At 53.1% G+C, this 72,089-nt stretch overlaps 2 protein-coding genes across 8 annotated transcripts in view; both read right to left on the bottom strand.

The window, feature by feature from the left end:
- The window catches only part of ANAPC4 (anaphase promoting complex subunit 4), a 78,528-nt gene extending 67,266 nt beyond the window's left edge, over nt 1–11,262 (bottom strand). The window contains exons 1-5 of one of the 6 annotated variants that reach the window (XM_066606039.1): nt 11,101–11,262; nt 10,009–10,146; nt 8,274–8,379; nt 8,073–8,205; nt 6,987–7,061 (exon numbers count right to left, since the gene is read on the bottom strand). In XM_066606039.1, the coding sequence (XP_066462136.1) occupies nt 6,987–7,061; nt 8,073–8,205; nt 8,274–8,379; nt 10,009–10,146; nt 11,101–11,247 (599 nt within the window). In that variant the 5' untranslated portion in view covers nt 11,248–11,262. Of the gene's footprint in view, nt 1–6,986; nt 7,062–8,072; nt 8,206–8,273; nt 8,380–10,008; nt 10,147–10,571; nt 10,868–11,100 lie in introns of those variants that run through there. The other 5 variants (XM_066606042.1, XM_066606041.1, XM_066606043.1 and 2 more) reach the window with 5 other exon arrangements.
- An 8,348-nt stretch (nt 11,263–19,610) lies between these two features.
- Nucleotides 19,611–65,701, bottom strand: UBE4A (ubiquitination factor E4A). Of its 2 annotated transcripts, none has more exons than XM_066606037.1 (20): nt 65,672–65,701; nt 53,056–53,221; nt 50,626–50,799; nt 47,787–47,899; nt 46,791–46,943; nt 46,318–46,477; nt 44,894–45,096; nt 35,645–35,836; nt 34,995–35,328; nt 31,199–31,325; nt 29,996–30,303; nt 29,782–29,914; nt 27,785–27,972; nt 27,611–27,711; nt 27,422–27,535; nt 25,341–25,515; nt 24,351–24,531; nt 24,097–24,244; nt 22,469–22,626; nt 19,611–20,833 (listed from the first exon to the last, which is right to left on the bottom strand). In XM_066606037.1, the coding sequence occupies exons 2-20, from the start codon at nt 53,174–53,176 to the stop codon at nt 20,695–20,697; spliced, it is 3,222 nt and encodes a 1,073-aa protein (XP_066462134.1). In that variant the 5' UTR covers nt 53,177–53,221; nt 65,672–65,701; the 3' UTR covers nt 19,611–20,694. The 2 variants fall into 2 exon arrangements, with proteins under 2 accessions (XP_066462134.1, XP_066462133.1); XM_066606036.1 differs by lacking the exon at nt 65,672–65,701 and adding an exon at nt 53,336–53,483.
- Between the last annotated feature and the right edge of the window lie 6,388 nt (nt 65,702–72,089).

The raw sequence follows: 72,089 nt of genomic DNA, 5'->3' as shown, positions 1-72,089 counted from the left end.
ACATAGTAGAGCGGGATCTCTTCTCTATCTCTTAGCTGGTGGATGTAGTCTGCTGCTATGATGTCTCCATACACTGTACACATAGGAGAGCAGGATGTCTTCTCTATCTCTGAGCTGGTGGGTGTAGACTGCTGCTATTATGTCTCCATACACTGTACACATAGGAGAGCAGGATCTCTTCTCTATCTCTGAGCTGGTGGGTGTAGACTGCTGCTATGATATGTCCATACACAGTACACATAGGAGAGCAGGATCTCTTCTCTATCCCTAAGCTGGTGGGTGTAGACTGCTGCTATGATGTCTCCATACACTGTGTACATAGGAGAGCAGGATCTCTTCTCTATCTCTAAGCTGGTGGGTGTAGACTGCTGCTATGATGTCTCCATACACTGTACACATAGGAGAGCAGGATCTCATCTCTATCTCTGAGCTGGTAGGTGTAGACTGCTGCTATGATGTCTCCATACACTGTACACATAGGAGAGCGGGATCTCTTCACTATCTCTGAGCTGGTGTGTGTAGACTGCTGCTATGATGTCTACTTACACTATACACATAGGAGAGCAGGGTCTCTTCTCTATCTCTGAGCTGGTGGGTGTAGACTGCTGTTATGATGTCTACTTATACTATACACATAGGAGAGCAGGATCTCTTCTCCATCTCTGAGCTGGTGGGTGTAGACTACTGCTATGATGTCTCCATACACTGTACACATAGGAGAGCAGGATCTCTTCTCTATCTCTAAGCTGGTGGGTGTAGACTGCTGCTATGACGTCTCCATACACTTTACACATAGGAGAGCAGGATCTCTTCTCTATCTCTAAGCTGGTGGGTGTAGACTGCTGCTATGACGTCTCCATACACTGTACACATAGGAGAGCAGGATCTCTTCTCTATCTCTAAGCTGGTGGGTGTAGACTGCTGCTATGATGTCTACTTACACTATACACATAGGAGAGCAGGATCTCTTCTCTATCTCTGAGCTGGTGGGTGTAGACTGCTGCTATGATGTCTCCATACACTGTACACATAGGAGAGCAGGATCTCTTCTCTATCTCTGAGCTGGTGGGTGTAGACTGCTGCTATGATGTCTCCATACACTGTACACATAGGAGAGCAGGATCTCTTCTCTATCTCTGAGCTGGTGGGTGTAGACTGCTGCTATGATGTCTACTTACACTATACACATAGGAGAGCAGGATCTCTTCTCTATCTCTGAGCTGGTGGGTGTAGACTGCTGCTATGATGTCTCCATACACTGTACACATAGGAGAGCAGGATGTCTTCTCCATCTCTGAGCTGGTGGGTGTAGACTGCTGCTATGATGTCTCCATACACTATACACATAGGAGAGCAGGATCTCTTCTCTATCTCTGAGCTGGTAGGTGTAGACTGCTGCTATGATGTCTCCATACACTATACACATAGGAGAGCAGGATCTCATCTCTATCTCTGAGCTGGTAGGTGTAGACTGCTGCTATGATGTCTCCATACACTGTACACATAGGAGAGCGGGATCTCTTCTCTATCTCTGAGCTGGTGGATGTAGTCTGCTGCTATGATGTCTCCATACACTGTACACATAGGGGGGCAGGATCTCTTCTCTATCTCTGAGCTGGTGGGTGTAGACGGCTGCTATGATGTCTCCATACACTGTGTACATAGGAGAGCAGGATCTCTTCTCTACCTCTGAGCTGGTGGGTGTAGACTGCTGCTATGATGTCTCCATACACTGTGTACATAGGAGAGCAGGATCTCTTCTCTATCTCTAAGCTGGTGGGTGTAGACTGCTGCTATGATGTCTCCATACACTGTACACATAGGAGAGCAGGATCTCATCTCTATCTCTGAGCTGGTAGGTGTAGACTGCTGCTATGATGTCTCCATACACTGTACACATAGGAGAGCGGGATCTCTTCATCTCAGAGCTGGTGGATGTAGTCTGCTGCTATGATGTCTCCATACACTGTACACATAGGGGGGCAGGATCTCTATCTCTGAGCTGGTGGGTGTAGACTGCTGCTATGATGTCTCCATACACAGTACACATAGGAGAGCAGGATCTCTTCTCTATCCCTAAGCTGGTGGGTGTAGACTGCTGCTATGATGTCTCCATACACTATATACATAGTAGAGCGGGATCTCTTCTCTATCTCTTAGCTGGTGGATGTAGTCTGCTGCTATGATGTCTCCATACACTGTACACATAGGAGAGCAGGATGTCTTCTCTATCTCTGAGCTGGTGGGTGTAGACTGCTGCTATTATGTCTCCATACACTGTACACATAGGAGAGCAGGATCTCTTCTCTATCTCTGAGCTGGTGGGTGTAGACTGCTGCTATGATATGTCCATACACAGTACACATAGGAGAGCAGGATCTCTTCTCTATCCCTAAGCTGGTGGGTGTAGACTGCTGCTATGATGTCTCCATACACTGTGTACATAGGAGAGCAGGATCTCTTCTCTATCTCTAAGCTGGTGGGTGTAGACTGCTGCTATGATGTCTCCATACACTGTACACATAGGAGAGCAGGATCTCATCTCTATCTCTGAGCTGGTAGGTGTAGACTGCTGCTATGATGTCTCCATACACTGTACACATAGGAGAGCGGGATCTCTTCATCTCTGAGCTGGTGGATGTAGTCTGCTGCTATGATGTCTCCATACACTGTACACATAGGGGGGCAGGATCTCTTCTCTATCTCTGAGCTGGTGGGTGTAGACGGCTGCTATGATGTCTCCATATACTGTGTACATAGGAGAGCAGGATCTCTTCTCTACCTCTGAGCTGGTGGGTGTAGACTGCTGCTATGATGTCTCCATACACTGTGTACATAGGAGAGCAGGATCTCTTCTTTATCTCTGAGCTGGTGGGTGCAGACTGCTGCTATGATGTCTCCATACACTGTACACATAGGAGAGCGGGATGTCTTCTCTATCTCTGAGCTGGTGGGTGTAAGACTGCTGCTATGATGTCTCCATACACTGTACACATAGGAGAGCAGGATCTCTTCTCTATCTCTGAGCTGGTGGGTGTAGACTGCTGCTATGATGTCTCCATACACAGTACACATAGGAGAGCAGGATCTCTTCTCTATCTCTGAGCTGGTGGGTGTAGACTGCTGCTATGATATGTCCATACACAGTACACATAGGAGAGCAGGATCTCTTCTCTATCCCTAAGCTGGTGGGTGTAGACTGCTGCTATGATGTCTCCATATACTGTACACATAGGAGAGCAGGATCTCTTCTCTATCCCTAAGCTGGTGGGTGTAGACTGCTGCTATGATGTCTCCATACACTATATACATAGTAGAGCGGGATCTCTTCTCTATCTCTGAGCTGGTGGGTGTAGACTGCTGCTATTATGTCTCCATACACTGTACACATAGGAGAGCAGGATCTCTTCTCTATCTCTGAGCTGGTGGGTGTAGACTGCTGCTATGATGTCTCCATACACTGTACACATAGGAGAGCAGGATCTCTTCTCTATCTCTGAGCTGGTGGGTGTAGACTGCTGCTATGATATGTCCATACACAGTACACATAGGAGAGCAGGATCTCTTCTCTATCCCTAAGCTGGTGGGTGTAGACTGCTGCTATGATGTCTCCATATACTGTACACATAGGAGAGCAGGATCTCTTCTCTATCCCTAAGCTGGTGGGTGTAGACTGCTGCTATGATGTCTCCATACACTATATACATAGTAGAGCGGGATCTCTTCTCTATCTCTGAGCTGGTGGGTGTAGACTGCTGCTATGATGTCTCCATACACTGTACACATAGGAGAGCAGGATCTCTTCTCTATCTCTGAGCTGGTCGCTGTAGACTGCTGCTATGACGTCTCCATACACTGTACACATAGGAGAGCAGGATCTCTTCTCTATCTCTGAGCTGGTCGCTGTAGACTGCTACTATGATGTCTCCATACACTGCACACATAGGAGAGCAGGATCTCTTCTCCATCTCTGAGCTGGAGGGTGTAGACTGCTGCTATGATGTCTCCATACACTGTACACATAGGAGAGCAGGATCTCTTCTCTATCTCTGAGCTGGTCGCTGTAGACTGCTGCTATGACGTCTCCATACACTGTACACATAGAGAGCAGGATCTCTTCTCTATCTCTGAGCTGGTGGGTGTAGACTGCTGCTATGATGCCTCCATACACTGTACACATAGGAGAGCAGGATCTCTTCTCTATCTCTGAGCTGGTCGCTGTAGACTGCTGCTATGACGTCTCCATACACTGTACACATAGGAGAGCAGGATCTCTTTATCTCTGAGCTGGTGGGTGTAGACTGCTGCTATGATGTCTCCATACACTGTACACATAGGAGAGCAGGATCTCTTCTCTATCTCTGAGCTGGTCGCTGTAGACTGCTACTATGATGTCTCCATACACTGCACACATAGGAGAGCAGGATCTCTTCTCCATCTCTGAGCTGGAGGGTGTAGACTGCTGCTATGATGTCTCCATACACTGTACACATAGGAGAGCAGGATCTCTTCTCTATCTGTGAGCTGGTGGGTGTAGACTGCTGCTATGATGTCTCCATACACTGCACACATAGGAGAGCAGGATCTCTTCTCTATCTCTGAGCTGGTGGGTGTAGACTGCTGCTATGATGTCTCCATATACTGTACACATAGGAGAGTAGGATCTCTTCTCCATCTCTGAGCTGGTGCATGTAGACTGCTGCTATGATGTCTCCATACACTGTACACATAGGAGAGCAGGATCTCTTCTCTATCTCTGAGCTGGAGGGTGTAGACTGCTGCTATGATGTCTCCATACACTGTATACATAGGGCAGCAGGATCTCTTCTATATATCTGAGCTGGAGGGTGTAGACTGCTGCTATGATGTCTCCATACACTGTACACATAGGAGAGTAGGATCTCTTCTCCATCTCTGAGCTGGTGCATGTAGACTACTGCTATGATGTCTCCATACACTGTACACATAGGAGAGTAGGATGTCTTCTCCATCTCTGAGCTGGTGGGTGTAGACTGCTGCTATGATGTCTTCATACACTGTACACATAGGAGAGTAGGATCTCTTCTCCATCTCTGAGCTGGTGCATGTAGACTACTGCTATGATGTCTCCATACACTGTACACATAGGAGAGTAGGATCTCTTCTCCATCTCTGAGCTGATGGGTGTAGACTGCAGCTATGATGTCTCCATACACTGTACACATAGGAGAGCAGGATCTCTTCTCTATCTCAGAGCTGGTGGGTGTAGACTGCTGCTATGATGTCTCCATACACTGTACACATAGGAGAGCAGGATCTCTTCTCTATCTCTGAGCTGGTGGGTGTAGACTGCTGCTATGATGTCTCCATACACTGTACATATAGGAGAGCAGGATCTCTTCTCTATCTCTGAGCTGGTGGGTGTAGACTGCTGCTATGATGTCTCCATACACTGTACATATAGGAGAGCAGGATCTCTTCTCTATCTCAGAGCTGGTGGGTGTAGACTGCTGCTATGATGGCTCCCTACACTTTATACATAGGAGAGCAGGATCTCTTCTCTATCCCTATGCTGGTGGGTGTAGACTGCCGCTATGATGTCTCCATACTCTGTACACATAGGAGAGCAGGATCTCTTCTCTATCTCTGAGCTGGTGGGTGTAGACTGCTGCTATGATGTCTCCATACACTGTACACATAGGAGAGCAGGATCTCTTCTCCATCTCTGAGCTCGTGGGTGTAGACTGCTGCTATTATGTTGTCTATACACTGCTTACACAGAGAAGATCCTTCTGCAGCTGATCTCTGTAGCACAGTCTCATAAGCAGCAAGGAGGACATTATACAGCAGCACTGAGCAGTGTAGCTGTGAATCCAGCACAGAGGGGAAGAGAGAAAACTTACCAGAGTCTCCAGCTGCAGTATCTTTCTCTAACTCTGCGCCTGCTCTTTCCATAGATTTCTATGGGAAGCATGTAACCTAATCCCTCTGTCCACTGATAAAATCCTCCTTGAGATATGATATGGATGAACAGTGAATTGAGAGAGCGATCAGCCACAAGGCCAGGGAGGGGGAGGAAAGAGGCATCCCCTAAAAAGTTAGACATCTACCAGCAAGACCAATCAAAGGTGGACTCATCCATTAAAATGACCCTCCAGGCCTGGAGAAACAAAGACTGCTAAACCCCTTGTCCGACTACCTGATGGCCACTGTGCCCAGCATGCATCACAAGTCTAAGGCACTACATGCTGATCGGACTGGCCGGCACCGATCTTGTGGACACCGCTGCTTAATCAACAGGTGGTGTTTTAGACTAATGATACCCACCACTGCTCCATGTGTGCTAGGTAGTCAGCGAAGCTGGTGTGGCCATCTTTGTTTCTCCAAGCCGGGGAGGGTCGCTTTAAACAAAAAGGAGCTCTAAACAAAAGTTTTTTTTCTGTACCTTCTGACCAGAGTAGAAGAGGAGCGCATTATTCGGTAAAGTTAGTGCACAGTCTTCAATAGCCGGCAGCAGCATGACTTCCCGCTTACAGCTCAATTTTCATCAAGTATCTTAATTTAGAGAACATTAAAGGCCGCGCTCCTCCAGCTAACAAATCTTGGACCGCTGGGCTTCTGCAGCCGGCAGTATTCAGATTCATAGCACGCTGCCGTTCGCCAGCATCCCCGCTCAGCCTCGCAGCGGCATAAATGGAGCCGCGGTTGGAGGCGCACGGCCACCGCTTAATTCATTTTAAAGGGGCGAAAAGAAGCTGACAAATGCTTGTCCTCTGCCGTCCCAGCAGCCCTGGTGAAGAGGAGTGGAGCGGCGGATGTCACTGCAGTCAATCTCCACCTCACTGCAGGGAGCGCACAGAGAGCTGGAGGGACACGGGACCCTCATTTGTGAGACTGCTGAGGGTCCCAGCCTGAGTCTCCCACTGATCAGAATCATCCCATCTGGTAAAACCCCTTAAAGTTACCGGAAAAAACAAATGTGTATTAAGACACAAACAGAAGCTTACTTTTTGGGTAAAGCTGGCAGCCTTGGAAGAAGAACGTTGGCCTCGTCTTCGGCGCTATAAAACGACTTCAGGACGCTGCGGAGAAATACAACGACTTCTTGAATTCAGATCATCAGATGAAAAGGCCGGCAATCAGTTCTATGGTGGGCATACTGTCCCCCCAAGCTCAGAGCGGACCCCGATACAAATCAACTCACCGAGATACCGTGTTAGATCAATATGGAAGAGCTTGGAACGGATTTGAGTGGTTTTCTACAAAGGCGAGGACATGGATGACACCCCCAGCCCACCAGGGACTTGCGGAAATACCAAGAAGGTTCATAATCATTAGGTGCATTTAAATGGGTATCTGAGGAAATCCCTCGGATAGGTCTTCAGCAGTTAATGGATGAGGGGCCGCCCCTCAGGACCCCCATCCATCAGCTGATCGTCCGGCATGCTATAAGTGTATCGCCACAACCCTGAGCAGCAAGTGTAGGAGCCGTGCGGCGCTCCGATTACCTCCACTTACCACTGATGACGATGTCCAGCTCGCACTGACAGTGTGTCGGACGATCAGCTTATGGAAGGGGGTCCGGAGAGAGAACCGCCATCCATTTCCGATGCCTATGCAAGGGAGGAGTCATCAGTTGGAAAAAGGCCAGAATACCCCTTTTAGTTTATTTTTCATGGGACATCCCTTTTATGTAAATGAGCAGTGATACCAGACGCAGCCTATGGAATGTGCTCTGGGGGGGGCAAGAGAAGGGGTTTATGGGTAAAGCTTTGCTCCCTAACCCAAGATAGTCCCTATAAAAGGGTAGGCTATAAATGACTTTGTAGGCCATTAAAACCTAGAAGATAAATGACTGAACACTGAAGATCCGACCGCTGGGACCCCCGGAGATCAAGCAGCCCACCACTCCAGTCACTCTCTATGCAGCCCCATAGAAGTGAATGAAGGATGCACCACTGCTCCATTCAGTTAGGCGACCCCAGGGCGCACGGCCGCGACCCCCGGCTGGACAGGCAATCAAATCCCCCAGTGATCAGCCATCCTGTGAATCAGGTGGGACAACCGGTTTAAGTGCCCCTCCATGGACCCACCTGTTCTCCTCCGTCACTTCCATCCACTGCATGCAGGACACCGGTGACTCCACTGAGAAGGAATGAAGGCTTTCAGGCTTTTCGACATCACACAGCACAACTTTCTTGGTGTCAGCCAGACCGAACGCCAAGACTGCGGGGAAAACACGTAAAATGAACAGAACGATTTATCAAAGACTGGACATAACAAGGTTCACTTACTTTTGCCATCAGGTCTCCATGCTAAGCAGGTCACTTCCTTTCCTGTATTCTCATTAGGGGGTAAAATCCACACTCTCTGAATATTCGCCAGCCTATGGAGCAGAACCTGGGGAGACAAGAGACTGAATGTACCCCCCGCTGACAGAAGTTGTGGCACATACCAGGGCATGAGATCAGATGTTGTTCCCATTCCCCCATCCGGTGTTGGGCCACCTTTAGCCTCCATGACTGCAGTCCCCCTCCGCCGCCGCCTCCCATCAGAGCCCCATAGATGTGTGGAGGGATGTATCTCCATTCCTGGAGGAGCTTCAGGTAGTGATGCGGGGGTGATGGGTGTGTTGGGCGCACGGATACGGCGATCTAGTTCGTCCCGCTCAATGGGATTGAGATCCGGACTTTGGGCGGCCAATGAAGTCTGCAGACATTCTGCTGCGTGCCTTATGACATGGCGCCCGTCACGATGGTGGAGCCACGGAGCTGTGCTAGAGTATTACCACCGGGGAGGTGATGCCACATTGTCTGGGATGTCTCTGTACCCATTAGTATAGGGGGTGGACTTCACTATAACCAATGGTCCCAGCAGAATGTTGTCAGCTCTACACCTGGTGACATCCCCCCACCAGACCCCGTTGTCAGCTCTACACCTGGTGACATCCCACCATCAGACCCCGTTGTCAGCTCTACAGCTGGTGACATCCCCCCACCAGACCCTGTTGTCCGCTCTATACCTGGTGACATCCCTCCACTAGACCCCGTTCTCAGCTCTACACCTGGTGACATCCCTCCACCAGACCCCGTTGTCAGCTCTACACCTGGTGACATCCCTCCACCAGACCCCATTATCAGCTCTACACCTGGTGACATCCCTCCACTAGACCCCGTTCTCAGCTCTACACCTGGTGACATCCCCCCACCAGCCACCGTTGTCATCTCTACACCTGGTGACATCCCCCCCCACCAGACCCCATTATCAGCTCTACAACTGGTGACATCCCTCCACCAGACCCTGTTGTCAGCTCTACACCTGGTGACATCCCCCACCAGACCCTGTTGTCAGCTCTACACCTGGTGACATCCCTCCACCAGACCCCGTTGTCCGCTCTACACCTGGTGACATCCCCCCCGCCAGTCCCCTTCTTCAGCTCTACACCTGGTGACATCCCCCCACCAGACCCTGTTGTCAGCTCTACACCTGGTGACATCCCCCCACCAGACCCTGTTGTCAGCTCTACACCTGGTGACATCCCCCCACCAGACCCTGTTGTCAGCCCTACACCTGGTGACATCCCTCCACCAGACCCCGTTGTCAGCTCTACACCTGGTGACATCCCCCCCCGCCAGTCCCCTTCTTCAGCTCTACACCTGGGGGCATCTGATGGTTTCTGTACTGGGGTCTCCTGTGGGATCCTCTCCTTTATACCTGATGCTACACATCACCTGACTGCGCTGGACTGCTGGGGGGGCCAATACTTTTGTCCACAGCATTTCTGCAACTGGCGGAGGTCTTGTGACTCGGACCGCTCACAGATCTCAGCAAGGTTACCCCGTCCGTTAGAACAGAGGCATCTTAGCGCCATGACGGCTGTAACACGAAGGTTTATCAGCGGCCCGATTTGTAGCCGTGGTTTCCTCTTGCGCCGGTTCTTACAGGGAGCGGTCGGCGGGCACCGCAGTCAGCGCAGGGAATGAACTGCAGACGGCGCGAACACTGAAGGGAAACAAGCGGGACACCGACCTCTCCGGCCTTGTTGACGAGAGCAATGAGGTCCCTGGTGGGCGACCAGGACATGAAGATGATCTCGTGGGGCAGCTGCTTCTCCCCGACCTGCCGGAAGGACGGCATCGCAGCGTCAGTCAGTCCGCAGCGCACCGCCTGGAAGGACAGAAACGGTCAGCAATCCGGTGCTGAAACAGAAGGGGATTAAAGGTGCGAATGTCTGAGAGCGGCGGAGCGGGAAGCGTACACAGCGGCAGCGACACCGGACGCTAGTAGGGTAGGAACTGACCGCTCCGTTATCAGAGCCCCGCCCCCTTATCGGAGCCCCCGGCCTCTCACGATTGGTGCCTCCCCGTGTGATAATTCCCCCCGTGACCCCGGAGTGCGGCATGAAGTCACATGACAGGTTTTCCACAGTTTCAGTGACCGGAGTGACTCCCAATGAGGACGGTCATCGGTGCTAGACTAGCCGGGGGGGTTCACCGTGATGCAGAGAGGTCAGAAATTGGTGCAAGCAGCATGAATCGCTGACCCCTTCCTGTCAGAACATGACAGCAGCACCATCTAATCCGGCCCACTACCAGAAGCTTCCTGTCCGCAGGGGCCGGGATTCCTGCAGGTTTCATCACCCAGTGGAATCTGCACCGCGATGAACTGCTGCGGACCTGAGGGGGTGACGAAGCCCACCGCCACCAGCCGGGGCTCACAGATCACTGCACGGCGCGCATACAGCGGGGGAATCACCTGCGCTGCCCGTGCCGCCGGGTATATATACTATGTGGTGACGTCACCTCCCGGCGCCGGCAGGACATGCGCCCAATCAGGATGTGAATAGAGCAGAAGCGTCGTGGAACATAGATATCTGCGCGCCGCGGCGGGAAAGACACGGCGCGTCCCGATGACGTCATCAGCCACACTGCGCGCTGATTGGTCGGTCCTTCGTCTTGCAGGCGGTGGCTCATGGCGCGTCACGGTCACCTGACCCGAACCGGCTGATACACGTGTGTGATGTGTGTCACGTGAGCGCCGTGTTATCCTTATGGTCAGCGGATATATCAAGCCTTCACAGCCGGGAAGATTAAATGCGCCTCTCCATGACACGTAACCTGCCTGATCCGCGGTGGACCGGAAGAAAGCAGCCTCGTAACGGCCCTTTATGGCATCCTGAGCCGCAGTCCTCGCTACATCTGTGTGCAGCGCCCTCCTCAGGGGATCATCAGCCAGTCGTGAAGATAACCGCGGCCCCACGGCGAGCATATATGGGAATTCAGCCACACTTAAGCACCGCTCCTTATTTCAGCCACCTCATTGGTTGTTCTGCACCACGTGGATAGACCTCGTGCACGAGAATGACGTCATCAGAGGTGTGGCCATGGTGTACTCGTGCCGAGGGGGAGAGAATCGGCTGCCTCTAGGAAATATATGTCCCCCTCAGCAGGAGTGCGGGCCCTCTTGTGTCATGTCTGCCTCTTGGGGTCTATGGCCTCTCCTATGTCACGTATAGCTGTCTTCTGTCTCTTGTGGGGCCTACGGGCTCTCCTGTCATGTCGGGGGCCTACGGACTTCCCTGTCTTGTCGGGGGCCTACGGGCTCTCCTGTCTTGTCGGGGGCCTACGGGCTCTGCAGTGGTGCTCTACGGGCTCTCCTGTCTTGTCGGGGGCCTACAGGCTCTGCAGGGGCGCTCTACGGGCTCTCCTGTCTTGTCGGGGGCCTACAGGCTCTGCAGGGGCGCTCTACGGGCTTTCCTGTCTTGTTGGGGGCCTACAGGCTCTGCAGAGGCGCTCTACGGGCTTTCCTGTCTTGTCGGGGGCCTACGGGCTCTGCAGGGGCGCTCTACGGGCTCTCCTGTCTTGTCGGGGGCCTACGGGCTCTGCAGGGGCGCTCTACGGGCTCTCCTGTCTTGTCAGGGGCCTACGGGCTCTCCTGTCTTGTCAGGGGCCTACGGGCTCTGCAGGGGCGCTCTACGGGCTCTCCTGTCTTGTCGGGGGGCCTACGGGCTCTGCAGGGACGCTCTACGGTCTCTCCTGTCTTGTCGGGGGCCTACGTGCTCTGCAGTGGTGCTCTACGGGCTCTCCTGTCTTGTCAGGGGCCTACGGCCTCTGCAGGGAAGCTCTACGGGCTTTCCTGTCTTGTCGGGGGTCTACAGGCTCTGTAGGGGCGCTCTACGGGCTCTCCTGTCTTGTCAGGGGCCTACGGGCTTTGCAGGGGCGCTCTACGTTTTCTCCTGTCTTGTCGGGGGCCTACGGGCTCTGCAGTGGCGCTGTACGGGCTCTCCTGTCTTGTCAGAGGCTATGGGCTCTGCAGTGGCGCTCTAGGGGCTCTCCTGTCTTGTCGGGGGTCTACAGGCTCTGCAGGGGCGCTCTACGGGCTCTCCTGTCTTGTCAGGGGCCTACGGGCTCTCCTGTCTTGTCGGGGGCCTACGGGCTCTGCAGGGGCGCTCTACGGTTTCTCCTGTCTTGTCGGGTGGGTCTACGGGCTCTGCAGTGGTGCTCTACGGGCTCTCCTGTCTTGGGGACCTACGGGCTCTCCTGTCTTGGGGACCTACGGGCTCTCCTGTCTTGTCGGGGACCTACGGGCTCTCCTGTCTTGTCGGGGACCTACGGGCTCTCCTGTCTTGTCGGGGACCTACGGGCTCTCCTGTCTTGTCGGGGACCTACGGGCTCTCCTGTCTTGTCGGGGACCTACGGGCTCTCCTGTCTTGTCGGGGACCTACGGGCTCTCCTGTCTTGTCGGGGACCTACGGGCTCTCCTGTCTTGTCGGGGACCTACGGGCTCTCCTGTCTTGTCGGGGACCTACGGGCTCTCCTGTCTTGTCGGGGACCTACGGGCTCTCCTGTCTTGTCGGGGACCTACGGGCTCTCCTGTCTTGTCGGGGACCTACAGGCTCTGCAGGGGCGCTCTACGGGCTCTCCTGTCTTGTCGGGGGCCTACAGGCTCTGCAGGGGCGCTCTACGGGCTCTCCTGTCTTGCCGGGGGCCTACAGGCTCTGCAGGGGCGCTCTACGGGCTCTCCTGTCTTGTCGGGGGCCTACGGACCCTGCAGTGGCGCTCTACGGGCTCTGTCTTGTCGGGGGCCTACAGGCTCTGCAGAGGCGCTCTACGGGCTTTCCTGTCTTGTCGGGGGCCTACGGGCTCTGCAGTGGCGCTCTACGGGCTCTCCTGTCTTGTCGGAGGCTACGGTCTCTGCAGTGGCGCTCTAGGGGCTCTCCTGTCTTGTCGGGGGTCTACAGGCTCTGCAGGGGCGCTCTATGGGCTCTCCTGTCTTGTCAGGGGCCTACGGGCTCTGCAGGGGCGCTCTACGGGCTCTCCTGTCTTGTCGGGGGCCTACGGACTCTGCAGGGGCGCTCTACGGTTTCTCCTGTCTTGTCGGGGGCCTACGGGCTCTGCTGGGGCACTCTACGGTTTCTCCTGTCTTGTCGGGGGCCTACGGGCTCTGCAGGAGCGCTCTACGGGCTCTCCTGTCTTGGGGACCTACGGGCTCTCCTGTCTTGTCGGGGACCTACGGGCTTTCCTGTCTTGTCGGGGGGCCTATGGGCTCTGCAGGGGCGCTCTACGGGCTCTCCTGTCTTGTCGGGGGCCTATGGGCTCTGCAGGGGCGCTCTACGGGCTCTCCTGTCTTGTCGGGGGTCTACGGGCTTTCCTGTCTTGTCGGGGACCTACGGGCTTTCCTGTCTTGTCGGGGGCCTACGGGCTCTGCAGTGGCGCTGTACGGGCCCTCCTGTCTTGTCGAGGGCTTACGGGCTCTGCAGTGGCGCTCTACGGGCTCTCCTGTCTTGTTGGGGGCCTACGGGCTCTCCTGTCTTGTCAGAGGCTATGGGCTCTGCAGTGGCGCTCTAGGGGCTCTCCTGTCTTGTCGGGGGTCTACAGGCTCTGCAGGGGCGCTCTACGGGCTCTCCTGTCTTGTCGGGGGCCTACGGGCTCTGCAGGGGCGCTCTACGGGCTCTCCTGTCTTGTCGGGGGCCTACGGGCTCTGCAGGGGCGCTCTACGGTTTCTCCTGTCTTGTCGGGGGTCTACGGGCTCTGCAGGGGCGCTCTACGGTTTCTCCTGTCTTGTCGGGGGCCTACGGGCTCTGCAGTCGTGCTCTACGGGCTCTCCTGTCTTGTCGGGGACCTACGGGCTTTCCTGTCTTGTCAGCGGCCTACGGGCTCTGCAGTGGCGCTGTACGGGCTCTCCTGTCTTGTCGGGGGCCTACGGGCTCTCCTGTCTTGTCGGGGACCTACAGGCTCTCCTGTCTTGTTGGGGACCTACAGGCTTTCCTGTCTTGTCGGGGGCCTACGGGCTCTGCAGTGGCGCTCTACGGGCTCTCCTGTCTTGTCGGGGGCCTACGGGCTCTGCAGTGGCGCTCTACGGGCTCTCCTGTCTTGTCGGGGGCCTACGGGCTCTGCAGTGGCGCTCTACGGGCTCTCCTGTCTTGTCGGGGGCCTACGGGCTCTCCTGTGTCACGTATGGTTGTCTTCTGTCTTGTCGGGGCTCTCCTGTCTTGTCGGGGGTCTACGGGCTCTGTCTTGTCGGGGGCCTACGGGCTCTCCTGTCTGTTCGGGGGTCTACGGGCTCTCCTGTGTCACGTATGGTTGTCTCCTGTCTTGTCGGGGGCCTACGGGCTCTCCTGTGTCACGTATGGTTGTCTCCTGTCTTGTCGGGGGCCTACGGGCTCTCCTGTGTCACGTATGGTTGTCTCCTGTCTTGTCGGGGGCCTACGGGCTCTGTCTTGTCGGGGGCCTACGGGCTCTCCTGTCTGTTCGGGGGTCTACGGGCTCTCCTGTGTCACGTATGGTTGTCTCCTGTCTTGTCGGGGGCCTACGGGCTCTCCTGTCTGTTCGGGGGTCTACGGGCTCTCCTGTGTCACGTATGGTTGTCTCCTGTCTTGTCGGGGGCCTACGGGCTCTGCAGGGGCACGTATAGTTGTCTTCTGTCTTGTCGGGGGCCTACGGGCTCTCCTGTCTGTTCGGGGGCCTACGGGCTCTGCAGTGGCGCGTATAGTTGTCTTCGGGCTCTTGTGTTGATCTGCATGTGCTCTGAGATGTGGCCATGTTTAACTGGTGCTGAGAGGATTGTAGCTGCTGCATCTAGATAATATACGTACAGCGTGCCGACATCTCAGCGCCCGGCACGTATGTCAGACGGTCCTCTCTGCACAAGGAAGCTATTCTCTAGATGCAGCCGGTCCGTTCCTCTCCGCAGCAGTACAACATGTGACCTCTCTGATGACGTCATCCTCCCGCACGGCTGTGTAACGGTATCCGTGTGCACCATGTGTACCCACGTGGTGCAGGACAACCAATGAGGTGGCTGGCATTGGGGAGGTTCGCGGCTGCCGCAGATGGTGGGGCTTTCTACGATTGTCATTGGGAGGCCTTGCGTTCGGTGCCGCCGCCCCGCTGGGAGTATGGCTGGTGGGTGCGGTCACAGGACTGGGGGGGCAGTGGGTGTTCAGCAGGGTATCGCCATATGCGGTTTAGAACTGGAGCCTCGTGGTTGTCGGCATTCGCTCTCTTCCCGCTGTGGATCAGGAGACGAGGAGAGAAGAGTAGCGCCAAGACATGTGGGGATGCCAGGGCTTCTCTGGCAGCTGCCTCGTCTCCGTGGATGGATGTGGGCATCAGCTTGATCCTTGGACAGAAGTAGTGGTGCCCCTCTGCTGGACCTGGCCGCCCGTGCTGTGAGCTCTACGAGGGCAGCGGCAGGGATCGGCTCTACGAGGGCAGCGGCAGGGATCGGCTCTATGAGGGCAGCGGCAGGGATCGGCTCTACGAGGGCAGCGGCAGGGATCGGCTCTACGAGGGCAGCGGCAGGGATCAGCTCTACGAGGGCAGCGGCAGGGATCGGCTCTATGAGGGCAGCGGCAGGGATCAGCTCTACGAGGGCAGCGGCAGGGATCGGCTCTACGAGGGCAGCGGTAGGGATCTGCTCTACTGTCAGGATTAAAACATAAATCTTTGGGAAATGGCACTGATCTCTGGGGGGGGGGGCAGCGAGCCCTGCTGTTAACCCCTTTCCTGCCGCCATCTATGTAGATGTAAAGGGCTCCCCTCTGTTCTGCTTTATCGTATCGCCGTCTCCGGGACGAGACGCCCAACAAACTGAACGCAGGTTTTTATTCTGCACAGAGAAAAGCATTAAAAAAACCCGAGATAAAATGCTTTTTTTTTTTTTTTTCATTTTACCTCCCAAAAAAGCTATAAAAACCATCACAAAAAGCCCTCTGCACCCCAAAATAAACTACACCTCATGACGCACAAAGCCCTCCCCGAGCGCCGTCCGAGGAAAAATAAAACCCTTCTAGGACTTTGAATGCAGCGTTATAGAAAAACAAATCATTTCCAAAAAAGGTTTTTATTGTGGGAAAAACCAAAAACACACCAACTTTGTTTCTGCGGTCCGATTACAACGATACAATGTTACAATGTATCGTGTCATTAATGCTGTAAAGAAAAACCACAAACAAGGCAGAATTGGGGTTTTCTCTACAATATAGTCAGAAATGGCCCCAATAAAAAGCACCGCTCCTCCGGCCGCAGCGACGGGAAAATAAAGTTATGGCTTTCGAAAAGTGGAGATGAAAATCCCCCCAAATCATTGTGTCCTTGTGCCCAAAACAGGGTCTATCCTTAGGAGGTTGTAAACTATTGCTGGCCTCTTTGCAGGTCATCACTTGTAGATCCGCAGGGGTCTGTCACCCGGATTCTCCACTGATCAGCTGTGCACTGAGCCGATTCCTGCAGTAAGCAGACAGCTCTGTTCTTACTTTAGTGGCTGGGCTTGGTATTACAAGCAAAGTTCTCATTGAAATCAATGGGTGTAATACTAAGCCTGACCACTGCAGCAAGAACGGCGCTGCCTGCAGTAGCGCACTGGCCTAGTAAACAACTGATCGGTTGGGTCTCGGATGAAGGACCCCCTGCCTATCTGCTATTGCTGATCTACCCTTTAAATAGGCAGTCACTAGTTCACAACTGCACAACCCCTTTAAGCCTCCTTTACAGGCATAAGGATGGCATCAGTGGTACCCGGTGGCCTCCTGTGACTGTCGGCATTCTAGTTGGCTGTCCGGTATTTTAGTGCCCGCGCTGCGCTGGTTTCAGGTACTTTATCAGATGTTAACGGCCGTACGAGCTGCTGGATTTGTATGAATTAAAGGCGATGTTCGCAGCTCAGGTCAGCAGTAGCTGAGCGGTGGGGTCAGCGGACCGGCTGTCCTCTCGCCAGCCTCATGCACAGGAGCCTAGGGTGGTAATGCAGCTGCAGCCATCATTGAATGCCCACCCCGGCCGCTGTAACACGTGCGGACGGTCTGCTTCGAGCTCGGCCCAGAAACTAGCTGATTGGTTGGACTTCCACCTATCCCGAGGACAGCCCAGCAGTAGTTCAGAGGTGGACACCCGCCTTCAGGGGTCCTGGTGGGCTTACTAGTGACCTTAGGCTGTCCTGGAGCTTACTGCACTGATAGCTCTTAGATCTACTTATATGGATCCTCTACTGACTACTAATGCTTGTGCCCCGCCAGCGGCTGATCAGCACCGTTCTGAGGCAGGGGGACCGTTCTGCAGCCGGTGGTGGACTCATCCCAGAAACTGTAAAGGGGTTTTCCATGCAGCCGGGTCGCAGCGGCTCTGACCCCGTGTAGGGACCGGCGTGCAGAAGTGCAGGCGCAGCCCTCAGCGAAGGCAGTGGGACCCCAGCCTGCCAGTACAAGCACTGCGCCCATGGATAGCTGCGCTGGTCACTACAGAGGGGTCTGTGCAGGGGCTTCCACTCTGACCCACTATATCCAGCCTGTGAAGGTGGGCACGAGCTGGAAGACCCCTGTAGTAGCGTGCAGTGTCGGAGACCTTGTTTGTCTGAATGGAAGGCACATTTCAGGTTTGATGTAGTGGGGTCTGCGGATTTCAAGGATCAAGACAAAAAAACTCTGAAAACCGACACCCCTCCCTAAAGGGCGGGAGAAAGCGGCGCCCCTCCCTAAAGGGCGGGAGAAAGCGGCGCCCCTCCCTAAATGACGGGAGAAACCGGCGCCCCTCCCTAAATGACGGGAGAAACCGGCGCCCCTCCCTAAATGACGGGAGAAACCGTCGCCCCTCCCTAAATGAGCCGAGGAACGGGAAAAAATCACTGCCATGTTTCGATACAAAAAAGCCTACCTATCCTTCCCCTAAATAGTATATGAGTGAGGGGAGGCGGCCAGTGAGGACAGGACTGTTATAACCAGCAGAGAACGCGGTGAGGACAGAATAATAAATAACAATATGACATTTATTGATACAAACCTGATTTTTCAAGTGTAAATAGGCAGGGGCGCCGGTGTCTCGGGTCGCCGAGGCAGGGGCGCCGGTGTCTCCCGTCATTGAGGGAGGTGTGCCGCTTTCTCCCGTCATTGAGGGAGGTGTGCTGCTTTCTCCCGTCAATGAGGGAGGTGTGCCGCTTTCTCCCGTCATTGAGGGAGGTGTGCCGCTTTCTCCCGTCATTGAGGGAGGTGTTCCGGTTTCTCCCGTCATTGAGGGAGGTGTTCCGGTTTCTCCCGTCATTGAGGGAGGTGTGCCGCTTTCTCCCGTCATTGAGGGAGGTGTGCCGCTTTCTCCCGTCATTGAGGGAGGTGTGCCGCTTTCTCCCGTCATTGAGGGAGGTGTGCCGCTTTCTCCCGTCATTGAGGGAGGTGTGCCGGTTTTCAGAGAATTGCTTTGTCTTGATTTTTGAAATCCGCATACTCGACTCCATAAAACCTGAAATGCGCCCCCCATTCAGACAAGCAAGGTCTTCGACACTACAGGCTCCCCTGTAAGCACAGCATTCCTTGGGCTTCAGCCCGGTGTTTCCCAACAGGTCATGTCTGCAGGATATCCTATAGTAAGATCACCTGTACAACACTGAGGAGGTCCTGAGAACCTGAGCTGTTGGGGGTCCCGAGGTCTGGGGGTGGGCTTTAGCTTGCACTTGTTGATGCGACTTCTGCGGTAGTGAAACCTGTTTATACAGTCAGTTAGCTGTACGGAATCCCAGCGGGCTGGTGGCCTCCATGATGGGAGCCGCTGGCTACAGACGGAGGCAGCGACTGTCCCATTCCGGCCCCCGGGGGCCACATCCACTTACAATGCTTGTAGTTGTACAGTAAGGGCTCGGTCACATGAGAGGACCGCACAGCATAGGAGCCGCTGATCGCACCGGGTCGTTAACGTGTGGAGCGCTTCACATGTAAACAGGATATTCGGTACTTCCCGTTAGGCCTCAGGCCGCCCCCGGCGGCGAGTTCTGTCTTTCTGTGTCCGTGTCAAGTAGTCCACAGGATTTTGCAGACTCAGAAGTATTCGAGGTGCTTAATGATTGGAATACCCCACTTATCAAGGTAACTGCCCCACGGGGGGCGAGCCGGCCAGCAGCCCGCGGCGCAGACAGGAACGGCTCAGGACAATGTAGGGAGGCCGCGGCTGTTGTGCCCTCAGGCCATTTCTGGATCTTCCGTAGACTTAAAGGGGTCCTCTAGGCAGCGCCGGGGTCATAGCGGCAGCCGCAGTGGAGCAGACGGCATTAGTAGTTGGAGGCACAGCCCACCCATAACACGGGGGCCGGAGCAGCCTGCAGACCCCCTTAAGTCTAGAACTACCAAAAGGAATGAAAGGTCAGGCGGGTGACAGATCTACCATTTATTAGTACACGTGGAGGGCCACAGCCGGGTGCCGCCTCATCTCCTGCCGCGCCATTCTGCTATCTACATGTGTCTTAATGCATAGGCCAAGTCTTACCACAAAGGTTAAGAACCATTAAAGGGGTGTCAGACCCACAGCAAGGTTTAAAGGGGGATTCCGGGCAGAAACTATTAATGACCGATCCTCAGGCTAGGGGATGAATAGCAAATCCCCCGCAATGCGCTGATCGCCCGTTGGAGGGGAAGGCCTCTAGCCGCTATTACATGTCCAAAGCCACTCCAGCTCCCACACAGACAGCGGGCTGGGAGACTGGCGCATGGCCGGGGGTCCCCTGTCCTGAGCACGTCCTTAATAGTTGTTGCCTCTATGTTACATCTTTGTGATAGGATTGCTAACAGTGTGGCGACCATCGCTGCCCGGACACGATCCCCGAGCCTCCGGGGCTCCATGTCGCCACCGGGAAGCACATACTTGCAGGGGTCGGCGCCGCTCCCGGCCCGCGACGTGGCAACCGACATTCACCCACAAAGGCTCATGGATTGAATAGGTGCCATCGGCTGAGGGGCAGCGTCATGTGACCACACTGCGAAACGCCAATTACAGAGATGTTAATGGTGGCATAGACAATTAACCCTCTCTGTGCTGGGTCTGCCATGTCAGTTAAAGGGAACCATCCCGTATCCACAGCACCGTAAACGGAGTCACAGTGCGGACAGGGAGTCGGGTGATGTCCTTCTATACTCCTGCGCCTCTCATGGCGTTGTGGGGCGGCGCAGATTCCTTTCCACATGAGGCCGCCGGTGCCAGTCGTCTTCAGTTCACAGCAAGAAATGACAAGACCTTTGTGGTGGTACAACACGGTAAAGTAAAGCTGGTCTACGGCGGCTGCAGACGTGCACAATATATCCATAAAGGACGTCCTGCGGCGCCCGCAGCCGGGGGTGAAGTAGTATCTATGTGCAGTAGAGTGACCGCCAGGACCAGTCATGTGGTTACATATACTGCACAGCAGGGGGCGTATGTGAGCCACTCTGTCCCTGCTGGTGATGAACAGTCTATGGCGCGGCTACACGGCCGGATGTCTGCGCTCCTCGCTCTGCTGCTTCCGCTCAGAGAGCCACTTGAAGATCCTCTCCTTCAGTTCTTGGTTGGGTTTGATCTGATCCATGGTCAGCGGGCTGCGATTAAACGGGTCCGTTTGGTCACTGAAAAAAACCCAGACGTATAGATGTTACATACAGACCTCAGGCTGCAGCATTTCCAGGAAGAGTAATGAGAGGAACCTGCAGTGTAAACTGACTTGTGGTGCAGATTTTATCCCCTCCCCAGGAACTGAGCCCGCGCCATGCACCGCGACGACAGCCGTCCCTTAGATGCCACGATCCATGTTGACTGTGGCACGTAAGGGGTTAACAGGAGGTGCGCTGCCCCTGTGATGTCATCAGCCCTCCGCTATGTCATCAGAGGGACGACGGGTTGCACAATGGCGTCTGGGTCTGCCATGGCCTATGATGGCTAGGCAGTCCTGTAATGTAGATCCGGTTCACGGCCGCCGATTCCCTGCAGGGGCTTAAAAAAAGGAGAAAAGGAGAATATTGTTTATAGAGTTTATCCTAAGTATGGCGCAGTTTGTCCGTTTGACTTCACGACATCCGAAGCTCCGAAAGGCTTTTGTTCATTTCACCTCCCAACAAAACGCAATGAAAGGGATCCCAAAAGTGGCGTCAATGGAAACTACAGAGGGTCCCGACGGCACGAGGGCCCGGAGCGCCGGGGGAAACAACGGGGGAGCTCTAGAATGGTCCATGCCGCGGCCTGCAGTGAGCGATAACTAAGAGCTCCACAATACATTGTATTTACCCCGATCGCCAAGCAAACCCATCCCCCACCGGCCGCCGAGCAGGAAATAGAAACGTTAACACTTTTTAAAAGTGGAGATGAAAATCCCCAAAAATTTGTTGCACCCCTAGAACCTAAATAGGCCGCCGTCACTACGGGGTTAAACCTGGAGCACGCCGACTCACGCAGCGGATCCTCACGTGGATTTCAGAGACGGGCAGAGGGCCCCGCGCGGCGCCGCAGAGACGGGCAGAGGGCCCCGCGCGGCGCCGCAGAGACGGGCAGAGGGCCCCGCAGAGACGGGCAGAGGGCCCACAGCGCACACGCCTAATCCGCCCCCATACAGTCATGTTGGTGAGAGGCAGTCCTGAGCTCAGACACCTGTGTGGGGGTCCTATCATTGCTGCCTCCAGCGATTTTACATTTTCCTGTTGGTAGGTGATAAATGTTGGTTGTGGAGAAAACCCCAACTATGAGATACCTCAGCGAGCCGGCAGGACCCCCGACTGACCATATATCTGGAGGGGCTTCACATTCCCATCTGCGGCGGCGCTACCAGTCAGCTCTAAGAGGGGCTTCTGGGACATAAGAAAGTTAAAAGGGCTTAAAATGAAGAGAAACTGAATGCTCCCCTATCCTGGCGGCTGTCCGGCAGCGCTGCAGCCCCGGTGCCCACCGCACAGAGCGGGCGCCCATGTGTGGTACATTGTGTGACCGCTCACCACACGGCCTTCCGCCAGGATTCCTCTATGGCCGCCAAAGCCTGACTGGCTGATTGGTCACGTGGGCAATGTATGGCATGTGACCGCCCGCTGCTCCTGCCGGGGTGTGTGCGGTGGTCTGCTCGCTGGATGGAGAGCGAAGCATTCAAGTTCTCTTCATTTTAGGCCCTTCTAACTTTGATGTCCCAAACCCCCCCTTTAATTGCCGGTAGACGCCTAGTTATATGGGATCGCCTGCCGCACGGCCCACAACGTACAGAGATGATGGTCGGCAGTTACCTGAGCAGATGGCGAGCGATGGTTGAGCGGTCCACGGTGACCCGCGAGGAGGGGAGGATGACGGGATCGGACATGACCGTACTCATGATGGGGTCTAGGAAGTCATCGGGGGCATCGGCGTACGTCTCTTCTTCTCGCTGCTGCTGGTCTGCCAAGGACTGAAACCACAAAGTTACTTATCTTGGCGACGTGCCGACCGGGTTGGCAAATTAAAGGGGTTTTCTATCACTTCTCTATCCTCAGGGTAGGTGGTCCTCACTAGTTGATCTGCAAGGGTCTGGTGCTCGGGACCAGCTGATATTGGAGTAGCTGTCAGCGTGGACAGCCGGCAGGTAATGCAGGCGCAGTGCAAATCAATGCAACACCAGCCCGGCCACTGAACTACAACGATCAACTACTGATGACCTGGGAAGTGCGCCAAGACCACCGCTGGGCGCCTACAGCGCCATTCACCTACAAGTCATTGCTCCATATCAACCAATCACACTGCAGAGAGCGATCTGTGTGAGCCTCCATCTCTGCAGTGGAAGATCCAGGGACGTCGCTGCGCTGCCCGCTGGCAATTACAGACACAAAGAACCCCCCAACGTCTGACCAGTGGGCCGGCTTCATGGGGGACGTAGTGCCGAGCCGTACTTCTGTCATCTGCGGAGAGCAGGTAATAAGAATAATCTATATTATAACACGCCAACATATCACGCAGGCGCACTGCAATCTAATTCCCTGCAGCTCCTCCTCCGGGCAGCATCACCGTTTTGGATGACATCCACCTCTCTCAGAAGGGGCATCAGCAGTTTCACAACAAACCCCTTGATGCATTTGGGTCTGACATCCGACACAGACCCCTTTAAATGCCCTGATCGTAATCTGGGGGTCCCAAACACCCTCCTTCCCCTTAGATGAGCTTGTAAGGTGCAGGACCCTCTGAAGGACCCCAGAGCTGCCATACAATCCTGCATATTAGAACGAGCCAGTGCTCTGCCGTAATAGAATGCCGGCAGAAATACTATCAACTGCAGTAATGAAGTATTGCAGTATATCGTGATCAAACGATTGCAGGTTCAAGTCCCCAATGGGGAGGATGAAAAGGTGAAGGTTAAGATAAGTGACAACTAAAGCTTTTTGTGATAATAACAGGATGAGGGGCGCTTCTCCTCCGCTCCTGAATGCAGAATAGAAGTGAATCAAAACAAAACCCCAAAATATATTTGGCCTCGCTGCGCTCGTAAACGTGTGATCCAAATAACGGATTTATTCCGCACGGAGAAACTAAAGGCAGGATGCCAGAACTGCCCCTCCGGGCGCACCGCCCCCACGACAAGAGCAGGAAGCATGAAATGGGTTGTATCTACTGCAAAACAGTAGCCGTCCCGCAGGGCGCGGCCCCCCACGAGCTGCAGGCCCCGCAGGAACGCAAAATTGCCTTTTTTACTCGATTTCGTTCCACTTATAAGTTTTAAAAAAAGTTTTTCAGTACATTAAATAGAACCAGTGAAAAATGCGACTCGTCCCGCAAAACACGAGCGGCCGACCGCGGCGGAGGAATAAGAGTTAGGGGGGCGTCCTCGAGGGGCTACAAGGAACAGCACGGCTGTGGCCGGCAGCGTTAGGACGCACACTCCTCTCACCTTGATCTTCTCCGCCATGTTGGTGAAGGCGACAATCATATTTCCCGGCTTGTTAATCTTCTTCAGCACCCGCACTGTCTGAGCGAACAGCGTTGGCGAATAGGAGCGCCCGTCCTTCGGCACCGAGGCACAGAAGTTCTCTTCATCCCTGAAGGAGGAGAGAGGATTCTTACCACTTGCGTTGATCATCGCCTTAGAACGTCCCGCCCGGAACACCAGGACCGCCACCGGCTACGCCGCTGCGCCATATTTACCCCAGGTTTAGGTAGATGGTGCAAATATCCGACACCAGCTGCTGAGGCTTGAAGTCAAATTCACTGAAATCTTTGACCTTCAGCGCTCCCATCTTGGGGCCGACCAAGTGCTGCAGGAAGTAGTTCAGCATCGAGATGATCCGCTCCGCTAAGAACGGCTGGATGAACAGCGAGCGAATGTCTGCGGGGACAAGAGATCATCAGAGGTGGAACCGAAAAAATAACCCTGTGCCACACAATGTTACCCTCGGGCCCGCGCCCAAATCTACACTGAATGCCCCCTTTATTAAAACCCATCATCAGTGCTAGACTAGTCGGGGTCTCACCGCCAACCGCGCGCAGGGGGGGGGGGTTATTGTGCAACAGCATGGAGAGTATACAGAAAATGGCGCGATCGAGGAAAACATCCAGCAAAAGGGGATCCTGCGGGCGGAAACAACTCCTCACTGAAAGGGGTCGGAGGAGGATGTCAGGAATCGTTCTGACCAACAGGCTGCACAGTCAGCTGAATACAACGCTGGAGCTCCAACTAACGTGTCCGAACGCACAACTCGCCGTTCCTCCGCACGGATGGTATAACAGCGGGCGACCAGTTCCAGCGCCATTGTGTCTAAGAGGAACAGAAAGACGGACTCCAGCGGGCAAAAGAGCACAAAACTTGTATCACTGAGCAGCGGAGAAACATCTCCTGGTCAGATGGAGACAGATTTATGTGCTGATGGGAGGGCAGAATTTGGCGCAAGCAGCATGAATCGCTGACCCCTTCCTGTCAGCCGGTCAGAACATGTCAGCACCGCCGTCTAATCTGCAGCAACTACAAGAAGCTTCCTGTCCGCAGGGGCCGGTATTCTTGCAGGAGGGTTTCATCACTGAGTGGGACCTATGACATGACGAATCTCAGCGGGTCTGAGGGGTGAAGGAGCCCAACGCCACCAGATGGGGTAACAAGGGGCGGTTGGTGTGTACCAGACAGGCGGGGTTCATCATTACCTGAGGTCAGGAATGCCAGGGTCCCAATGGTCTCATTAGACATAATATTGTGGAAGCGGGCCAGCTGTCCGAACATGAGCAGGTTGGACTCCTTCTCCCGGCGGTGGTCCGCGCTCAGGCCCTCCCAGTCGCCGCCGTCTCGCTCGATCTGCAGAACTTTAATTTTGCTTAAGTACTGGATGACAGAAAAAGATATAATCAGGACAAGGAGGAGCGACCACAGAATGTCCAGACGGGCGACTCGAATACCGGGAGCCCCTGAAGACCCCCAAGTCACCTGCAGGGCATCAGTGCATGCGGTCAGAAGGAGCCATCGGGAAGCCACTTCACCTGCTGCGGTGCCAATGAGAGGAACAGCAGGACCCCCTGGGAGACAGTTCCTCTCCCCTTCCTGACTGCTTCCTCTCTAGTTCTGGGTGTCGCTGGTGTCCTTCTCTCTACCGCCACATGAGGCGCCACCTGCAGCCAATCAGGATGTACCAGAGTCCTGCTGCTCCAGTATGGCACATCCATACGTGCCGCAGCAAGAAGGTTTACTGTCCGCACAAGAGCAGATAGCAGGACACGGGGCGATACACCCACCAGGAGGGCCGGACAGAAGGAGGACAACCAGGAGGAGCTACCAGAGGACTACAGAATACCCTCCAGCATCAGGACCGGAAGAACAGGAGGAGCTACCAGAGCCCTACAGAATACCCTCCAGCATCAGGACCGGAGGAACAGGAGGAGCTACCAGAGCCCTACAGAATACCCTCCAGCATCAGGACCGGAGGAGCTACCAGAGCCCTACAGAATACCCTACAGCATCAGGACCGGAGGAACAGGAGGAGCTACCAGAGCCCTACAGAATACCCTCCAGCATCAGGACCGGAGGAACAGGAGGAGCTACCAGAGCCCTACAGAATACCCTCCAGCATCAGGACCGGAGGAACAGGAGGAGCTACCAGAGCCCTACAGAATACCCTCCAGCATCAGGACCGGAGGAGCTACCAGACCCTACAGATTACCCTCCAGCATCAGGACCGGAGGAGCTACCAGAGCCCTACAGAATACCCTCCAGCATCAGGACCAGAGGAACAGACGGAGCTACCAGAGCCCTACAGAATACCCTCCACCATCAGGACCGGAGGAACAGGAAGAGCTACAGACCCTACAGAATACCCCCCAGCATCAGGACCGAAGGAACAGGAGGAGCTACCAGAGCCCTACAGAATACCCTCCAGCATCAGGACCGAAGGAACAGGAGGAGCTACCAGAGCCCTACAGAATACCCTCCAGCATCAGGACCGGAGGAACAGGAGGAGCTACCAGACCCTACAGAATGCCCCCCAGCATTAGGACCGGAGGAACAGGAGGAGCTACCAGAGCCCTACAGAATACCCCTCAGCATCAGGACCAGAGGAACAGGAGGAGCTACCAGAGCCCTACAGAATACCCCCCAGCATTAGGACCGGAGGAACAGGAGGAGCTACCAGAGCCCTACAGAATACCCTCCAGCATCAGGACCAGAGGAACAGGAGGAGCTACCAGAGCCCTACAGAATACCCCTCAGCATCAGGACCAGAGGAACAGGAGGAGCTACCAGAGCCCTACAGAATACCCCCCAGCATTAGGACCGGAGGAACAGGAGGAGCTACCAGAGCCCTACAGAATACCCTCCAGCATCAGGACCAGAGGAACAGGAAGAGCTACCAGACCCTACAGAATACCAACCAGCATCAGGACCGGAGGAGCTATCAGAGCCCTACAGAATACCCTCCAGCATCAGGACTGTAGGAACAGGAGGAGCTACCAGAGCCCTACAGAATACCCCCCAGTGGTACTGACCAAACTCATGCACAGACTCCATGAGGGCCCGACGTCCTGTAGTGGGACCTGCGCTCACAGTCCAGCATCGGGCAGGAGGATTGGCTTTCATTAGACAACAGTAAAATGTAACCTTCGTTATGCCGAGCAGTGTACGTTGTAACTGAGCTGCAGCAAATAAGGCAAATACTCGCTGACCAGAAGAAACTTATGGCAGAACCCAAGCCTCCTATATTGGGGCCAGCACAGATTTTAGGGTTGCCCTTTCTTCTTACCTGGATGGCCTCATCTAGTAAAAATACGGCGTCGTTCATTAACAGGTTCAGGAAGCGCAGGAACAGCGGGGGGTTCACGGCCTCCAGGTTGGCAGCGGCGTAATCGGCCAGCTTCTGTAGGGGACGAAGGAAATCCATCAGTTTAGGACATTCTATGGGGCCACTGAGAAGAGGCTTCTAACATCTCACCTTGATGCTCTCCCGGTAGGCGTCCTGCCCCCACATGTACCGCAGGATCGGATACATGGGACGCCGATAGTTAAACTTCTGCTCAAACTGATGAGGGTCACCTAAACATAATGTGAGGATGAGGAGAAGCCGCAGGAATGTAGGTCCGACTATCAGAGATGGGACGCCACTCACCTGTGAACTCGATGTCCACAAACACCTTGATCAGGGCCTCCGCCAGGCGCGCGGCGTGGCGGTACGAACAGAAGATTCTTTGGCGATGGTAGACGCTGGAGATCAGCGGGTTCTGAGTTTGCTCCAAGTGAGGCATGACGGCCTCCAGCACTTCGGCCAGCTTGGCCCGCAGGTGAGGGTTCTTCATCCTAGACGGGTAAGACGCTGCAATCAGTCAGCACTTGGAACCTAGTTAATGTGTTACATTGTAGGAGGGAAGAAGGCCGTCCCCGATGACGGGGCGAGAGGATGCACCCAACGGACCTCGCCGGGAACCTAAAGGGAGCGTTAACCCTAACCCTAACCCTCGTTGCTGCTAATGTGTGCCACCAGTCAGGTGATGCCACTTCTGCATCACCTGACTGACTGCAGTGCCCAGTATTAGTAGGTGGCAGGCATCCTCCCTCCTTAAGGAGAGGTCCTGGAGGTGAGTGAGGAGACCAATAAGGCCATGCAGGCTCCCCTGGGATAAAGGCTTGTATAGAAGGGGCTGACATTCTGCCATCCAATAGGGGTTTGTTCCATCTTCCTTATTTGCATATTTCCCAGAGGAGCCTGCATGGCCTTATAAGTCTCCTCACTCTTCTTAAGGAGAGATGCTACCTTCCTCATCGGTCGCAGGTCTCTTACCAGCCAAGCCAGAAACTCCTGTACACCGATGAGGGGCAAAAACCCCAAAACAGCCGTCTGATTGGCTGAGTGGTCACATGGACCATACGTGATCTGCTTGTGGGATCAGAGCCGCAGTTATCGGGCTCCTGCGGTGGACTGGGGGCCACAAGAGAGCAGAGTATGGCTTACTTTTTGGCCTTACCCTGCCTATATAATTTTTGTTTCATTTCCAGAAACCCCCTTTAATGCCATCTTCCTCCATAGTGGGTGGTGGACAGTGCCAGCTCTCCTGATGGTAAGGGCTCACACACCCATGAGCCCACAGACTTGCACTGGAGTCCTGGCAGGTCCCATTTGGGTCTGCGTTACGGACCACAATCACCCATGCAAGTCTATGGGAGCGCTGGACACACGAGAATCTACTGCGCATTCATGCAACACGGCAGAAGTCATCAGGTCCTTCTTGTACCGCGAAATACGTAGGAAAAAAGAAACGCAACAAGAACCGAAATACACAGAAAATACGAGCGCGTTTAGTCTGTCAATCTACGGGAACCGCTTACATCCGTGTGACACCTTAACCCTTTCCAACCCGCTGTCTGACCTCTGAAGACATTATGATTTAAGGCTGTACAGCTCCGATGTTGGAAGACGTCCATCGGGGTTCTCTTACTGTATATTGCCAGCCTCTCTGCTGTCGGAGCCTATCCAACGTGTCACCTCATGCAGTACCGGCTTTAGCCAGCAGATAGCGCCATTATATAACAGCAGAAAAAGAGTAAGCCCCCTAGGAAACCAGGATACAGATTGGATTGGAAAGGGTTAAGGCTGGCTTTTCTGGTGGTCTAGCAGGGGTTAATGTCCCTCTTCGCATTGAGCTTTCACTTCCTGTCCAGCAGTAATCACCCCGGGAAGGGGCAGAGCTCCCTCCTTAATCTCCAATCATTAGACCATTAAAGGAGTTGTCCGAGTTAAGGAAACCCCCGTCGCCGGGTCCCCATGCAGATCAGCAGTTACTTACGTCTTCCCACTGCTCCGGTCACTACTGACTTAGCTTACTGGCTGCAGCAGCCAATGACGGCACTTGGCTGATTGTGCTTATTGGCTGCTGCGGCTTATTTTCAGAAGGCCTCAGGCGGACTGCAGCCTGCAAAGTGACGTCAGAGCGAGTCCAGAGGCGGCGGTTGGGGGGTGGAAGAGGGGAATAAGCACTGATTTGTAAGGCGTGGGGGGCTCAGCGAGGGGCTTCCACTTATTGTACTGCTATTTGCGGACGCAGCTGACTTGTTACTCCGCCTGTATTCAGCTTGTGGCCGTGTCCCCGTGGCACGTCTGCCACCACTTACCTTTCAACGCTGCCCGTAAATACGGTTATAAAATCCAGTATCTGTTCCAGAGATTCGGCGGCCGTCTCCAAGACTTCATCTGCAAACCGTCTCAGGAAGATGAAGAAGTCTCCCAAGTTGTCAGCAAAGAACTCTGGAAATGAGAGAAGTGCAGACATTTAGGAGACGCTGGTCCTTCCTGCCGGCGGCGTCTGCAGGGCACGGGGCTTGGTACCTGGTACATAGGCCAGGGCGCTGTGCTGCACATCAGGGATGGGGAAGGTAAGTGCTACCGGCTCCGTGCCTCGGTTGCCCAGTGCGACCTGCACCAGGAGCAGTGCGGTGGAGACCTGCAGCTGCAGGCAGTTTTGCAGCGTTTGCGGTTCGGTCAGCGCGGCTTTCAAGCACAGATAGATCGTCATAAGTCGCTCAAACTGTTCCCGCAGGTTCTCGGCCCCGGCGCTGCCGCTCTGCTGCGCGTCCCGCCACGCTCCTTGGAGTCTGTGCAAGCTTTGGTTCACTTTCACCATTTGCTCGTGCAACCTAGAAAGCGGGGTGCAAGAAGGATTACCAACACAGCCCACATTACTGAGTATCCCCTTATCACCTTACAAGGCGGGTTAGAGGGGGCATGGACTTAGCGGGAGCTCCCGGCCAATAGGAGTCGCTGCGGAAGGGTATATCATCCCCACTACATTTCCCAGGAAGCATTGCAGGGCCTATAAGGCTACTTCTGCCTGCTCCGCACTCTCCACAAGGAGGAACTACCCTTCCCGACGCTAAACATGTCCAGTTACAGGTCTTTCTATGGCATCTTGTAATCCCAAATACTTGGGGCCGGCGGTACATCAGCAGCACATCTACCAGGGCAACGGGACAGCAGCTGAACCTGTCAGAAGACTCTGAGCCAGCTCCACTAGACGGACATCCCCTATGTTCCTCCATGTGAAGCATCTCGGCCGGCACCACCAGCTCTTTTTTACATGCATGTATTTTTGGCATTGACAGGTTGGCACAGTTCGGCGTCTGCAGCGTTTACATATCCCTGTATAGGGCGAGCTGCAGGAAGCTGTTCACAGGCGGATGCACCAGCGAGTCTCTCTGAAGGCCGGGCCCTGCGGAACGTTCTGTCTACTGATAGGACGTCCAGCAGATATTACGGAGCCATCAGACTCCCTGATACCTCAGCTAGTCAACAGCTGTCTGCAGCTCGCCGTATACAGGGATATATAGAAGCTGCAGACGCCAAACTGTGCAAAACCTTTACACAAGGAGATCCAATCCGGCCAGAAGCCATCGCTCTCTCGCGGATTGTGGGCGGATTTCCATGGGGGTAATGATGGGAAACGAGCATGTGTAGGGATGCTTATCTGGCCGATCATCCCTCCCTGTAGAAGGGCTTGCTATGACCTCAGACGGCCAGCATGCGGCGACGTACCTGTGGAAGCCGAGGTGCAGGCTGTACTGCGTCAGGACCAGGTTCTCCGTCACCAGGTTGAAGTTCTGCGGGAAGTCGGGTTGCTGATCCTCAGCAGGTGGAATAAGACAAGTCTCCTTCTCCAGTCCTGTGAGGAGCGGATGGCAGAGGAGCTTTAGGTTAACTGATACCACTTCTAATAGGGGCCGTGGGGGGGCAGTGCTCATTTAACCCCTTCCTGACACAAAGCTGAGCCCCCAGTAATCACAGCAGGTTACTCCAACACCGGGGCGCTCTTTAGATGCCGCTGTTATTTCGGGGGGGTCGGGGGGGGGGGGGGCAGCCCTACTTCTCGCCATCGGCACTTCTACAATGAGATTACGGGGTGCCGATGCTTACCATGGTGACCGGAGGTGGTCCGTCACATGCGGTAGCCTGTGGGGGTCACTGTCATCAATAGGCTGTACTGTCAGTGATGAACGTGGCAATCACAGATAATACACTGTAGTACATAAGTAGTACAGTGTATTATCTAAGCTAAGACCACTGCATCCTCAGGTCCCCTGGGGGCCCGACCACTGGGATTTCTCCAGTGATCTGCACACCCCATATCCCCCATCGCGACCCCTGCTCCATGCACTTCTATGGCTGAGCGCATTGATCTCCCACAGCAGCACAGCTCTATTAACATGCAGCCATGCCATCCCATAGCCCCCCATGTGAACCATCGCATCTTCAACTCCCCCGAGGGTCCGACCAACAAAAACGGGGTAGAAACATTAAAACATTTCACCCCAGAAGAGAGAGAAATGAATCTGCCCCTTCTGGAGCCGCAAACGATTGTGTTATTATCCCCTATTGGGAATGTGAGCAAGGAAACAGAAAGGGATCAAAACCGTCTTCTGCACCCTTAAATGGTACCAACATGCAGCGCCCGTCCTAACGGTACCAACATGCAGCGCCCGTCCTAACGGTACCAACATGCAGCGCCCGTCCTAACGGTGCCAACATGCAGCGCCCGTCCTAACGGTACCAACATGCAGCGCCCGTCCTAACGGTACCAACATGCAGCACCCGTCCTAACGGTACAACATGCAGCGCCCGTCCTAAGGGTACCAACATGCAGCGCCCGTCCTAAGGGTATCACATGCAGCGCCCGTCCTAACGGTTACAACATGCAGCGCCCGTCCTAACGGTTACAACATGCAGCGCCCGTCCTAACGGTACCAACATGCAGCGCCCGTCCTAACGGTACAACATGCAGCGCCCGTCCTAACGGTACCAACATGCAGCGCCCGTCCTAACGGTACCAACATGCAGCGCCCGTCCTAACGGTACAACATGCAGCGCCCGTCCTAAGGGTACCAACATGCAGCACCCGTCCTAACGGTACCAACATGCAGCACCCGTCCTAACGGTACCAACATGCAGCGCCCGTCCTAACGGTACCAACATGCAGCGCCCGTCCTAACGGTACCAACATGCAGCGCCCGTCCTAACGGTACCAACATGCAGCGCCCGTCCTAATGGTACAACATGCAGCGCCCGTCCCAACGGTGCCAACATGCAGCGCCCGTCCTAACGGTGCTAACATGCAGCGCCCGTCCTAACGGTACAACATGCAGCGCCCGTCCTAACGGTACAACATGCAGCGCCCGTCCTAACGGTACAACATGCAGCGCCCGTCCTAACGGTACAACATGCAGCGCCCGTCCTAACGGTACCAACATGCAGCGCCCGTCCTAAAGGTACCAACATGCAGCGCCCGTGCTAACGGTACCAACATGCAGCGCCCGTCCTAACGGTACCAACATGCAGCGCCCGTCCTAACGGTGCCAACATGCAGCGCCCGTCCTAACGGTACCAACATGCAGCGCCCGTCCTAAAGGTACCAACATGCAGCGCCCGTCCTAACGGTACCAACATGCAGCACCCGTCCTAACGGTACCAACATGCAGCGCCCGTCCTAACGGTACCAACATGCAGCGCCCGTCCTAACGGTACCAACATGCAGCGCCCGTCCTAATGGTACAACATGCAGCGCCCGTCCCAACGGTGCCAACATGCAGCGCCCGTCCTAACGGTGCCAACATGCAGCGCCCGTCCTAACGGTACAACATGCAGCGCCCGTCCTAACGGTACAACATGCAGCGCCCGTCCTAACGGTACCAACATGCAGCGCCCGTCCTAAAGGTACCAACATGCAGCGCCCGTGCTAACGGTACCAACATGCAGCGCCCGTCCTAACGGTACCAACATGCAGCGCCCGTCCTAACGGTACCAACATGCAGCGCCCGTCCTAACGGTGCCAACATGCAGCGCCCGTCCTAACGGTACCAACATGCAGCGCCCGTCCTAAAGGTACCAACATGCAGCGCCCGTGCTAACGGTACCAACATGCAGCGCCCGTGCTAACGGTACCAACATGCAGCGCCCGTGCTAACGGTACCAACATGCAGCGCCCGTCCTAACGGTACCAACATGCAGCGCCCGTCCTAACGGTACCAACATGCAGCGCCCGTCCTAACGGTACCAACATGCAGCGCCCGTCCTAACGGTGCCAACATGCAGCGCCCGTCCTAACGGTACCAACATGCAGCGCCCGTCCTAAAGGTACCAACATGCAGCGCCCGTGCTAACGGTACCAACATGCAGCGCCCGTCCTAACGGTACCACATGCAGCGCCCGTCGTAGTGTCATTTATTAGCCATTATGGCCGATAGGATTGTCTTACAAGCGGAAAAATTCAAAGTTAACGTGAACGCAGGGGCGCCGGCACCGAGCACCGGTCTAAACATGCTGCACGAGCGCCAACAAGCGCCCACGAATGAGCAGTGATGCCACTCGCCCCGTGTAAGAGGGGCGTCCCGTTAGGTACAAGGTGCCATGCACACAGCCTCAGAGTGAAGAATGAGGTCGGTCAGGAAATACATAACGGTCTGCAGATGGGACGGGGGAGCCAGCGTGAAGCAGTATGACTGCAAAGAGGCCCCAACGCTCCCCGCCACTACAGAGGGGGTCCTTTTACCTCCCCTCTCAGCTACGTACAAGGTTAGTTTCCAGAAAGCTCCCCAGAAGTTGGTTCCTCAGGTATAGGAGGAGAGGAACCCAGTGACCGTCTTATTAGTGAAGCCAAGGGCCCAATCCCTGTTCGTACGTCCCATAATGTCATAGAGCGGGCTCTGCCACGCCGGACTCCCTGCTATCAGCCAGAATGGAGACTGACCCCCGTTCTGGCTGATCTGCGGTCCTGGTATTACGGGGACACCATTCATGCGGGGCAGACGTGGGGCTGCTAGCGACGTCCTAACAAGGTCAGCTGGTTGCTGGGGGTACTGAGAGCGGCTCCCCCGGCCCTGCACTCCGAGAGGAGCGGTGCCACGTGGCATAAACCCGTTTAATGAAATGCTACACACTGAGGGTTAATATCACTAACAGACAGTAAGAGTTGGGAAACTGTGGGAGCTGCAGGCAGAATGTGATGGTCCCAAGTGATCCTGCAGGTCCGAGACCTTCTAATGACCAACAAGACGACAGGATGTCATTGCTGCCCCTTACAAGGTCTCAGATCTACGGGATCACTGGGTCCCTCTCAGATCTACGGGATCACTGGGTCCCTCTCAGATCTACGGGATCACTGGGTCCCTCTCAGATCTACGGGATCACTGGGTCCCTCTCAGATCTACGGGATCACTGGGTCCCTCTCAGATCTACGGGATCACTGGGTCCCTCTTGCTGGGAACAATCACACTTTGCTCTGCTGGCGACACCAGAATAAACCCCTAGTAGCAGACAGTAAGGGGAGGTTTCTGCGCACCCTTCATATGGATGTTCCGACTCTTCCGCTCTTCGGCGTTGATCTCTCGGAGAGCGCAGTAAGTGGGGTTGAACGTCAACAAGCGAGCCGACTTTGGTTTACAGAAAGGCTGGCAGAGCCGCAGCAGGGCAGCGCCAAGGTTCAAGAAGAAGCTGTCCGAGGCGAACGTCTGCAGGAAGATCTCAGGAACTTGGTTGGCCCAGATCTTAGCACGACCGGCGTTGGCATGTAGACAATTCCCCAGCCAGGATAGGATGAGGTGCTTGGTGTCTGGAGACAACTGGAGGAGGTTCTTCAAGAGCTGGTAAATCTTCTCATGGAACTGAGCCATGAACTAGACGAGAAGACGACAGTAAAGGTGTTAGTGACGCCCACCGGCTACTCATCTGAGCACTGAGCTAAATCATTGGTACATGATAGGAGAAAGGTCCAAGGGGCTTACTGGGACTTTATCATCAATGATGTATCCCCAGGATGGGTCACTAGCAGCTGATGGACAGGGACCCCGAGCGGCAGGCCTGCCCCATCAACTACGGATGTCCAGTGGATAGGTCATCAGGTAAACAAGGGCAGAAGCCCCTTTAGGTCCCGGATGGCTGCTGTAATTTTGGGCCCCCCACACTGACTGGCGGGAGGACCCCCGTCACTACCTGATGTATATTGGCCTCCTGCACTTTAATCTCCTGCGGACTGGATCGTGAAGGATTCACAAAGTAGCCGTGATTTTCTACCACTCCCGGGGTACGCAGAAGGCAGGAGATACTCAGGATCTCTCCCAGCAACGTCTTTTGGTACTGGTGTCCATTGGATGGATCTTGAGGTTGAATGTACTCCACAAAAACCTGAGAAATGTAAAAGCAGACAAGTAAGAAAGACCGGAGACTGGGGTCACGTGAAAGGCATTGTCCCACACCTAACCAATGACGACCGATCCTCAGGACAGGTCATCAGAAGACCACCAGTGGGGGTCCATCGCCTGGGCTTCTGTGCTAGTGTTGAGAGCTGCTGGGTTGCGCCGTACATTGTGCAGTGGCCCGGAGAGGTATTGCAGTCCGAGTTCCACTGAAGTGAAAACTGCGTTTGGTAGCCCTCCCTCATGCACCTCAGACGTGGTGCCATGTCCCAGCGTCCCTCTGTCCCGGACAATATCGGCATCGCACACTGAGGTTTATTGGAGCAGTCCACATGTTCACACTAAGTAGACAGTTGCAACATTTCGGGCTCAACGCCCTTTGTCAAACATATGAAGAAACTTGGGAGGACTAAGGGTTATTGACAGGAATCAGCCTGGATACAGGCAAACGGCCCTGAGGAAGAGTATGCCGAGGGGAGCATCGAAGTGACCACGGCACAATGTACGGAGGGGTCTGCTGCCGGCACTACACCGGCTCTGTACACCAGAACAGCGGACCGGAGGTCGACGGGCGTCCCCGTCAGAAGGAACAAACCCTTCAAGAAGAAACAGATGGCTTGCTGCACTCGGTCACTTCCCAAGTCCTGCTGCGAGAGATATGAGAGCGTTACCAAGATCGGAGGCTTACGAAGGGGACGCCATATTGGGGGGGGGGGGGGGGGGGCATGCAGACGGCTTATCTCTAAAGACTCAATACGAAACATTAGGCAAAGTTCAACCAGCGCAGAGATGCTCTTAACCTTACTGCCTGCGGCAATGTCCTGCAGGACTTCAGAGAGTCCTCACGGTGAGCGGCTCATGCCTTACAGAAGGACAACACCAATGGGGGCAAGAAAGATGTAAAGGGGCAAGAAACAGCAAGAAGAAAGCGTGTAAACTACTAAGACAGGAAGGAAACCATGTAATAAGATGGGGACAGCGAGTCTTCCTGCCGCAGAGGACCACCCGCACTAAGTGGACACAAGTATCTGGATGCTGCCCGGTCTTCAGCACAGCCGCTTCATTCTCCTCCTTAGTAAGGTGTCGGCCCTGATATTACCTGTATTAGAGCGGCGACACACAGGCAGACTGTCCACAGGTTCTCTGTAAGTCCGGGCAGGAATAGCCGCCATTCCTCCCTCAAGGCTGGGAGAAGAGATTGTTGTGTGGGCGGCAGGGTCATACCCGGCGCTCCAGTTCGCCCCACGATCGCTCGATCATTTGTGATCGGGGCTCTGAGCAGGCACTCTGCGGTACGACACGGAGCTCTATCCTGCTGAAACCATCATCATGGCCGTAATACTGCCATATAGTGCAGGCAGGGCCGAATTATCCCGGACGTTGTGGTCAGCGTTACTGGTACCAGGGACAGAACGCAATGGGCCGAGTCCTAACCAGGAGATACAAGCCCACACTAAGATGGACCCCCCTCCGAACAACACAGTCTGGATGGAACCGTTCTCCAGGTCGCCGCCGCACCCAAACACGTCCATCAGAATGAATACTGAGACTCATCACTCCAAAGGACAGTTTTCCATTCTTCCCCGGTCCAGGAACGGCGGGCGACGCAGCGGGCCATAGGAGGTCCCTCAATAACAGGTGTAATCTTGTACGCAGGTCCTTGACCACGAGGACTGATCATGCGCAGCTCTCTGTGGAGCTCCCAGATGCATTCCCAACCTCTGCAGTGATCGCAGCGGCAGGAGAAGTGCACGGCGTACCAAGCATCTTCTGTCACCTTCCGTCAGCCTCTGCGGTGGTCTGGGACGTTTTCAGCATTTGTCGGCTTCCATCGCTTGATAGCACAGGCTACGCTCCAGTCTGGATGCAATAGATGGTACATAAGTATTACACCAATGGCATCCTATGACGGGCCCCATGGGAGCGCGGTACGTTCAGGCCACGCGGCCGAGCTACACTACAGTCAATGCTTATCACTAAATGAGCAGCTTTTTATTTCCCCCGCTCTTCCCAGCATACGGGTCGGAAAACTCAGTATTTGCTGAAAAACATGCAGCGTCCAAATCCTTTTGTCCATATGGTGTACATGAATAAAACAATTAAAGGGGCTCTGACATGAGAAAAAAATGTCACTCACCTTGCCTGGCCAGGACCGATCGCCAGGCATGTCCCCTCCGTCCGGCTTCTTCATCTGTGGCAGTCAAAGTAAGCGCTTCCTGCTCTGCTCCGTCCGTCAGCCACTTCTGAGGTGAACGGATGGGCCGCCCACAGCAAGCACGTCACAAGCAGTGCTTGCTGTGGGCGGCCCGTCCTGGCTGAAGTCGGAGTTCTGGTCATGCACAGTGGAGACGCGGCCCATCCTGACTCCTGTCAGAGGGAACCTCTCCACTGCACATGCGCGCAATCCCGGAGCGGGGCGGCTCATCGGAGGAAGAAGAGGAGGACGACTGCCTGCCGGGAGATGACCCCCCTGATGACAACAACAACAGAACACAAGGTAAGTATTAGGTAAGTATTATGTTTTTATGCTTTAACAGCCCTTAATCCTGGGTTCCCTGTGTCCATGAGGCCGACCAGGGAACAATGGCTGCTAAATAGAGATGAGTGAACGCACTCGTTTAGGGAGATTTCGCAATCGAGCATCGCTTTTTTCGAGTAACTGACTACTGGGGCGAAAAGATTCGGGGGGCAGCATGGTGGAGGTAGCAGTGGGGAACAGGGGAGAGCTCTCTCTACCCCCCCCCCCCCCCACTGCAACCCCCTGCTCACCCTCGGCACCCCCCGAATCTTTTCGCCCGAGTAGTCAGTTACTCGAAAAAAACGATGCTCGATTGCGAAATGGCCCTAAAAGAGTACGTTCGCTCATCACTACTGTTAACGCATAAAAACATAATCCGTGTCAGAACCCCTTTAAATGCTGAAAGTGCTGGCCCTTTAATAAATAAAACTTGCATAGGGTGATGAGGAGAACAATAATCATGCTTATTTGTATAGCGCCAAAGGTGTTCCAAATCCATTAAATAGTCTCTTTTCCAGTTTATTCACAGAGGAAAATGAAATGTGATCAAGTAAACTCTCCACTAAATGTCATCACTCCAATGGCCCTTGTACACGGGCCAAGAATCTCGAGTTTCCCTTTTGCCCGATGGAATGAGGAGGTGACGTCATCACCAGCCCGTCTGCGCTTGGGCAGCCAGTTTAGACTGCATGATTCTTGTTGAGCCTCATGCTGTCCTCGAGTATTTATCCATCAGTGTTCTACATTCCTATGTGAACCAGTGAACAGGCAGTGTGTAAATGGTACAGTAATCAAGGAGGACATATCAGAGCAAAGGGGGCAACTACAGTAATAAATAGACACGGAGCGGACTACAAGACCCAGAGAGGCTTATTGGGATTATTTAGTTTAGAAAAAAGCTGGCTGACCTAAGAACTATGTATAATATATCAGGGGTCAGTACAGAGATCTCTGCCATCATCTATTATACCCAGGACGGTAACAAGGGGGCACTCTAATAACTATGTATAATATATCGGGGGTCAGTACAGAGATCTCTCCCATCATCTATTATACCCAGGACTGTAACAAGGGGGCGCTCTAATAACTATGTATAGATATATCAGGGGTCAGTACAGAGATCTCTGCCATCATCTGTTATACCCAGGACAGTAACAAGGGGGCGCTCTAATAACTATGTATAGATATATCAGGGTCAGTACAGAGATCTCCACCATCATCTATTATACCCAGGACTGTGACAAGGGGGCGCTCTAATAACTATGTATAATATATCAGGGGTCAGTACAGAGATCTCTTTCATCATCTATTATACCCAGGACTGTAACAAGGGGGCGCTCTAATAACTATGTATAGATATATCAGGGTCAGTACAGAGATCTCCACCATCATCTATTATACCCAGGACTGTGACAAGGGGGCGCTCTAATAACTATGTATAATATATCAGGGGTCAGTACAGAGATCTCTCCCATCATCTATTATACCCAGGACTGTAACAAGGGGGCGCTCTAATAACTATGTATAATATATCAGGGGTCAGTACAGAGATCTCTCCCATCATCTATTATACCCAGGACTGTAACAAGGGGGCGCTCTAATAACTATGTATAGATATATCAGGGGTCAGTACAGAGATCTCTCCCATCATCTATTATACCCAGGACTGTAACAAGGGGGCGCTCTAATAACTATGTATAATATATCAGGAGTCAGTACAGAGATCTCTCCCATCATCTATTATATCCAGGACTGTAACAAGGGGGCGCTCTAATAACTATGTATAGATATATCAGGGGTCAGTACAGAGATCTTTCCCATCTTCTTTTATACCCAGGACTGTAACAAGGGGGCGCTCTAATAACTATGTATAGATAGATCAGGGGTCAGTACAGAGATCTCTCCCATCATCTATTATACCCAGGACTGTAACAAGGGGGCGCTCTAATAACTATGTATAATATATCAGGGGTCAGTACAGAGATCTCTCCATCATCTATTATACCCAGGACTGTAACAAGGGGGTGCTATAATAACGATGTATAGATATATCAGGGGACAGTACAGAGATCTCTCCCATCATCTATTATACCCAGGACTGTAACAAGGGGGCGCTCTAATAACTATGTATAATATATCAGAGGTCAGTACAGAGATCTCTCCCATCATCTATTATACCCAGGACTGTAACAAGGGGGTGCTCTAATAACTATCTATAATATATCAGGGGTCAGTACAGAGATCTCTCCATCATCTATTATACCCAGGACGGTAACAAGGGGCGCTCTAATAACTATGTATAATATATCAGAGGTCAGTACAGAGATCTCTCCCATCATCTATTATACCCAGGACTGTAACAAGGGGCGCTCTAATAACTATGTATAGATATATCAGGGGTCAGTACAGAGATCTCTCCCATCATCTATTATACCCAGGACTGTAACAAGGGGGCGCTCTAATAACTATGTATAGATATATCAGGGGTCAGTACAGAGATCTCTCCCATCATCTATTATACCCAGGACTGTAACAAGGGGGCGCTCTAATAACTATGTATAATATATCAGGGGTCAGTACAGAGATCTGTCCCATCATCTATTATACCCAGGACTGTAACAAGGGGGCGCTCTAATAACTATGTATAGATATATCAGGGGTCAGTACAGAGATCTCTGCCATCCTCTATTATACCCAGGACTGTAACATGGGGGCGCTCTAATAACTATGTATAATATATCAGGGGTCAGTACAGAGATCTCTGCCATCATCTATTATACCCAGGACTGTAACAAGGGGGCGCTCTAATAACTTTGTATAATATATCAGGGGTCAGTACAGAGATCTCTGCCATCATCTATTATACCCAGGACTGTAACAAGGGGGCGCTCTAATAACTATGTATAGATATATCAGGTGTCAGTACAGAGATCTCTCCCATCATCTATTATACCCAGGACTGTAACAAGGGGGCGCTCTAATAACTATGTATAATATATCAGGAGTCAGTACAGAGATCTCTCCCATCATCTATTATATCCAGGACTGTAACAAGGGGGCGCTCTAATAACTATGTATAGATATATCAGGGGTCAGTACAGAGATCTTTCCCATCTTCTTTTATACCCAGGACTGTAACAAGGGGGCGCTCTAATAACTATGTATAGATAGATCAGGGGTCAGTACAGAGATCTTTCCCATCTTCTTTTATACCCAGGACTGTAACAAGGGGGCGCTCTAATAACTATGTATAATATATCAGGGGTCAGTACAGAGATCTCTCCATCATCTATTATACCCAGGACTGTAACAAGGGGGTGCTATAATAACGATGTATAGATATATCAGGGGACAGTACAGAGATCTCTCCCATCATCTATTATACCCAGGACGGTAACAAGGGGCGCTCTAATAACTATGTATAATATATCAGAGGTCAGTACAGAGATCTCTCCCATCATCTATTATACCCAGGACTGTAACAAGGGGCGCTCTAATAACTATGTATAGATATATCAGGGGTCAGTACAGAGATCTCTCCCATCATCTATTATACCCAGGACTGTAACAAGGGGGCGCTCTAATAACTATGTATAATATATCAGGGGTCAGTACAGAGATCTCTCCCATCATCTATTATACCCAGGACTGTAACAAGGGGGCGCTCTAATAACTATGTATAGATATATCAGGGGTCAGTACAGAGATCTCTCCCATCATCTATTATACCCAGGACTGTAACAAGGGGGCGCTCTAATAACTATGTATAGATATATCAGGGGTCAGTACAGAGATCTCTCCCATCATCTATTATACCCAGGACTGTAACAAGGGGGCGCTCTAATAACTATGTATAATATATCAGGGGTCAGTACAGAGATCTGTCCCATCATCTATTATACCCAGGACTGTAACAAGGGGGCGCTCTAATAACTATGTATAGATATATCAGGGGTCAGTACAGAGATCTCTGCCATCCTCTATTATACCCAGGACTGTAACATGGGGGCGCTCTAATAACTATGTATAATATATCAGGGGTCAGTACAGAGATCTCTGCCATCATCTATTATACCCAGGACTGTAACAAGGGGCGCTCTAATAACTATGTATAGATATATCAGGGGTCAGTACAGAGATCTCTCCCATCATCTATTATACCCAGGACTGTAACAAGGGGGCGCTCTAATAACTATGTATAATATATCAGGGGTCAGTACAGAGATCTCTCCCATCATCTATTATACCCAGGACTGTAACAAGGAGGCACTCTAATAACTATGTATAGATATATCAGGGGTTAGTACAGAGATCTCTGCCATCATCTATTATACTCCAGGACTGTAACAAGGGGGTGCTCTAATAACTATGTATAATATATCAGGGGTCAGTACAGAGATCCATCCCATCATCTATTATACCCAGGACTGTAACAAGGGGGCGCTCTAATAACTATGTATAATATATCAGGGGACAATACAGAGATCTCTCCCATCATCTATTATACCCAGGACTGTAACAAGGGGGCGCTCTAATAACTATGTATAGATATATCAGGGTCAGTACAGAGATCTCTCCCATCATCTATTATACCAGGACTGTAACAAGGGGGCGCTCTAATAACTATGTATAGGATATTCTATCCTTGGATGTTGGATAACAAGGGGAGGAAGACCTGAGAAGACTCAGATCTCAAGGTTGGATTTCAGAAAGGCAGATTTTACTGAACTCAGAAAGAGGAAGAATCCAATGGCTGGATGTTCTTAAGGACAGAAATGTCCAAGAAGGTTGGGAAATATTGTGAAATGAGATTCTCAGAGCACAATCGTTACCAATCCCTAAAAGAAGGAAGTATGGGAAGCATTTAAAGAGACCCGGATGGATGAACACAGAACTTGTACACATGTTAAAGAGGAAGAAAATATGTTTATCAAATGGAAAAAGGGGGGAACATATCTAAAGAAGAATATAATGGGGTCTGCAGAAACTGTAGGGCAAGTGTCAGGAAAGATAAAGCTGATAATGAACTGAGGCTTGTAACAGAGGCCAAAAGCAATAAAAAAGGATTTTAGGGATCAAAAGCAAAAGAAAAGTCAAAGATGCTATTGGATGCTTACAGGATGAAAATGGTGAATTGGTTAAGAATGATGTTGAGAAGGACGAACTTTTCTATTTTGTATCGGTTTTCTCTCAGAAAGTAGATGTAACATCAACTGATCTTCCCTGTGCTATTGGGTGAATAAAAGAATGCAGGCTATCTATAAGCAGAGAGATGGTGTGGGAACACTTAGCTAACTTACATGAATTCAAGTCTCAAGGTCCAGATGAATTACATCCTAGGATACTAAAGGATGCAGCGGAGGTAATTGCTGAACCACTTGTCATAATCTTTGAAAATTCCTGGAGAACAGCAGAAGTCCCAGAAGATTGGAAAAGGGCAAATGTTGTCCCTATCTTCAAAAAAGGGAAGGTGGTGGATCCAGGAAACTACAGGCCTGTGAGCCTGACTTCTATACCGGGAAGGATCTTTGAACACATTATTAAACAGCATGTATGCAAGTACTTGGATGAGAATGGAGTCATTAACCAGAGCCAGAATAGGTTTCTAACAAACAAGTCATGCCAGACTAATCTAATCTCCTCCTATGACAGAATCACTGACTGGGTTGATCAGGGAAATGCGGTGGATATAGTATATCTTGGCTTTAGTAAAGCATTTGACAAAGTATCTCATACCAGACTTATTGAAAAAATGACCAAATCTGGGATTGACAAGGCAACTGTTAGGTGGATTCACAACTGGCTGAGTGATCATACTCAAAGAGTGGTCATAAATGGCTGCACATCCAAGTGGAAGGATGTATCAAGTGGGGACCACGAGGCTCTGTCCTGGGCCCAGTGTTGGCCAACATTGTTATAAATGATCTGGAGGAGGGAATTGTGGGAAACTGAGCAAATGTGCCGATGACACAAAGTGAGAAGGGATAGCTAACACTAGGGAAGAGAGAGGATTCAGAAAGATCTAGAAAAGCTTGAACAGTGGTCGGCGACTAACAGAATGGTATTTAACAAGGAGAAATGCAAAGTCCTACATCTGGGCAAGAAAACAGAAGAAAGCACATACAGAATGGGAGGAATTGGGCTAAGCAACAGCACATGTGAAAAAGACTTGGGTATACTAATAGATCCCAGACTGAACATGGCGTGTAATACACAAGCCCTGAGATATGACGGTGGGGGCATTTTTAAAGGTTTTTCATTACATTTCATTGTATCACTGAAAAACACAACTCCTCCCGCAAGCATCACCAAGCAGCGCTCCACCAGCGGCCATGAGGGAAGAATAAGACAGGGAGGGAATAGCAGGCGCTGCGGGTGCGCTCCTACATGGTGGACGATCAGCACCAAAATCCGTGTAAACCCCCCACCACGGACCGGCTGCAGGCTGCACCCCCCCAACGGAGCAGAGCGGAGCCTAACTTCAGACCACATGGGTCTGCGGACCCCTACAACAAAGTGGCCAATCACCTTGGCGATGTCCTTCTGACGAGTGCAGTACAGGAGGAGGTCCAGGTACGTGTAGAGCAGCATCTGGCACAGATCCAAGTCACGGACGCGCTCCAGGATCACATCAAATATGGGATGGAAAACCTCGCTGAAGGAGTGCACCTCCTCGTCCGCCAGCAGCGCTTCAATCACCTCCTCCAAGAACTCCACCACCTCCTCGAAGTCTGCAAGAGAAGCGTTGGGCAGGAGGACTGCGATGGTTTCATGTCATCTACAAGTGGCCCCGCTGTACCACATGGGATCTGCTTGGGGCAGGTGATCCCCGGGGCGCCCGATACACATGTTCTGCATGCTTTAGTGTCCCAGCATTGGTGACAGCAGCCCCAAATACTCGCATGTCCTTCATACATGACCGCGCTGCAGTCCCGATTCCCCAATGAGCCTTTACCAGAACAGGGTGATGCCTGCGCCCCCAGAGACGGGCCTGCCAGGTTTCCCCACTTCTCTGTAGCCTCAGGATGGGTCACCAACACTGATCGGTGCGGTCTCAGCAAACAGCGGATGTTGGACCTACTGTCAGTGCGGACAGAGCCAGAAGCCTCATCGCAGCGGCCCGGTTGGCATGGCAGGCGCAGCTCCCATTGAATTAAAGGCAATGCCAACGTGAGCCGGAGTGCACGGAGCGGCCTGCTTCGTGGTCTGTTAGCAGCGGCAGCAGGCCCAGTAATCAGCTGATTGGTGGGGATCCCGAGCAGCAGGTCCTTGTCAAGTAAATAATGGTCATCTATCCCGAGGATTAATTAGTTAAGTCAAGGAAAGCCCCTTGAAAGTGCCAAGAAGACCCCCGACCAGAGCGCTGCTCTGCAGGACTTGTAATGCTACAAATGTCTGGCTGGCCGCAGATGTACCTGCCAAAATCCAGGGTGCCGCATACAGAGAGGGGTTCTGTCTGAGGGAGGAAGGCTGTAAAGGTCTCCAATGGTGAAGCTTCAGCCCGTGGCTCCTAGGAGGAGGCTTTACATTTGGGTAGTAACGCTCCTCGGACCAGTAACCTCCAGTGCTGCTGCAATGGCTGCCTGCCTGCCAATCACATGGGCTACTCTTGGGGTCGCCCGTCCCCTTAAACGGTACAGGCGCACATGGGTGGGGAATATACTGAGCCAGCGTGTCCTATTTAAAGGGGCGGGCTACTTAAAGAGTGATTGGCAGTAGGACCGTGCCGCCATTACAGCAGCGCTGGATGTGACCGGGTCAGTGCAGTCCTACTACCCACATTTAAACAATGGGCTGCAATGGTGCGACTGGAGACTTAAGACAGACCAATGCACAAGCCCTGTGGGACTGCGCTCTGGTGGTCCCTACTGATGGACCGCAGTCCCCATATGGTCACCCCTGAGCTAATAAGGACCCAGCCGTAGGGCTCATTCATAGGTCATGTGACTTACTTGCTCCCTGCAGACCCTCCAGCATGAGGTCCACCACCTGAGCGGGAACATCCTGCCCCTGATATATCTCCGGGGTCAACAAAACCGTACGGGCATTAGAAACGGTTAAAGCTTTGCAGCGCACGGCGTACGGCAGGAGGTTCTCCGGCACTTTAGTGACCTGTGAAGACAATTATAGAAAGCGCACCATGACACAAGTATAGGGTGAAGACTGCAGGGCAGCGCGCCCCGAGCACCAGTGCATGCCAGCAGCGCGCACCGAGCACCAGCGCACGCCGGCAGCGCGCACCGAGCACCAGCGCACGCCGGCAGCGCGCACCGAGCACCAGCCCACGCCGGCAGCGCTCACCGAGCACCAGCCCACGCCGGCAGCGCTCACCGAGCACCAGCCCACGCCGGCAGCGCTCACCGAGCACCAGCCCACGCCGGCAGCGCTCACCGAGCACCAGCCCACGCCGGCAGCGCTCTCTCACCTCCTTCTTGGCTCTCTGGAAACAAGAGAAGAGGAACGGGACGATATGCTTCTCCCCCGCGTCTCGCTCTGCAGACAGATTGGGCGCTCCGGATGACGTCATGCAAATCAGGAACTTCCCAGGTTCAGGGAGAAGAAGCCGTGTGAACAAGGCCTGAAATGAGAAAGGCACAATCCATGGGGAGCGACTGACGGAACGCTTACTTACACCTGCAAGAAGGAAGGAAGGACTTCAGGCCCATTTACACGCATATCGCTCAACATTTGTTAGGTGTAAACACGCCGCCATCGTCGTTGGTCGCGGAGTTTCTGCCTACATGAAAATAGTCGTTAGCTCGCTCGCTTGTCGTTAGGTTCCTACGGCATTCATTCAGTCTATCAAACACCTTGAGGTGGGGGGGAGGGGATGTTCCCCCAGCTAGACACAGTGACTCGGGCCGCAGTGGACAACAACGTATTCTTCGCACCAAGAAAAAACCTTCCTGCCTAGAGATTCCTCGCATCAACATACTCACCGGAGCAAACAACATGCACAGCGTCTACACGGCCACCGAGGGAAATGGCGAAGATTTCAAACGATTATCTTTACACGTAAATGGGGCTTCGGCCTGAACGCACACGGCCGGGTCGGGTTCTGCACGCGGGATCACGCAGCAAAATCTGACCCTGTGCCCAACCGAGACCCCGCATACCTGTCCGGATTCTTCATAACCTGTATTGGCCGGCCGGCACACATAGTACAGATTATGCCACGCTGTGGCTAGGCGATGACGCAGATTCCACGACCTCTCCGCAATGATGATTGTGGGTGTGCCGCACATCAGACAGCTTCCATTGACCTCAATGACTCGGGGTCCTGCAGCCTCCATGACTCTAAGCGGATGCTCTGTTGTTTCTCGCACGCCCGGCACCTCTGCAGCGGTCTGTCCACCGGGTGATCATTGTACCAAGGCACTCTCTAGCCGCGCTCCCATTGGGTGGCTGTGGTGTGACCTACCTGCTCTACATTGTTCATATCCAGCCAGTCCTGCCCATCCAGCTCAGAGCCGAGCTCCTCCAGGTAGACGCAGCGCAGCGGGATGCCATTGCCGCTCTTCAGGCTCGGGTCGCCTGCGGGAGAGATCAGCAAACGTTACATAGAAACAGACTGAACCAACCTCCAGGACAAAATACACCGAGGGGCCCTTTATTAGACCCCATCTAGTAGTGGGGGGGTAGCCACCTCGCCCGCGCTGGTCCACGGGGGGCAGCCACCTCGCCCGTACTGGCAGAGCGCTCTGGCTGGCCGCATGCTACTGGGTTATATCTGGTGATTGAGTCTTCCCTGCAGTATATATCTTCTGTTCGTCTGCTTTCTCTGTAAGCTGGCTGTGAGGTGGCGCAAGTTCTGGCGGTGGCGCTGCGGTGCCCGTCAGCTTATGTCTTTTGGCCAAAATACTAACTAACACCCAAAGTCATCAGTGAGGTATTTTGCATGCGGTTTGTCATTCATCACTGGAGTATTTAGAGATGCTTTACAGCAGCTTCATGGGCCATTCACTGACTTGTATGGGAGACAGCTCTAGGCATTGCCTGTTACGTGGTCAGTGAGCAGGGAGGAGAGGAGGTGAGCTGTGACTATTGTGAATGGTGGGTCCTGTGTTATCTATATATAGGTGTCTCCTCTCAGTGTAATCCTGTCTGTACAGGGAGGGGAGGAGGTGAGCTGTGACTATTGTGAATGATGGATCCTGTGTTATCTATATATAGGTGTCTCCTCTCAGTGTAATCCTGTCTGTACAGGGAGGGGAGGAGGTGAGCTGTGACTATTGTGAATGGTGGCTCCTGTGTTATCTATATATAGGTGTCTCCTCTCAGTGTAATCCTGTGTGCAGGGAGGGGAGGAGGTGAGCTGTGACTATTGTGAATGGTGGCTCCTGTGATATCTATATATAGGTGTCTCCTCTCAGTGTAATCCTGTCTGTACAGGGAGGGGAGGAGGTGAGCTGTGACTATTGTGAATGGTGGCTCCTGTGTTATCTATATATAGCTGTCTCCTCTCAGTGTAATCCTGCCTGTGCAGGGAGGGGAGGAGGTGAGCTGTGACTATTGTGAATGGTGGGTCCTGTGTTATCTATATATAGGTGTCTCCTCTCAGTGTACTCCTGTCTATACAGGGAGGGGAGGAGGTGAGCTGTGACTATTGTGAATGGTGGGTCCTGTGTTATCTATATATAGGTGTCTCCTCTCAGTGCAATCCTGTCTGTACAGGGAGGGGAGGAGGTGAGCTGTGACTATTGTGAATGGTGGCTCCTGTGTTATCTATATATAGGTGTCACCTCTCAGTGTAATCCTGTCTGTACAGGGAGGGGGAGGAGGTGAGCTGTGACTATTGTGAATGGTGGACCCTGTGTTATCTATATATAGATGTCACCTCTCAGTGTAATCCTGTCTGTACAGGGAGGGGAGGAGGGGAGCTGTGACTATTGCGAATGGTGGATCCTGTGTTATCTATATATAGGTGTCTCCTCTCAGTGCAATCCTGTGTGCAGGCAGGGGAGGAGGGGAGTTGTGACTATTGTGAATGGTGGCCCCTGTGTTATCTATATATAGGTGTCTCCTCTCAGTGTAATCCTGCCTGTGCAGGGAGGGGAGGAGGGGAGCTGTGACTATTGTGAATGGTGGCTCCTGTGATATCTATATATAGGTGTCACCTCTCAGTGTAATGCTGTCTGTACAGGGAGGGGAGGAGGTGAGCTGTGACTATTGTGAATGGTGGCTCCTGTGTTATCTATATATAGGTGTCCCCTCTCAGTGTAATCCTGTCTGTGCAGGGATGGGGAGGAGGTGAGCTGTGACTATTGTGAATGGTGGCTCCTGTGTTATCTATATATAGGTGTCCCCTCTCAGTGTAAGCCTGTCTGTACAGGGAGGGGAGGAGGTGAGCTGTGACTATTGTGAATGGTGGGTCCTGTGTTATCTATATATAGGTGTTTCCTCTCAGTATAATCCTGTCTGTACAGGGAGGGGAGGAGGTGAGCTGTGACTATTGTGAATGGTGGTCCTGTGTTATCTATATATAGGTGTCTCCTCTCAGTGTAATCCTGTCTGTGCAGGGAGGGGAGGAGGTGAGCTGTGACTATTGAGATTGGTGGGTCCTGTGTTATCTATATATAGGTGTCACCTCTCAGTGTAATCCTGTCTGTACAGGGAGGGGAGGAGGTGAGCTGTGACTATTGTGAATGGTGGCTCCTGTGTTATCTGTATATAAGTGTCTCCTCTCAGTGTAATCCTGTCTGTGCAGGGAGGGGAGGAGGTGAGCTGTGACTATTGAGATTGGTGGGTCCTGTGTTATCTATATATAGGTGTCACCTCTCAGTGTAATCCTGTCTGTACAGGGAGGGGAGGAGGTGAGCTGTGACTATTGTGAATGGTGGCTCCTGTGTTATCTGTATATAAGTGTCTCCTCTCAGTGTAATGCTGCCTGTGATGATGATGAGATGACGGCTGACAGGTTTTCTCTACAGAACAGGAAGTGTCAGACTATTATGAGGCCTAGTGGTCAGAGTGCAGGGAGGGGAGGAGGTGAGCTGTGACATCTATTATTAGGCTTTGTGGTTAGATAAATAAATCCCCATAACTTCATACACAATGTTTACACACAGCAGGTAACTTTCTGATGACGCTGCGGTGTTATTTCTGTTTTACCCCTGACTCCTCCCCCTTGGCGGTCCTTCTGTTGCTGCGGCGTGTTGTAGTCAATCATACTAATTAACGCATTGAAAAACTATAAGAAATGGTAAAGAGCGCAGTGCCGCCATCTTGTGGGGGACGGGGGGAGTGGAGGCGCTACTCACTGTTATCCAAGGTGATCAGGAAGATCCGCTGGATCATGTGGTTTATGTTCAGCTGCTCGCAGATCTCTTGCTGGGAGAGGAACGAGCGGTTGATTTCGGCCACCGAGTCGTCGCAGTCGTCCAGGCTCTCCGAGACGCTGTTGTCGGAATCATCAGGACTTTCCGCTGCGTCGTCTGCAGAAGGCCAACAAGGAGTCCGTTACAGCGGGCTGCAGAGATTAACCCCTTCCCGCCCCGGGACCGGTCACACCTTCCACGCCACAGTCAATGCTGAGCGCAGCACGTGGAGGGTTCACAGACGGACAGCGCTCCCTCCGTGACATCAACGCTCCCTCCGTGACATCATCGCTCTCGCCGCGGTCAGCTTTACACCAATGCTTTGCAGTACAGCCGAATCTTTGGTTCATTTCACCTCCCAAACAACAGAACTGATCAAAAAAGCTGCAGGCACCCCAAAACGCTGCCAACAATGACGGCGGCAGCAGACGAGCGCAGCGCCATCTGTGGGGAAACACGAAAGTGGAGCGGTGCGAGATAACTGATAATGTAATTGTGGCATTGTCCCACCATCCAGCCCTCATGTCATCGGGCCTCATTCACATGAGTCACTGCGTACCACCTACGCCATGCACCGCCGCACGCTACCTGGTGAAGGGACTCCAAGGACGTACCGGGATTGATCCATTGACATAGCGTGTATTCGCTGCATGTGATAAGCTTCGCAGCGCGCTCTTCCTCACTTATCACGCAGCGCGCTCTACTGCCTCACTTATCACGCAGCGCGCTCTTCCTCACTTATCACGCAGCGCGCTCTTCTCTACGGGCGCTGTATGCACGGAGGACGCAACGCCGCTATGAGAGAGCGGGGAATTCAGAGAAAGAAACAAGTCCCACAGCGCAGGACCGCGTGCGTGAGATACGCTGCCATATGTAGCCGCATGCAGCCGTGTGAAGGGCGCCTCCTGCTGCGTGTTTGCCTGAAGTCGCCTCCCATCCGCAGGAGAAATGCGCGAGTTTCTCAGCCCAGCATCGCGTTCAGCTGTGGGCCGCTAGCCGAAGGGGTCCGAGGAAACGGCAGAGAATAAAGAAAAGCTCTATGAGCAGCGGCGCCCGGCCAGGGGGCATCTAAGAAAAGATTAGTGACCCCAGGACGGATTCTAACTACCCCCAGGGTCACGTGCCACTCATTGCCAATCACTGGTCTCCGTGCATGAATGGCCCACGACTGCCGAGACCTGTGATTGGATGAGCGATCACACGAGCGCCACGATCACTGCAATCATTTCTTGGGCCGACGGCGGGGACGGCGAGGCGGGGGACGGCGGGGGCGGGGCGATGGCGGGGACAGCAGGACGGGGACTTCTACACATCTTATCTGCTGCCTGCAGATATTTTTTAGAATCTTAGAGAACCCCTTGGTGACCGGGGGTCATTGATGCGCAGCGTCGCGGCACACTCTGCAGATCTGGTATCCCCCATTGTTTATGTTCCCAGGGTCAGATCTACGCGGCCGCGAGGTTTCTTGCGGGTCGGGTTGTATCTCTTAGTGGGACCATTTGGGGGGGGGGGTATTTATGGCATTCCGGCGCCGTGCCTTGGCTTTGCTCCGTGGGCCGCAGCGATTCCGAGGCTTTTTGTGCAGTAAAGAAACAATATAACAACCTTCATGGACAAGAGGGTCCCTCCTCCTGCCGTATTGTGACCCCCACAACACCCTCCCCCCGGCGGGCAGCGCGGCGGCCTGTAGTTTGTACGGGCACTGACTTCTAGTGGTTGTTATGCACTTGGTGCTCCCTGGGGACGGCCGACCCCGGGGGTTAATCATGCTATACTGGGATACATGGGGCCCCTATGGGTGGAGCCACAACTAGAGGGAGGAGCCGCCCTTAAACTTGTAATACTGTATAATAATCAAAAACGGTTTTATGTTTGAAGTAGTATTATCGCCGGACCTGGCCGTGTATCACTGAGCGGCTTATACAGCCATGCCCGTCTTATTGTGGCGCGGCCGTCCCGGCGCCGATCACACGGGACGATCCGTCGTTTAGCTTTGTGATCGCAGAGACCGACCAACGAACGAGAAACAAACGAATCCTCATCTGTTGTTCGTCAGTGACTGCGGGAATCTGACCGATTAGCAACCCGGGTAATTAGCCAACGTCTCCCGACCGCGTCAGGCTGGCCTGCTGACCCTCCGCACACACGCATCAATGCTCGCTCGCCCGCCCGTCCCTTCGTGGCAACACTTTTGCTACTGCCCGTCCGTCCGCGAACACGCGTGGTAACGCTCCTACTGCTCCTCCGTCCCTCTGTCCGTGTGTGGCGACGCTGCTTCTGCTGCTGCCCATCCATCCGCACGTGGCGACGCGCCAGCCATAGTGAGGTCGCCGTGGCAGCCAGCACCCGTGGAGCGCCCCTTATTGTACCCACCAGTCTGTTGTCGCAGTTGCTCCTTTTGCCCCGCGACAAACTGCCGAGCTTCTGCGATCGACCCAAAGAGAGCAGCGAATGGGTTTGCGGAGATGCTGTTGTTGTTCTCTTGATCCGTCATTTTAGCGGGCGGCGCGGTCCATGTAGCAGGAAATCCGGAAGCGCCCTGCAGCGACAATGTGACACGGTTAGATAGGCGGCACGCACTAATGTCAGCCTGCAGAATAGTTGTAAGCCGCTGCGAGTAATCAGCCGCCATGAGGGAGCGGGATGTACATACCTGGTGGAAGCCGCCAGCGCACTGCAAAAGGAGATCCCCCCTACAAAGGGCCAATATTCTTGTCAGACGGACTACAACACCCATCATAGCTGCACAAACCAGAAGACCTGGAGCTCAGAGAATCGCTGCAGGTCTGTCCAAGGATCCATGTCAGACCGCCCCGCCATCAACCCACCACTGACCCCCCCCCCCCTGTACCCTCTGTATTTCCCCTCCCCCGTACCCTCTGTATTTTCCCTCCCCTCACCACCCCCTCACCCTCACCCTCACTCCCGTGCCCTTTGTATTTCCCCTCCCCTAGTCCCCCCTCCTCACCCTCACCCCCGTCCCCTCTGTATTTCCCCTCCCCTCCCCTCACTCCCCCTCCTCCCCCTCACTCCCGTCACCTCTGTATTTTGACTCCCTTAACCCCCCCTCCTCACCCCCGTCCTGTACCCTCTGTATTTCCCCTCCCATAGCCCCCCTCCTCACCCTCACTCCCGTCCCCTCTGTATTTCCCATCCCCTCCCACGTCCCCTCCCCTCCCCACCCTCACTCCCGTCCCGTACCCTCTGTATTTTCCCTCCCCCCCCCATCCCATACCCTCTGTACTTCCCCTCCCCTCACCCTTCCCTCCTCACCCTCACGCCCGTCCCATACCCTCTGTATTTCCCCTCCCCTCACCCCTCCCTCCTCACCCTCACGCCCGTCCCATACCCTCTGTATTTCCCCTCCCCTCACCCCCCCTCTGTATTTCCCCTCCCCTCACCCCCCCCTCTGTATTTCCCCTCCCCTCACCCCCCCCTCTGTATTTCCCCTCACCCCTCCCCCCCCCTCTGTATTTCCCCTCACCCCTCCCCCCCCCTCTGTATTTCCCCTCACCCCTCCCTCCCCCCCCCCCCATACCCTCTGTATTTCCCCTCCCCCCCTGTATTTCCCCCTTTCACATCACCATATGAGGGTTGTTTTTCTGTCGGGCAAATTTTATTTTTAATGGCCCAGATAATGTACTGAAAAGACCAAACAGCGGTGCCCCTGCTCTCGGGGGGGGCCCCTGCTCTCGGGGGGGCCCCTGCTCTCGGGGGGGGCCCTGCTCTCGGGGGGGGCCCCTGCTCTCGGGGGGGGCCCCTGCTCTCGGGGGGGGCCCCTGCTCTCGGGGGGGGCCCCTGCTCTCGGGGCGCCATTTCAGCAGCGCTCACGGTGCGGTAAAAATAACTCGTTAGACCTTATGCTGCTCACAATTACAGCCGAATGTCGGTGGATTCGGTTTGTGACGTTGGCGCCGGGTTTGGTCCTCGCTAACTGCCTGCAGTGTTAATGGGCCCCACTAGGGGGAGCCGGCAGCTATTGACTACATGCTGGCAGTGGACCCGGTCGGTGAGATATTGTGTGTTCAGGTGTTCTTATAGCTCATCGGGGCTGTTAACCCCTTACATGCCACGGTCCATTCTGAAGTCCCCTGAATGGTGTTCAGGGTCCTGTATGCCGCCTCCGCTGCCCCCCTCCCCGTGTGATGAGATCACAGGGAGCCGTGCGGGTGTCCTGCCCCGTGACCCATCCCCATGGGCGGCCTGATAGGCTGCCTGCCCGATCGCAGGATGATGATGTATGGCGTCACATCATACTGCAGGAGCGATCAGAGCCTCCCACGTTGTGGTCCCCTCTAGGGACTAAAAATAAGGGAAGAGCAATAAAGTGCTTCTGTAATAACAGTTTGTGCGCCGGAGAAACGAGACGAGACGAGACGCAGCAGAACTGCATTTATTTTACTCCACTTAGAATGTTCCTGCAGGTTTTTCAGTACATTATACGGCACAAGAAGGTGGGGGAGGAAAGAAGAAAAACTAAAAAAAGGGCTGGGTCATGAAGGGGTTAACCAAGGGGATATGAATGCCATACAGCGGCGGCGCCCCCCGGGCTCAGGCTCTGGGACTGCTCTCCCATATAGGGTAAATGCAGGCCGGGGAGCCTTCATTAGGCTTGGGCTTGGAGGGCGACCCCGCGGCACCTTGTGATTGGAGGGGTGTCGTGATGTCCCCCTATCTAATGGCTAGATCACAGACTGCACTAGCTCTGCTCACAGCTACTGCTCGCTGATGTCAGCTGTTACATAGCTGGCACCGCCATGTGTGGCGTGACTTGGATACTGAGCCCGCTCTATACCCCCTAAACACTGATAAGTCTCTAGGGGTCTCCAGCACGGCTTCTCGCACCGCGGCCCCCATCGTGCGGACACGACCAGTCTCATCTACACGCTGCCAAAGCAGGCGGCCTCCACAGGCGCGCGGCGGCCAGCAGGTACACAGTGACGTTGCATACTTGCTGCGTGCCACCGATCGCCACGTATGTCTTGCCGTGCTGCGTGTAATATGTGCCACGATGGAACACACCGCCATCTTTATTGGGCACCAGCTTCACACAATATTTGTGAGTGGCAACATGGGAGCCTATGGGAGATCGGAGGCAGGTAATGTGCCGGAACGTTCCGGTGATCGCTCTCAGGGATCTAGCAGATCTAATACAGATCCTAAGGGGCACAAGACAAGGAGGCGTCTTCCCTCCTCAGCCTCTATGATCAGGGTGTTGGGGCGAGTACAGGGGGTGAACCATCAGTAATGTAAGACGATACGACCCCCCGAGACAGCGAAGCATCTGAAGACGCTGACCCCGAGGCTAAAAGAAGAAAGGGAGAAGATGGGACCAAGATCATGACCGCCCCAACAAGGACGTCCCCATGACGGTCACTGAGGAGATCCAAGGGGTTAATAGTCTGCAGCTGGACAGGGGAGCGTGGATTAGCACTGGGGCGTACGCCCATGGCGAGCATGGACCCAATATGGAAGGGAGGTCTCAGTCATCATCAGAGCAAGGTTCGTCCCAGCCATCGTCTTCATCATATGGACAGAGAGCGACAGAAGACGCTTACGGGCTGCGGGCTGGGAGAAACCTTCTAGGAACTCCTTGGACAGCGAGGGTCACCAACACAACTGGACCCCGGAGGGCGAGACCACCAGACACGGGGGAGGGCGAGACCACCAGACACGGGGGAGGGCGAGACCACCAGACACGGGGGAGGGCGAGACCACCAGACACGGGGGAGGGCGAGACCACCAGACACGGGGGAGGGCGAGACCACCAGACACGGGGGAGGGCGAGACCACCAGACACGGGGGAGGGCGAGACCACCAGACACGGGGGAGGGCGAGACCACCAGACACGGGGGAGGGCGAGACCACCAGACACGGGGGAGGGCGAGACCACCAGACACGGGGGAGGGCGAGACCACCAGACACGGGGGAGGGCGAGACCACCAGACACGGGGGAGGGCGAGACCACCAGACACGGGGGAGGGCGAGACCACCAGACACGGGGGAGGGCGAGACCACCAGACACGGGGGAGGGCGAGACCACCAGACACGGGGGAGGGCGAGACCACCAGACACGGGGGGAGGGCGAATGTGCCGAAAAAAGAGATGCGGCTTGGAATGGTCCGTGGGAAAAGGGAACGCACCAAAGACACGTTGGCGGGACGCCATCAAGGAGGAGATGGGAACATCAGGCAAGTGGAAGAGAGGAGCCGGAGAGGAGCGGCCGACAGAGTATCCAGGAGCCGGACACCACTGATCCGACAGAACTGGAGTGTGAGTGTGCGTGTATGCATGTGTGTGTGCGTGTATGCATGTGTGTGTGCGTGTATGCATGTGTGTGTGCGTGTATGCATGTGTGTGTGTGTATGTAGTATCACAGAGCCGGATAGCGCTGAGCCGACAGAGCTAGAGTGTGCGTGTGCGTGTATGCATGTGTGTATGTGCATGTAGTATCCAAGAGACAGACACCCCTAAGCCGACAGAACTGGAGTGTGTGTGTGCGTGTATGTGCATGTGCGCGCGCATGCATCTGTGCGCGTGTATGCATCTGTGTATGTGCATGTGCGCGTGTATGCATCTGTGTATGTGCATGTGCGCGTGTATGCATCTGTGTATGTGCATGTGCGCGTGTATGCATCTGTGTATGTGCATGTGCGCGCGCATGCATCTGTGCGCGTGTATGCATCTGTGTATGTGCATGTGCGCGTGTATGCATCTGTGTATGTGCATGTGCGCGTGTATGCATGTTTGCGTGTATGCATCTGTGTATGTGCATGTGTGCGCGCATGCATCTGTGCGCGTGTATGCATCTGTGTATGTGCATGTGCGCGTGTATGCATCTGTGTATGTGCATGTGCGCGTGTATGCATCTGTGTATGTGCATGTGCGCGTGTATGCATCTGTGTATGTGCATGTGCGCGTGTATGCATCTGTGTATGTGCATGTGCGCGTGTATGCATCTGTGTATGTGCATGTGCGCGTGTATGCATGTGTGCGTGTACGCATCTGTCTATGTGCATGTGCGCGTGTACGCATCTGTGCATGTGCGCGTGTACGCATCTGTGCATGTGCGCGTGTACGCATCTGTGCATGTGCGCGTGTACGCATCTGTGCATGTGCGCGTGTACGCATCTGTGCATGTGCGCGTGTACGCATCTGTGCATGTGCGCGTGTACGCATCTGTGCATGTGCGCGTGTACGCATCTGTGCATGTGCGCGTGTACGCATCTGTGCATGTGCGCGTGTATGCATCTGTGTATGTGCATGTGCGCGTGTATGCATCTGTGCGTGTATGCATATGTGCATGTGCGCGCGCATGCATCTGTGTATGTGCATGTGCGTGTGTATGCATCTGTGCATGTGCGCTTGTATGCATCTGTGCATGTGCGCTTGTATGCATCTGTGTATGTGCATGTGTGCGTGTATGCATCTGTGTATGTGCGCGTGTATGCATCTGTGTATGTGCATGTGCGCGTGTATGCATCTGTGTATGTGCATGTGCGCGTGTATGCATCTGTGTATGTGCATGTGCGCGTGTATGCATCTGTGTATGTGCATGTGCGCGTGTATGCATCTGTGTATGTGCATGTGCGCGTGTATGCATCTGTGTATGTGCATGTGCGCGTGTATGCATCTGTGCGTGTATGCATATGTGCATGTGCGCGCGCATGCATCTGTGTATGTGCATGTGCGTGTGTATGCATCTGTGCATGTGCGCTTGTATGCATCTGTGCATGTGCGCTTGTATGCATCTGTGTATGTGCATGTGTGCGTGTATGCATCTGTGTATGTGCATGTGTGCGTGTATGCATCTGTGTATGTGCATGTGTGCGTGTATGCATCTGTGTATGTGCATGTGCGCGTGTATATATCTGTGTATGTGCATGTGTGCGTGTATGCATGTAGTATCCAAGAGCCAGACACTGCTGCGCCGACATACGTGCGCGGGCCTATCTGCGTCTGTGCGCATACAGACACAGTGTAATTGTTTGCACAGGGTGAGCCGAGGGGTAAATTATCCACCCACAGGGATGTGACTTCTGGTCTCTGGATTGGAGGGGCACAAGGATCTGTCAGACAGACCCCCCACCATAACACCCTGAGAAGTCTACGCGCCCGTCTGCCATCTCTGCTGCCGCCCCTCATACCCCGCGCTGCGACCGGCAAACATGTTTGGAAACACAAAGAGCGGAAATCTGCAGCGAACCCGAATGTAACACGACGTTACCGAAAACCTGTCCCTGCGCGATAAGGTGTGAGGGGTACAGCAGTGCTGGGTAATAATAGCAGATGACCCCCCCCCCCCCTTCATGAACAGACGGCGGCGTTTCATCAGACAATCATAGGTAGGCAGGTAAGTGCACAGTAAATACACAGCAGGGGCATATAGACAGGTAGGTCCACACTATATACACAGCGGGGGGTATATAGACAGGTAAGTGCACACTATATACACAGCGGGAGTATATAGACAGGTAGGTACACACTATATACACAGCGGGGGCATATAGACAGGTAAGTGCACACTATATACACAGCGGGGGTATACAGACAGGTAGGTGCACACTATATACACAGCGGGGGTATACAGACAGGTAGGTCCACAATTTATACACAGCGGGGGTATACAGACAGGTAGGTCCACACTATATACACAGCAGGGGGTTATACAGACAGGTAGGTCCACACTATATACACAGCGGGGGTATACAGACAGGTAGATCCACACTATATACACAGCGGGGGTATATAGACAGGTAGGTCCACACTATATACACAGCGGGGGTATATAGACAGGTAGGTCCACACTATATACACAGCGGGGGTATATAGACAGGTAGGTCCACACTATATACACAGCGGGGGTATATAGACAGGTAAGTCCACACTATATACACAGCGGGGGTATATAGACAGGTAAGTCCACACTATATACACAGCGGGGGTATATAGACAGGTAAGTCCACACTATATACACAGCGGGGATATATAGACAGGTAGGTCCACACTATATAAACAGCGGGGGTATATACACAGGTAGGTCCACACTATATACACAGCGGGGGTATATAGACAGGTAGGTCCACACTATATACACAGCGGGGGTATATAGACAGGTAGGTCCACACTATATACACAGCGGGGGTATATAGACAGGTAGGTCCACACTATATACACAGCAGCGGTATATAGACAGGTAGGTCCACACTATATACACAGCGGGGGTATATAGACAGGTAGGTCCACACTATATACACAGCAGAGTATATAGACAGGTAGGTCCACACTATATACACAGCGGGGGGTATATAGACAGGTAGGTCCACACTATATACACAGCGGGGGTATATAGACAGGTAGGTCCACACTATATACACAGTGGGGGTATATAGACAGGTAGGTCCACACTATATACACAGCGGGGATATATAGACAGGTAGGTCCACACTATATACACAGCAGCGGTATATAGACAGGTAGGTACACACTATATACACAGCGGGGGGTATATAGACAGGTAGGTCCACACTATATACACAGCAGCGGTATATAGACAGGTAGGTACACACTATATACACAGCGGTGGTATATAGACAGGTAGGTCCACACTATATACACAGCAGAGTATATAGACAGGTAGGTCCACACTATATACACAGCGGGGGGATATAGACAGGTAGGTACACACTATATACACAGCGGGGGTATATAGACAGGTAAGTCCACACTATATACACAGCGGGGGTATATAGACAGGTAAGTCCACACTATATACACAGCGGGGGTATATAGACAGGTAGGTCCACACTATATACACAGCGGGGGTATATAGACAGGTAGGTCCACACTATATACACAGCGGGGGTATATAGACAGGTAAGTCCACACTATATACACAGCGGGGGTATATAGACAGGTAAGTCCACACTATATACACAGCGGGGGTATATAGACAGGTAAGTCCACACTATATACACAGCGGGGATATATAGACAGGTAGGTCCACACTATATAAACAGCGGGGGTATATACACAGGTAGGTCCACACTATATACACAGCGGGGGTATATAGACAGGTAGGTCCACACTATATACACAGCGGGGGTATATAGACAGGTAGGTCCACACTATATACACAGCGGGGGTATATAGACAGGTAGGTCCACACTATATACACAGCGGGGGTATATAGACAGGTAGGTCCACACTATATACACAGCAGCGGTATATAGACAGGTAGGTCCACACTATATACACAGCGGGGGTATATAGACAGGTAGGTCCACACTATATACACAGCAGAGTATATAGACAGGTAGGTCCACACTATATACACAGCGGGGGGTATATAGACAGGTAGGTCCACACTATATACACAGCGGGGGTATATAGACAGGTAGGTCCACACTATATACACAGTGGGGGTATATAGACAGGTAGGTCCACACTATATACACAGCGGGGATATATAGACAGGTAGGTCCACACTATATACACAGCAGCGGTATATAGACAGGTAGGTACACACTATATACACAGCGGGGGGTATATAGACAGGTAGGTCCACACTATATACACAGCAGCGGTATATAGACAGGTAGGTACACACTATATACACAGCGGTGGTATATAGACAGGTAGGTCCACACTATATACACAGCAGAGTATATAGACAGGTAGGTCCACACTATATACACAGCGGGGGGATATAGACAGGTAGGTACACACTATATACACAGCGGGGGTATATAGACAGGTAAGTCCACACTATATACACAGCGGGGGTATATAGACAGGTAAGTCCACACTATATACACAGCGGGGGTATATAGACAGGTAGGTACACACTATATACACAGCGGGGGGTATATAGACAGGTAGGTCCACACTATATACACAGCGGGGGTATATAGACAGGTAGGTCCACAGTATATACACAGCGGGGGTATATAGACAGGTAGGTCCACACTATATACACAGCGGGGGTATATAGACAGGTAGGTCCACACTATATACACAGCGGGGGTATATAGACAGGTAGGTACACACTATATACACAGCGGGGGTATATAGACAGGTAAGTCCACACTATATACACAGCAGGGGGTATATAGACAGGTAGGTCCACACTATATACACAGCGGGGGGTATATAGACAGGTGGGTCCACACTATATACACAGCGGGGGTATATAGACAGGTAGGTCCACACTATATACACAGCGGGGGTATATAGACAGGTAGGTCCACACTATATACACAGCGGGGGTATATAGACAGGTAGGTCCACACTATATACACCGTGGGGTATATAGACAGGTAGGTCCACACTATATACACAGCAGGGGTATATAGACAGGTAGGTACACACTATATACACAGCGGGGGTATATAGACAGGTAGGTACACACTATATACACCGCGGGGTATATAGACAGGTAGGTCCACACTATATACACAGCAGGGGTATATAGACAGGTAGGTACACACTATATACACCGCGGGGTATATAGACAGGTAGGTACACACTATATACACCGCGGGGTATATAGACAGGTAGGTCCACACTATATACACCGCGGGGTATATAGACAGGTAGGTCCACACTATATACACAGCAGGGGTATATAGACAGGTAGGTACACACTATATACACAGCGGGGGTATATAGACAGGTAGGTACACACTATATACACAGCGGGGGTATATAGACAGGTAGGTACACACTATATACACAGCGGGGGGTATACAGACAGGTAGGTCCACACTGGGGGTATATAGACAGGTAGGTCCACACTATATACACAGCGGGGGTATATAGACAGGTAGGTCCACACTATATACACAGCGGGGGTATATAGACAGGTAGGTCCACACTATATACACAGCGGGGGTATACAGACAGGTAGGTACACACTGGGGGTATATAGACAGGTAGGTACACACTATATACACAGCAGGGGTATATAGACAGGTAGGTCCACACTATATACACAGCGGGGGTATATAGACAGGTAGGTACACACTATATACACAGCGGGGGGTATACAGACAGGTAGGTCCACACTGGGGGTATATAGACAGGTAGGTCCACACTATATACACAGCGGGGGTATATAGACAGGTAGGTCCACACTATATACACAGCGGGGGTACATAGACAGGTAGGTCCACACTATATACACAGCGGGGGTACATAGACAGGTAGGTCCACACTATATACACAGCGGGGGTATATAGACAGGTAGGTCCACACGATATACACCGCGGGGTATATAGACAGGTAAGTCTACACTATATACACAGCGGGGGTATACAGACAGGTAGGTACACACTATATACACAGCGGGGGTATACAGACAGGTAGGTCCACACTATATACACAGCGGGGGTATATAGACAGGTAGGTCCACACTATATACACAGCGGGGGTATATAGACAGGTAGGTCCACACTATATACACAGCGGGGGTATATAGACAGGTAGGTCCACACTATATACACAGCGGGGGTATATAGACAGGTAGGTCCACACTATATACACAGGGGGGGTATATAGACAGGTAGGTACACACTATATACACAGCGGGGGTATATAGACAGGTAGATGCACACTATATACACAGCAGGGGTATATAGACAGGTAGGTCCACACGATATACACCGCGGGGTATATAGACAGGTAAGTCTACACTATATACACAGCGGGGGTATATAGACAGGTAGGTCCACACTATATACACAGCGGGGGTATATAGACAGGTAGGTCCACACTATATACACAGCGGGGGTATATAGACAGGTAGGTCCACACTATATACACAGCGGGGGTATATAGACAGGTAGGTCCACACTATATACACAGCGGGGGTATATAGACAGGTAGGTCCACACTATATACACAGGGGGGGTATATAGACAGGTAGGTACACACTATATACACAGCGGGGGTATATAGACAGGTAGATCCACACTATATACACAGCGGGGGTATATAGACAGGTAGGTCCACACGATATACACCGCGGGGTATATAGACAGGTAAGTCTACACTATATACACAGCGGGGGTATATAGACAGGTAGGTCCACACTATATACACAGCGGGGGTATATAGACAGGTAGGTCCACACTATATACACAGCGGGGGTATATAGACAGGTAGGTCCACACTATATACACAGCGGGGGTATATAGACAGGTAGGTCCACACTATATACACAGCGGGGGGTATATAGACAGGTGGGTCCACACTATATACACAGCGGGGGTATATAGACAGGTAGGTCCACACTATATACACAGCGGGGGGTATATAGACAGGTAGGTACACACTGGGGGTATATAGACAGGTGGGTCCACACTATATACACAGCGGGGGTATACAGACAGGTAGGTCCACACTATATACACAGGGGGGTATATAGACAGGTAGGTCCACACTATATACACAGCGAGGGTATATAGACAGGTAGGTCCACAGTATATACACAGCGGGGGTATATAGACAGGTAGGTCCACACTATATACACAGCGGGGGTATATAGACAGGTAGGTCCACACTATATACACAGCGGGGGTATATAGACAGGTAGGTCCACACTATATACACAGCGGGGGGTATATAGACAGGTAGGTCCACACTATATACACAGCGGGGGTATATAGACAGGTAGGTCCACACTATATACACAGCGGGGGTATATAGACAGGTAGGTCCACACTATATACACAGCGGGGGTATATAGACAGGTGGGTCCACACTATATACACAGCGGGGGTATATAGACAGGTGGGTCCACACTATATACACAGCGGGGGTATATAGACAGGTAGGTCCACACTATATACACAGCGGGGGTATATAGACAGGTAGGTCCACACTATATACACAGCGGGGGTATATAGACAGGTAGGTACACACTATATACACAGCGGGGGTATATAGACAGGTAGGTCCACACTATATACACAGCGGGGGTATATAGACAGGTAGGTCCACACTATATACACAGCGGGGGTATATAGACAGGTGGGTCCACACTATATACACAGCGGGGGTATATAGACAGGTGGGTCCACACTATATACACAGCGGGGGTATATAGACAGGTAGGTACACACTATATACACAGCGGGGGATATATAGACAGGTAGGTCCACACTATATACACAGCGGGGGTATATAGACAGGTAGGTCCACACTATATACACAGCAGCGGTATATAGACAGGTAGGTCCACACTATATACACAGCGGGGGTATATAGACAGGTAGGTCCACACTATATACACAGCGGGGGTATATAGACAGGTAGGTCCACACTATATACACAGCGGGGGTATATAGACAGGTAGGTCCACACTATATACACAGCGGGGGTATATAGACAGGTAGGTCCACACTATATACACAGCGGGGGTATATAGACAGGTTGGTCCACACTATATACACAGCAGGGGGTATATAGACAGGTAGGTCCACACTATATACACAGCGGGGGTATATAGACAGGTAGGTCCACACTATATACACAGCGGGGGTATATAGACAGGTAGGTCCACACTATATACACAGCGGGGGTATATAGACAGGTAGGTCCACACTATATACACAGCGGGGGTATATAGACAGGTAGGTACACACTATATACACAGCGGGGGTATATAGACAGGTAGGTCCACACTATATACACAGCGGGGGTATATAGACAGGTAGGTCCACACTATATACACAGCGGGGGTATACAGACAGGTAGGTCCACACTATATACACAGCGGGGGTATATAGACAGGTAGGTCCACACTATATACACAGCGGGGGTATATAGACAGGTAGGTACACACTATATACACAGCGGGGCTATACAGACAGGTGAGTCCACACTATATACACAGCGGGGGTATATAGACAGGTAGGTCCACACTATATACACAGCGGGGGTATATAGACAGGTAGGTACACACTTGCACCTCACAGCTGTGACTCACCGTTCCGCCGTTCTGACACTTCCGCTTCCGTCGCTCACGTGGAGAGGAAAGGGTTACAGCGCGTCATGTGACCGGATGTGGTGGGGCGGGGCTTCCCGTGTAAACACTGGGCGGCTGGCGGCGGTGATACTGTGTAGAGAGGAGGATGGGAGTGATGCTCTGCAGAGGGGAGGATGGGAGTGATGCTCTGCAGAGGGGAGGATGGGAGTGATGCTCTGCAGAGGGGAGGATGGGAGTGATGCTCTGTAGAGGGGCTGATGGGAGTGATGCTCTGTAGAGGGGCTGATGGGAGTGATGCTCTGTAGAGAGGAGGATGGGAGTGATGCTCTGTAGATGGGAGGATGGGAGTGATGCTCTGTAGAGGGGCTGATGGGAGTGATGCTCTGCAGAGGGGCTGATGGGAGTGATGCTCTGTAGATGGGAGGATGGGAGTGATGCTCTGTAGAGGGGCTGATGGGCGTGATGCTCTGTAGAGAGGAGGATGGGAGTGATGCTCTGTAGAGGGGATGATGGGCGTGATGCTCTGTAGAGAGGAGGATGGGAGTGATGATCTGCAGAGGGGAGGATGGGAGTGATGCTCTGTAGAGAGGAGGATGGGAGTGATGCTCTGTAGATGGGAGGATGGGAGTGATGCTCTGTAGAGAGGAGGATGGGAGTGATGATCTGCAGAGGGGAGGATGGGAGTGATGCTCTGTAGAGGGGAGGATGGGAGTGATGCTCTGTAGATGGGAGGATGGGAGTGATGCTCTGTAGAGAGGAGGATGGGAGTGATGATCTGCAGAGGGGAGGATGGGAGTGATGCTCTGTAGAGGGGCTGATGGGAGTGATGCTCTGTAGAGAGGAGGATGGGAGTGATGCTCTGCAGAGGGGAGGATGGGAGTGATGCTCTGTAGATGGGAGGATGGGAGTGATGCTCTGTAGAGAGGAGGATGGGAGTGATGATCTGCAGAGGGGAGGATGGGAGTGATGCTCTGTAGAGGGGCTGATGGGAGTGATGCTCTGTAGAGGGGATGATGGGCGTGATGCTCTGTAGAGGGGATGATGGGAGTGATGCTCTTTAGAGGGGCTGATGGGAGTGATGCTCTGTAGAGAGGAGGATGGGAGTGATGATCTGCAGAGGGGAGGATGGGAGTGATGCTCTGTAGAGGGGCTGATGGGAGTGATGCTCTGTAGAGAGGAGGATGGGAGTGATGATCTGCAGAGGGGAGGATGGGAGTGATGCTCTGTAGAGGGGCTGATGGGAGTGATGCTCTGTAGAGAGGAGGATGGGAGTGATGATCTGCAGAGGGGAGGATGGGAGTGATGCTCTGTAGAGGGGAGGATGGGAGTGATGCTCTGTAGAGAGGAGGATGGGAGTGATGCTCTGTAGATGGGAGGATGGGAGTGATGCTCTGCAGAGAGGGGAGGATGGGAGTGATGCTCTGTAGAGAGGAGGATGGGAGTGATGTTCTGTAGAGAGGAGGATGGGAGTGATGCTCTGTAGAGAGGAGGATGGGAGTGATGCTCTGTAGATGGGAGGATGGGAGTGATGCTCTGCAGAGGGGAGGATGGGAGTGATGCTCTGTAGAGGGGCTGATGGGAGTGATGCTCTGCAGAGGGGAGGATGGGAGTGATGCTCTGTAGAGGGGCTGATGGGAGTGATGCTCTGCAGAGGGGAGGATGGGAGTGATGCTCTGCAGATAGAGTGATGCTCTGTAGAGGGGCTGATGGGAGTGATGCTCTGCAGAGGGGAGGATGGGAGTGATGCTCTGTAGAGGGGAGGATGGGAGTGATGCTCTGCAGAGGGGAGGATGGGAGTGATGCTCTGTAGAGGGGCTGATGGGAGTGATGCTCTGCAGAGGGGAGGATGGGAGTGATGCTCTGTAGAGGGGAGGATGGGAGTAATGCTCTGTAGATGGGAGGATGGGAGTGATGCTCTGCAGAGGGGAGGATGGGAGTGATGCTCTGTAGAGGGGCTGATGGGAGTGATGCTCTGCAGAGGGGAGGATGGGAGTGATGCTCTGTAGAGGGGAGGATGGGAGTGATGCTCTGTAGATGGGAGGATGGGAGTGATGCTCTGCAGAGGGGAGGATGGGAGTGATGCTCTGTAGAGGGGCTGATGGGAGTGATGCTCTGCAGAGGGGAGGATGGGAGTGATGCTCTGTAGAGGGGAGGATGGGAGTGATGCTCTGTAGAGGGGAGGATGGGAGTGATGCTCTGTAGAGGGGAGGATGGGAGTGATGCTCTGTAGAGAGGATGATGGGCGTGATGCTTTGCAGAGGGGGTGATGGGAGTGATGCTCTGTAGAGAGGATGATGGGAGTGATGCTCTGCTGAGGAGAGGATGGAAGTGATGCTCTGCTGAGGGTAGTGATGCTCTGTAGAGGTGATGATGGAAGTGATGCTCTGCTGAGGGTAGTGATGCTCTGTAGAGGTGATGATGGAAGTGATGCTCTGCTGAGGGTAGTGATGCTCTGTAGAGGTGATGATGGAAGTGATGCTCTGCTGAGGTGATGATGGAAGTGATGCTCTGCTGAGGGTAGTGATGCTCTGCTGAGGGTAGTGATGCTCTGCTGAGGTGATGATGGAAGTGATGCTCTGCTGATGGGAGTGATGCGTTGCAGAGGGAATGATGGGAGTGATGCTCTGCAGAGGAAAGGATGGGAGTGATGCTCTGCTGAGGGGTGGATGGAAGTGATTCTCTGCTGATGGGAGTGATGTTTTGCAGAGGGGCTCATGGGAGTGATGATCTGTAGAGGGGATGATGGGAGTGATGATCTGCAGAGGGGATGATGGGAGTGATGCTCTGCTGAGAGGATAATGGGAGTGATGCTCTGCAGAGGGGGTACAGAAGATGCAGAGCTGGTTTTGCTGCGACCGTACGATGATTCTTCCTCTCGGGGGCCTTACATGGAGGGGACGCCTGTTGTTTCCGTCTCCCCGGTGACGCCCGCGGACCGCGCTGCACACCTGAAACACTGCGAATCTGTTCCCAGAAAAACCACAAGAAGGTCCGAATCGGCATGTTGGTTGGTGAACCTGCAGCATATTTCACAGACTGTGAAGCTCATCGGCCTTAACCCCTTAGTGACCGGCCCATCGGCCTTAACCCCTTAGTGACCGGCTCATCGGCCTTAACCCCTTAGTGACCGGCCCATCGGCTTTTTACGTCCTGGCTTTGTGGGCTTTAAACTCCAGGGACCTGAAAAAACACACTCGCTCTGGGGATTAAAGCCGCAGGGTCTGTGTGGGTGACAGGAGGTAGCAGACAACCTGGAGCTGCCATGGGGGGCCGCAGGGAGAAACCCCCGGTCACGTGATCGCCATTATACAATGGTCACATGAAAGTGAACAGAAGGTAAACATCCCTCCTGACCCCACACATCACACACACAGCTCTGCTACATCCCTCCTGACCCCACACATTACACACAGAGCTCTGCTACATCCAGCCTGACCACACACATTACACACACAGCTCTGCTACATCCATCCTGATCACACACACAGCTCTGCTACATCCCTCCTGACCACACACATTACACACACAGCTCTGCTACATCCAGCCTGACCACACACATTACACACACAGCTCTGCTACATCCAGCCTGACCACACACATTACACACACAGCTCTGCTACATCCAGCCTGACCACACACATTACACACACAGCTCTGCTACATCCAGCCTGACCACACACATTACACACACAACTCTACTACAACCATCCTGACCCCACACATTACACACACAGCACATTACACACACCGCTCTGCTACATCCATCCTGACCCCGCACACATCACACACAGCTCTGCTACATCCATCGTGACCCCACACATCACACACACAGCTCTGCTACATCCAGCCTGACCACACACATTACACACACAGCTCTACTACATCCAGCCTGACCACACACATTACACACACAGCTCTGCTACATCCAGCCTGCCCACACACATTACACACACAGCTCTGCTACATCCAGCCTGACCACACACATTACACACACAGCTCTACTACAACCATCCTGACCCCACACATTACACACACTGTACATTACACACACAGCTCTACTACATCCATCCTGACCCCACACATTACACACACAGCACATTACACACACCGCTCTGCTACATCCATCCTGACCCCGCACACATCACACACAGCTCTACTACATCCATCGTGACCCCACACATCACACACACAGCTCTGCTACATCCAGCCTGACCACACACATTACACACACAGCTCTGCTACATCCATCGTGACCCCACACATCACACACACAGCTCTGCTACATCCAGCCTGACCACACACATTACACACACAGCTCTACTACATCCAGCCTGACCACACACATTACACACACAGCTCTGCTACATCCAGCCTGCCCACACACATTACACACACAGCTCTGCTACATCCAGCCTGACCACACACATTACACACACAGCTCTGCTACATCCAGCCTGACCCCACACATTACAACAGCTCTACTACAACCATCCTGACCCCACACATTACACACACTGTACATTACACACACAGCTCTACTACATCCATCCTGACCCCACACATTACACACACAACACATTACACACACCGCTCTGCTACATCCATCCTGACCCCGCACACATCACACACAGCTCTGCTACATCCATCGTGACCCCACACATCACACACACAACTCTGCTACATCCAGCCTGACCACACACATTACACACACAGCTCTGCTACATCCAACCTGACCACACACATTACACACACAGCTCTGCTACATCCAGCCTGACCAAACACATCACACACACAACTCTGCTACATCCAGCCTGACCACACACATTACACACACAGCTCTGCTACATCCAGCCTGACCCAACACATTACACACACAGCTCTACTACAACCATCCTGGCCCCACACATTACACACACTGTACATTACACAAACAGCGCTCTGCTACATCCATCCTGACCCCACACATCAGACACACAGCACACACTACACACACAGCTCTGCTACATCCATCCTGACCCCACACATTACTCACATAGCTCTACTACATCCATCCTGACCCTACACATTACACACACTGCACATTACACACACAGCTCTACTACATCCATCCTGACCACACACATTACACACAGCGCTCTGCTACATCCATCCTGACCCCACACATCAGACACACAGCACTCACTACACACATAGCTCTACTACATCCATCCTGACCCCACACACTGCACATTACACACAGAGCTCTGCTACATCCATCCTGACCCTACACATTACACACACAGCACCTTACACACACAGCTCTGCTACATCCATCCTGCCCCCCCCCACACACACACACATTACACACCAAATTACACACACAGCTCTACTACATCCATCCTGACCCCACACATTACACACACAGCTCTACTACATCCATCCTGACACACACACACACACACACACACACACACACACACACACATCACACACATCACACACACAGCTCTACTACATCCATCCTGACACACACACACACACACACACACACACACACACACCACACACATCACACACACAGCTCTGCTACATCCATCCTGACCCCACACATAAAATAAATCTTGGTATTTGTATAGCGCCAGCCTATTCCGCAGCGCTTTCAGGTAATAATTACTTATTACCCCCCACCAAGTTGGGTTCTCATTTTACCAACCTCGGAGGGATGGAAGGCTGAGTCAACCTTGAGCCGGCTACCTGACGCATGCTGGGATCGAACTTGCAAGCTTCAGGTTGTAGGTGAGAGCTTACACTCTGCACCACACAAGGCCATACAGCACTGCTACATCCATCCTGATCACACACACAGCTCTGGTACATCCATCCTGATCACACACACAGCTCTGCTACATCCATCCTGCCCCCACACATTACACACACAGCTCTGCTACATCCATCCTGCCCCCACACATCACACACACAGCTCTGCTACATCCATCCTGCCCCCACACATCACACACAGCTCTGCTACATCCATCCTGCCCCCACACATCACACACGCAGCACATCACACACACAGCTCTGGTACATCCATCCTGACCCCAAACATTACACACACAGCTCTACTACATTCATCCTGACCCCACACATTACACACACAGCTCTACTACATCCATCCTGACCCCACACATCAGACACGCAGCACACACTACACACACAGCTATGCTACATCCATCCTGACCCCACACATCACACACAGCTCTGCTACATCCATCCTGCCCCCACACATCACACACGCAGCACATCACACACACAGCTCTGGTACATCCATCCTGACCCCAAACATTACACACACAGCTCTACTACATCCATCCTGACCCCACACATTACACACACACCTCTACTACATCCATCCTGACCCCACACACTGCACATTACACAC

This window comes from Eleutherodactylus coqui, chromosome 6 (assembly GCF_035609145.1).
Source record: "Eleutherodactylus coqui strain aEleCoq1 chromosome 6, aEleCoq1.hap1, whole genome shotgun sequence".
NCBI lineage: Eukaryota > Metazoa > Chordata > Amphibia > Anura > Eleutherodactylidae > Eleutherodactylus > Eleutherodactylus coqui.
Note: the sequence above shows the minus strand (reverse complement) of the source record. Positions and strands in the feature narration are given on the sequence as shown.

Excerpts from the sequence above, each read along its gene's own strand:
- UBE4A (XM_066606036.1), bottom strand. The coding sequence starts at position 53,422 with ATGATGGGTGTTGTAGTCCGTCTGACAAGAATATTGGCCCTTTGTAGG. Across the intron at positions 45,097-46,317 it reads GGAGGGTCTGCAGGGAGCAA|ACTTCGAGGAGGTGGTGGAG; the intron begins GTAAGTCACATG and ends CTTCTCTTGCAG. Across the intron at positions 29,915-29,995 it reads CGCCCTGGCCTATGTACCAG|AGTTCTTTGCTGACAACTTG; the intron begins GTACCAAGCCCC and ends TCTCATTTCCAG.